Here is a 72,089-nt window from a genome sequence, read left to right as displayed (position 1 = left end):
TTTTTGAAATATCTGTAGAAATATCTTTTGAAATACCAAGATAATGGCTTATTTTTGAAGTTTTTAAGAGACATCTTGCAATGATTTGGTTAAGATTATTGCAATGATTTACGATTGTTTGAACACCAGCTTTACCAGAAGTAGAGAAAACGTATTCTTTCTTTTCAGTATTATCGTCAAGAGTTTTAATTTTGACTGTTTTACCTTTTTTATAGAAATGAGGAAAATCAATTTTATTATTCATTTATAATGTCAGTGATTTGTTTGATATTCTGGCGTAGACTATCAATTTTTAAAGACATGTTTCTTATTAAGTTATTATCTTTTCTCTCCGAGCTTTCTCCTATGTGGAGTGAATCCATAGAAATTCTTGGTCTAAGAGTTTCTCCTAGAGCTTTTTTATTTCTAGCTATATTTAAAACCCAAGAGTTTTCTTGAGGATTTATGTCGCAGAATTGTTTATCTTTGACATGGCCTATTTCTGAAAAGACATCATCAAGTTCGATCTACTCGTCTTTCTTATAGTCTATGCTATGGTGACTGTTGGTCAGGGCATATCCTATGAGATATGTTATGGTGAAAGGTTTATCACCTGGACTCATTAGGTCACTTCTTTCAAAGTGATGTATAAAAGATAAGGTTTTATCTATATTTGCAGATTTTAAATCCAGAGCAAACTTTGGATAGACTGAAAACATAAACTTTTGGTAAGCAAGGTTTCCCTTTGCCGCACCTAAGATGCAGTCCTGTCTGTCAGTAATTCTGTTGTCAATTAAGGCCATTTTTATGGGAGAATTTATTCCTGCTTGGAATTGGGATTTTAACAAAATTTTTACAGCTCCGATATGGACCATTCTAATTTTTGATCTAATCTCAACTGGAATACTTTTTAAGTTATTATGTATTTGTTCCTTAGTTAAAAGGGGTAGAAAGACAGCTCATATTGTATCTTTTATGTCTACGGACATTTCTTTAGTACTAACAAAGTAGAAGATTTCATTTTTCCTTTTAAGAGGATTTAGAATACTAAGTTTAGAAGGAACATTTTTGAAAATGTTTTCTTTCTTTATTTTTAAATCAATTTTCTTAACTCGAGAGAGAAGGTCTTGTTTTATTAAAAGATTTGCATGAAAGCCGTCTTCATCTTCAACATAAGTTAAGATTTGTTTTTCTTCTGAATTATTTTCTTCAGTGTTATTGAAAATTTCTTTATTCATTTTAAGAAATGCTAACAAGTTAGAATAAACTTTCTGAGTTTTGAAACTAATTTTTTATTTCTTTCAAGATGTTCTTGATGTACTTTTTCCTTATGCAGGAGATACATACGTATACTAACCAAGTTTGGTATATATTCGTGAGTATGTTTATTTTGTGCTTGTAGAATTCTGAAGTCTATATGCACCAAGTCTTTTTTATTACTGAAAAGTCTTTCTTTATGTTGAGAAATTTCAATCAGTTTATTATGAATTTGTTCAAATTTTTCTTTGTAAAGTGTTTTATTATAATGTAATGCCATATTTATTAAGGCTCTGATACCAGTTTGGGTGTGTGGATGTGTGTACGGAATTTATGTTTTAACAAAGAAGGGAATAAATATAAAAATTGTGAAAAGAAGACTCTTGTATCAATAAATGAGTAATTGTAATGTAGTGAGTGTTATACTTACATAGATAGAAACTATTCAAGCCAGCCTGTATCGTTCATTGGTCTGTGTGGTTTCTTTGCCTGTTGGCATGGTGTCTGTGGTACTGTTAATCATCGTCGACCTGACACTCTGTCACTTACAAGTTTCATCACTCTAAATTGTATGAACACTCAAAAATAACAAAACAAAGATTTATTGATAAAAGAGTTCCCAAAAAGGGAAAACTCTTACAATATTTTACATTTTTCCCCTTCTAAGGGAGGAATTACTCACTAGACATTGAACTAAAAATTTACTAGATAGAGAGTGTTTTTTCTTGCACTCGTTCTTGCGATGTCCCTAAAACAAAACATAACTCTCAATTTATAGATACATTGAGAGGGTCTGTTCCTTGCCTATTATGCCAGGCATGACGTTTTTATCCACTAAAGATTACATTATTGTGGACAGCTAGAAAGCTTCTAATAATGGAGAAGGGCATTATTATTTTGAGTGGCTGGGGCCATTTGACACGTGAAGCATCTTTCTTTAAGATGATGATGATTTGTCATCTTCAGAGGAGGGTCCCTCCTTTGTCTCCGAATCTTTGCTTTCGCAAAAGTGACAAAGATGTTCTTCGAAAAGTTGTTCTGCATGTCGGCAAAAGTGTTGGCGTGTAGCATTGGATACTTCCATGCTATTGTTCATGAATTTTTCGCCAAACTTGGAGGCTTGACGAAGATCTTCTTGGCTGGTGTTGTTGTAACTCCAGCTTGTAATTATACAATGTGAGTCGGTATAATTAATCTTCTTTTTTGAACCAGAGATAATCTCGATGATTTTTTCTGATATTCTTCTTAAACCATTAATGCGATTGGGATGAAGAATCTCTGTAAAAGGTAGATCTTTATCTTCCATTGGTTGAGATTGTTCAATTTCTTTATTGGCTTTAGAAAGACCAATTTCCAGAAAGTGGTATGGAGAAAGAGTTGATTCTTGAATCCATTCTGGGAGTGAAGAGATGCATCTGATGTAGATCGGATTATCTTTTGCAAGGCTTGGTAGACTAATTTTGCATCTGCTCCTTCGAGGAAGTTGAACAGACTTTTTGTTTTCTTGTCCGTAGTGAAAAACTTTTCATGAACAAGGTCTTCTGGGCATGCAGCTCTTGCTTTCTTCCAGATTGTTCTGAAATCTTCGAAAGAGATTTCAGGATAGTTAACCATTTGTTGAACGTCAATTGGAACGTCAAACCTTTGGTCTCTGTGAGCTTCTTTGACTTTTTGAATTTTTGGTCGAAGAAGTGGTTGGTTAGTCTTGCTTGTATCGTCTTGATAAGTGGCAAGGCTTAATCTTGCAGATGCTTCATTTCTGAATTTTTTGCAAGTAACTTTATCAACTTTACAGAAGGTTTCTGTAATTCCCCAGTCAGTATGAACACCGGCATGAGGTCCTTTGTAGATTACATAAAATCTTTCAGCATCTTTGTTAAGAGCTTTTTTGTAATCTGGTGTAAACTCCTGCACAGATTTGTTAATGGGTGACAAGGTTGTCATTTTACCGAATCCTTCAGTACAAGGATTGGTGTCAACCAATAAGCTAGTTTTTCCAGTAGGAAGAGGAGTAGCTGTCTCCTTTATTATGCTTTTTAGCAAAGCATCAGCTTTCAACGGATTTGTTGATTCTTTACCAGATGCCGTTTGCTCTGGAATAGCCTTTGTTTTTGAGCTTTCGCTTTCCGGTACATTGGTGACCGTTGTTACTTGTTCATACAAGTTGATTTTCTGCTCAATTGCAGATAGCTCTATGAGGAGCATTTGTTTCTTCATCCTCAAGGTGTTGAGGTCTTCCATTTTTGTAAACTCAAATTTTGTTTACTTTTTTCTCTAATCTCCCCCTCTCTTTTTGTAGGTGAAGTTTTTGTGAGGAGATATGTCATGAGGATCATATCCTTTTATAGGGCTCGAGAGGAGCGAGTGAGATCATGGATGATGTAAGGTATACCTGAAGTCACGGGTGAGGCAGTCTGCCAGTACGTTTTTGTTTCCTGCGAGATGTTCAACAGTGAAAGTATATCGTGAAAACCACTCTTGCCAACGTATTAGTCGGCCTAATTTGTTATCTCCTGCAATCTTAGTTCGGAGGAAATAAGTAAAATTTTTATTATCTGTACGAACCAGAAAATTTACTGGTGTTAAATATACAGAGAATTTTGTAATAACTCTTTTTACAGCGAGTAATTCTTTTTCATTGCTATGGTAGTTTTTCTCAGCTGCTTTGAAACTGCCAGAGGTGTACCTGCAAATTTGTTCTTCGTTTTTGGGGTTTTTAGCTTTTAAAACACCTCCCCAAAATTCATCAGAAGCATCAGTTTCAATAATTAAACTGTCTTCAATGTTTGGAAGATAAAGTTTTGGAAAATTGATTAAAACTTTCTTTATCTTTTTGATGTAGTCTGTATCAGCATTTGACCAATTCCAAATGACATCTTTTTTTAATTTTGTCTGTAAAGGTTTTCTCATGGCTGCAAGTTTTTCAATATATGTTTCAGCATAAGTTAAAACACCAAGAAATCTTTGTAGTTGCTTTTTGTCTTCTAAAACATTTGGAAAGTCATGTAAATGTTCAAGAATATGCTTTTGAGGACAATGAGTACCCTCATTTATTTCTAAGCCTAAAAAATTGATTTTTGTTTTGAAAAGATGAGCTTTCTTTTTTGAAAGTATTATACCATATTTTAAAATAGTTCTGAGAACCTGTGTGACATGAACATAGTGTTCTTGTTCATTTTTGCTGAAGATCATGATGTCATCAACGTATACAGTGCAGAAACCTTCAAGGCCTCGAAGAGCATTCTGCATGTGTCTTTGAAAAATACTAGGAGCTTGTTTAAGCCCAAAGGGTAGTACTTTCCATTGAAAGAGTCCATCAGGACATGTGCAGGCAGTGAGAAGCTGCGATTCTTCATCAAGTAAAACTTGCCAGAAACCTGATTTGCAGTCGAAACTTGAATAAATGTTTTTTCCTCGTAGAAGAGTCAAGAGTTCGTGCATATTGGGGAGATTATGTGAGTCTCCAATAGTTGCATCATTGATTGCTTTGTAGTTGACAACCATGCGCTTCTTTCCTCTTCTTTTCTCTGCTTCTTTATTGACAAGAAAGGCAGGAGACATATGAGGGGATTTTGATTCTATAATTAGTCTCATATCAAGTAATTCTCTCTCTCTCAAAACACCATCAAAACTAGGGGTAACAATTTATGAAACGACGCGACAAAAATACACGAAACGAAACGAAACGAAATTGGTACGAAACTAAAATTTGAATTTGTGTTCGTGTTAGCTCTAAAAAACATGATGTCGTGTTCGTGTTCAAAATTCGACATGAAATTGACACGATTTAGCAGTTCTTTATCGTGTTATATTCGATAAAGTATTCATTAAATAAACTAGTTTTTAGTATATGTTATTTTTGTCGTGTGTCGTGTTTGTCGTTTTTTAATTCGTTCGTTTTCGTGTTAGTTAAAAAAACACGACATCGTGTCATGTCGTGTTCGTGTTACAAAAACCTTATCGTGTCAGAAACACGAAACGATAGCACGATTTGTCACCCTAATCAAAACCTTCAAAGTCAAAATTAAGGAAAAACATCCTAAAAACCATAGTAAAAATATTTATACCGTTATAAACCTCAAAATTCCAAAGATCATCAAAAGTCAAATAATGTATATTCAATACAAAATTTCAAAACCACAATCATCTCAAGCTTAACAAGTCAGCGTCCCCCATTCTTAAAGACTCCCAAGGTAACCCAAGGGAAATATATGTTTATGAAGTATGATACTTGAAAACTAGCATGAATCCAGTTATCTAAATGTAGATACTCAAAGTCATTTCATTTTATTAGGTACAAGGGAACCATCACACAAGTACCAATTAAAGGCTTGCAAGTTGCAAGACACAACTATCATGTTAAAAGCTTTCTAAAATGTTCACAAACATCCGTAAGTGTCCAATCTACACCCGTCATAAAATCTTACCCAATATATGGATTCAGATTATTATTTTATATTTTTTGGATATTAAAAAAAATGAAAATCAAACATTTTTAACTTTTTTCTATGAAAATTTTGACCCCTAAAATGTGTTTGTAGAAACACATTGCCATGTCACAAAAATACACCCTATTCGCAGTTAAACCCTTCTCTATATTCTCAAGTTTTTTTTTATATGACATTCAAATATTTGTCTTAAGAATCGATAGAATCCCTCCCATCTCACTTTATTCCACCTTTTAAGGTGAGTCAATATTAAATTATAACTTTTATATTATTGATATTGCATATTAATCTCTCTTCCAATACAAAATCAACATATTCTATCATGTCCTTCCTTTCCTGCATTATGAAAATATGCCTAGAGGAACCCGTTTTTGCATATGATAATATTCTAATATTTCCTCAATATACGTTCATTGCTATGGACATAATGGTATAAAATAGTTTAAAAAAACACAGGCACCTTTGCATTTTACGAGATTGTTGTTGCATATACATATACATAGACATATGTATTCAAAAATGACTTATTATTTGTCTTGTAAAAAGAATCACACACAGTCAAATGAGCATCATATCAATTCACAACAAATTGCCTCCAACACTGTGAAAACTATCCTCAAAACTCAAACTTAAGAGGCGTTTGAAACAAGCCATGGAATATGAAAGCTATGGCGTTTTTGCCTGAAACAACCAACACATAACAATTAATTCACTACACACTTAACTGAATTGTATAACTTTTGACTTGAGGAACTTGATTGTTTCTTTCTTTTTTTCTTTCCACTAGGTTAAGTGGCTAAATAGGAAATGATGTATGTCTGGATAAAGTGTTGTATGCATAACATATGGCCTGTTTCTTTCTTGTCTGAACAAGACTAAATGACCATTTTACCCTTACATTTCAAAAAACAAATTTCACAATATTCACCAATTTTAACGAGAAAGTTGGGATATTAAGCCAGATGTTTCTATTTTTAGTTAATGCAGAAAGAATGACTTAATATAGAAAGCAATGAAAATTAGCTTTTCAGCATTAACTCCAAACTTTTACAAACTTTCTCAAATATATTTTAAAACATCATTCATTCAGTCTTCAAAAATACCTTTTGAGATACTTCTTGTGAATCTTCATGGCCTCTGTGCAAGTTTTCTTGGCATCCATATTCCCAGAAATGTCATTTAATATCTGCACAAACAAAACCGAAATAATTCAAGAAAACCACATCACGTAAAATAATAAACCTTTTTTTTTTTTTTTAATTTTGGGTTTAAGTTCTCTAAATAAAGTCAAAGGGTTGACCTTTACGACATCGTCTAGTCCCCTAGCTTCAGTCAACAACTTGTCACTCCTGTCCTTAAGGACACTTGCTACAAGAAAAACAGAAATCGGGAGAGGTGAAACGGATCCGGGTTTGACCCGGGCCTGGTTTTTCCTATTTGCTCTTTCATACTTTCCATATTGGCGAATGGCTTTTCTTTTCAATCTAACAGTATCTGATTTACTGTTTGTTTCATCTCCTCCCTCATACAATGAGAAAAGCTCCGGATTGTATTCCAATGCCCACATCATCTGTTGGGGTTCAAAATGCAAAATCATACAAACTTCAAGGTCAAAATCATAAATAAATTAAAAAAAAAAAAATTATGACTTTATGGTATAACTTTTATTACCTCCCATAAGTACAATGAATCTCCAAAAGAAAGTTCTCTTCTGAACAACACCATAAGCATCCGGAATGCAAATAGGTATCCACCTCCACCTAGGTGTTCTGTAATTGTATATTTAAAAATGAGAAAACATTTCATTTCACAACATATTTGTAATTTAAATCAAAAGTATGTATCAATCTAGGAAAATATTTGGTTATTTGAAATTTGACCTAAGTGACTATGAAGTTTAGGATCAACAACTTGAGTAACATTAGCCAAGCTATCAAGTTGTGTCTCTACCCCAACCGAATTTCCTGTGCACCTGAAATTCCCTCTCTTTTCAAGAGTATAAAGAATTATTAATCATCAAGAAAGTATAAATAAATAAAATTGGGAGAAAAAATATATATACACTTACTAATCTTCGCATTAAACGTTCAAAGCACCAAAAAGCATCTGCTTCATCTTCAAGAAGCATAATCATGGGGGAGCAAAGATCACTCATTCCTGATTTGTGTATTGGGGTTAAAATTGGAATCATGAAAGATAATAAATATATATATATATATATATATATATATATATATATATATATATATATATATATATATATATATGTTTGATGATATAAATATATAATTAAATACCTTGACCATAACCGACATCTTTATCAAACCAAGCATAGACTGCAAGAATATCCCAAAGTTTTGCCAAATTTTCTTGTTTTTCATAAAACATTAGTGTTCTATCTGTGCGAACCACATCAAGACCTGATAAATTTGTAATTCAAAAGAAGACAAGTTATATAATACTTTTTAAAAAGAAAAAAACAAAAAAGAAAAAGGTAAACTGAGACCTATTATAGATTGAATTGACTTTGATGCAATTTTTTTTGGCTACCAAGGTGTTGTTTCTTTTAGACTTAATGAACTTAATGAGGACTGGATAATAATCTGCTAAAGTTTCTTTTTGGGTTAAAAAAGATTGACAAGTGACCATTTTTCCAACAATTATCAAAAAAAAAAACACCCATTTTGCAAAGTGGGTTTTACAATTTTCGAAATTGCTTTAGTAAGGCCCCCACCACATTAAAAGAACCTTAAAAAAGTGAAAAAATATGTGATTTTCTTTGCAAAATGACAGCATCATTTCGCAAAATATTATTTCATTTTGCAAAATGGTTGGTTATTTTGTGATAAATGTTAAAAAAAAAAAGTCGTTTTCTTAAAAACATCCTCCCAATTTGGTCATTTTTGTGATTAACCATTCTTCTTTGACTTAAAGTGAAATAAAAGAATGACCTAATAGAGAAAGTCAGGGAAATGAGGCTTTACCCATTAATTCCTAACTTTTTTTTTATCCAAATAACACTTTATCTAGACAACACTTAATGGGGAAAAAAGTAAGAGGGACTAAGACATGGTATAAAATAAAATACAAACTAATAAATAAAAAAAAAAAAAACAAATATATAGTTACATGATTCATAGGAAGCATGTGATTATATTTCTATATATCAACCTATTTGATGTAGAGCCAGCTTCCACTGAATTATTTCCTTGTCATGCTCCCGAGCAACTGCAGATACACAACTCAGTGGATTTCATTGATAAGAAACTCAAACGAGCATTAATAAATTTAAAGCTCAAGAAATTTAAAATTACCAGTTTCTTGAGATTGCAATGTTGGAGGCTTTTCAGGATTTGTTCCTAAATCCACATTAGGATCTTGAATTAGATCCCCATTTGCTGTGATCACACGTGCTGTGATGAATTTCCCACTTCCAACAGTGGGAAACATTCGGCTACATGATTCTTTCAACTCAGCATATTGCTCCCTGAAGGCATAAAGAAAATATAAAAATGAAAGCAAACCAAAAGTTACCTATTTACCCTTATCATGATCTTATTCATGGCATTTGATTGGGTCAAAAAGCATACATTTTTTCCCCTTTATTGAGCAGTATTTTGGATATTTGACACATAAGTTCATTGGTAGATATATTATAAGAAGAAAAGATAATATTACCTTCGTCTTTGTCGTATTTGTTCTCGTTCTTCAAATGTGCTTTTATGATCATAACAACCGAGAAGAATTTCCCACACTTCTCCTCTAATTGATGGATGAATCCCCTAATTTTCATCAATGTACATGAACAAAAGGTGAATGAGAAACAAACAAATAAGACAAAACAATGTATAACAAGTTGTATTGTGCTTTGCGTGCATTGTGTTTTACGTGCATTGAACTAAGACTATGTCAAAGGACAAAAGAAACAACTTTTTGGACTCGCTCTTGACCTTTGTTCATTGCAAAAGACTAAATACCCTCCTCATCATCGTATCACTAAACAAATTTGAGGAAAGATGTAGAGAACTTACTCCATGATAGATTCGACTAAGGCACTTGCCTATATCAAGACAACCTTCATCTGTAAATGAAGCCCGCCACCTTTTTTCACTGAGTGTCTTTCCGGCCTTAATAAGTTGATAAAAAAAATTGAGAAGCTTTAGTAACAATTTCAAGAAACCGATCATGATGATGACAATTGATATATGTATAAGAAAGAAATAATATGTAGATTAAATAAATCTATCAACATCAAAGAAAGTCACATCCCAACAATAATTATAAGTGTTAATTTCTCCTGCTAGATTAACTAATTCATCAAAAAAACACCAGAATCGATCAAACAGCTGGCGTAGGATTATTGAAGATCGAATAATACTGCCTAAAAACAACAAAAGTTTCAGAAAAAAAAGGGCTAGAACATAATGAATTAAACAGAGCAGAAAGCAAGAATTTCACCAATATAAGATCGTTCGATAGGGCAATTACCCAACTGGGTTAATTGGCTAACAAAATTGATCCGATCCTTAAAATGAAGAAAGGGTTTTACCTTGATTCTAAAATTGGTTTTGGGACCATCGGAAAATCCAGCTCGAACCTCGTAGAATGAATCAGTTGGTAGACCTGGGTCTTTTCGTAAAATGTTCATCATCTATTGCAAACTTTTTTTCTTCAAAACCAGATCTAATAATGGGGGGTTTTGATTTTTGATAATCTTGATATCAAATCAATTGATTGAAGGGCAACAGCAACAGCAACGCCCACCCCATCCACAACCACCTCAAGAAACAAAAACCCAAATGAGATCTTGACACACAAGCGATGGCGCCAAAGTTGTTCGGGTTGGGTGGTGATGAGGAAGGGGTGGCGTAAGGGAGGAGGTGGTGGTGTGGTGGTCGTTGGTGGTTGGAGGTTGGTTAGTGCTCCTACCTGTCTATACAAGTTGTATACTTGTATAGAAAGGAGAAGAGGCCGCGGTCAATGTATTGACCTTCTTCATCGTTCCCTCCAGGCCACCATCGATTCACTCGTTTTAATGTTTTCCCGTCAAAATCATATAGTTGAAAATTTTAGTGCGTTGGTGAAAAAAATCATGTGATGTTACTCTCTTTATTAAATTTTATTAAATTTGAGAAAACATTTATTCATTAAATAACATTCTCATTTTAAAGATTTTGCCTGGCTCGTTAAAAAAATTCTATTTATATCCATATTTTCTTTTAATAATTCATCTAACCGTAAATTTTCAATGTAAAAGTTAAAAGTTAATGCCCAACAGAGTACAAGTCATGCACTCAGCATCAAGGCGACCTGACATCGCAGTGATGCGGTGAACACCATCCCTCTGGTATGCGGTGGTGTGAAGGAGTCCCTACGGAAGAAAAAAGCATTGTACCTATCTTTTTTTATTTCATATTCCATATTATTGTAGAGTACAATTTCTCATTGTTGTATATTTTGACGGAGTAACATGTGACAATTTTTTAGGGATGGACATGGGTCAGTTTTCCTGGATTTTTTTGTTAAAACCGAACCAAACCGTATAAAGTCAGCTATTTCGGTTTTTAAACATCTATGGCTTCGGTTTTTGCATGGAATGTTTTTTCGGATTTTCAATTCGTTTATGGGTTTCAGTTTTAAAACAATGCATAGGTTTGTCAGTTTACGGGTTTTTAGTTTTAAAACGGTAGGTTCGTGAGTTTATGGTTTTTCGGTTCAAACCACAAAAAGTACATTGCTATAAATGGTACCGTACCCAATTTAAATATAATAAAATAATCGTTATGAATTCTACAACCAACTTAGACACTAAGCGCCTAAGCGGAACGAAAATTAGGACGAACGACGAAGGAAATAAAAGGTTGACATTGAATATATATATATATATATATATATATATATATATATATATATATATATATATTTGTAACATTCCAAAAATACCAGTAAATGTTTTAATTTTTAAAACACCCAGAAGATACAATCAATTGTTCCAAAAACCAACCACAATATAAATGTTCTCAACATCAGAGTAAATTCAAATAACAATTCGGAATAAAAATCGAGTGCATGTTGTGCAATCATGTTAGGTCCTTCCCTTTGGAACCGAATGTACCTGAAAAGTTTAAACCACGAAACCATAACCACAAAGTTTAGTGAGTTCCCCAAAATACCACATATCATACATAACATCGCGCCCCACCCATATAACAGGCCCCACCCACATAACATGCCTCACCTACATAACGGGCCTCGCCGACATAACGGATCTTGTCCAGCATACAATGCAAGAGTCACAAAGACACCTAACATTCTACATAGTATAATGAGAAGACTTGTCTTGCAGACATAGTCAACAACTATAATCTCTCACAGTCAATGAATCGGGTGCCATACACCTCCTAATAAACCATAAAAGGTAAACCCTTAGTCCACCCTCTAAAACTAGCCAAATTGCCACAAGTCAACCAAGTCAAAGTCGTCGGTCAAAATCAACTTCAGCGAGTCTTCACGTCGTGGCAAAGTAACGACAAAATAGCCAAGTATCCTCAGTCGCCACGTCGTGGAAACTGGGTCTCAACATCTTAATGGATTAAGTTTTTTTCCTTCCACTCCAAGCTCAGATTTATTCTCTCTCTCAGGGTCTTGATGGATAAAGTTTTCAACTTTATCCATTGAGACATCCCAATAAGTCAAGATCTTTAAACCTAAGTCCTAAATAATAACTTAAGGCATGAACTAATCCATTAAGCACTTATTCACCAAAGTCACAACTCCATAAATTCTAGAAGGATTTCCTACACCCAAATCATCATAAAAATTTATGCTTTATGGGCATGCATGTCTCTTCCAAACTAGGTCAAAACATGGAAGAAGTAAACTCAAACTTGTGCATGAGACTAAATACACCATAGGACCCTAGATCCGGAACATATAACCCTAAAAAGGACCTCAAGGATCCATAAAGTTGCCAACTTTATGGAATCCATTCCTCCAAACTTCCTCAACATGAAGAAAAGGAACAAGGAGCCTAGATCTAGAAACATGCTGATGGGTTTTAAGCAAAAGAACATCCTATGTGCACATGCAAAACCCTAAATATTTGGATCTAGGTTTCTCTATTATATATGCAAATTCATCCAAAGCTTGTAAACCCTAATCTAGCATACAACAAAACTAATTGAATATCAAATAAACTAGTTAGATGAATACCTTGATTGTTGATTGTAGATCTTGAAGCTTTGAGAACCTTAGCACTCCAAATGTTGTGCCTCTATTGAATCACAAACACCAAAAGCAATTGGATGAAGCAAGATAGAGAGAGAGGAGATGGAAAAATCGGCTCCAAGACTCCTAAGGTTTCAGTGTAGCCGAAATCTCATGCCCAAGGGGTCTTTATATAGGTGGGTAAATTTCGGTTTTAGTGATTATCCTTATCTGGTTACTTAGCCACCAAGCAGCCCAAGGATAATTCTAGAACCCCCTTGGACGAATTCCTAAGGCCTATCCTTAGAATTTGTCCACCCTATACTCTAGGGTTTCCTCACCCAACTTTGCAACTATCACATAATTATAAGTTCAGTCCCCTTAATTCAATTAACCTCTTTTGATCACAAAATTAATTCTTAATTAATTCTTGAACAATGTTAATTAATTAAATATGATATCTCTTTTAATATATTATTCTTATAATATATTAATAAACCATAATAACCTCTTTTTCTATTATTCACCCAGTCAAGTTGCTTCGGTGAAGGCAACCTAAAAAGACCATGCAACAACTGATGGGTTTTGGTCATAAGACATCTTATGTGCTCATACAAACCCTAATGCTTGGATCTAGGTTTCTCTATTGTACATGCAAGTTATCCAAGACTACAAACCCTAATTCTAGCATTCAAATAATCATATTAACATGAGAATAGGTTTATAATGTTACCTTGATTGTTATGTAGTAATAACAATCCCAAATCTCCTTGTATTGACTTTGGAAGGCTTAGAGTCACAAGTGTCACTCCTCTAATGGCTTACAAACACCAAGAGCAAATGGAGAAGGTATAAAGAGAGAGGAGAGGTATAAGATTTCGTCCCTAAGAAGCCTTGGGAAGGTCTGGACGAATTATGAGCCAAAGGAGTGTTTATATATAGGTGTAGAGATAGGGTTTCAGTCCTTATCCTTATCTAGTTGCTTGTTTACCAAGCAACCCATAAGATAAGCCTTGAATCCTTATCATAGTAGAATTCTAAGGTCCTTATCACCTCAAATTCGTCCAACCTATCCTTAAGATAATCCTTACCTTATTTTGTAACTATCACATAATTACAATTCAGCCCCTCTAGTTTAATTAATTACATTTGACCACAAAATTAATTCTTAATTAATTATTGACCAATATTAATTAAACAAATATGATTTCTCCTTTAATATATTATTCTTATAACATATTAATAAATCATAATAACCTTTCTCTCTCTCTATTTATTTCTCCAATCAAGTTGCTTTGGTGAAGGCAACCCAAAAGGACCAGCACCATTGGGTCAAGTACATACCAAAATAGTTATGGACTTAGACACTAATCCAACAGTCTCCCACTTGGATAAGTCTAATAACTATTCTGTGTATAACTTCAGATCCTGATCTGCAATCGTAGCTTTCCAAAGCCGTTGTCAACTCTGATCCTATCAGATACGCGTGTCCTTAGATAAGGGATCATATATTCCTCCATTCTAGATATCATATGAGATATGATTTCAAATCATTCTCTTTGTACTATATCTCGATTCCCAATTTATGACGACTGACTAATTGAACAAATCAAATTAGCCCTAGCCCGGCCGAGCATTTACGTTTGTCATCACTAAATCATCGAGGGGCCCAAAGATATCGCTTTTATCCTACTTTGGATAAAAGGAACGGATAAACTTTGATACAATGCTTGCTTGCACTCACTCACCGAATCACACACAACAATATGTTTTATAGCACCAAGTTACTGGTGCGTTTACATATTATCAATGTGCAACCGATTTGCAAGATACAACTCACACATCTCGGTTTCAAGAATATAAGATGTTATCGTCTCACCAATCACTCGTGATACAATTCATGGAGTGATCCAAGTGAGCGTGGGTTTAATCCAATGCTCAAATTCATATTCATAAGCACTCATGAATGTTGCAACAAACCTTTGCTATGTCTAATACGCTATAGACAATCTACAAACCAATTCATGACAGTCTTCATTCATACTTACTTCCAACGTATGACTAACTGTGGTCCGTTTTAATAATTCGATTATTCTTAATAAACTCAATTATTCTGGAAGTCAAAACATGCAAAGTGAAACACAAGAATAATACTAATCCCATATGGCCTCAAACCTTTGAGTATAAATAAAACTCCTTTTATTTATCACCATATCGATTACTCATTATTTGTCGTTTCGGGTAATCAACTTTTTACTTGAATTACAACACTTGTCCCATGCTCCTAGCATGCACACAATGTTTACCTATGGTTCTTACTTTGTGAAATAGATCACATTGAACACATTTCCAATCATTCTCATTTCACAACTCCAAATCCTTTTTCATAAGTGTAAGAATATCAAATTCTTGCTACTTATAGAATATGCTAGATTCTAACACTTTATGTAATGATCCTTTCGTAATGTCACTGCACCAAAGTCACAAAGACTATTGCCAATGATATTACAAAGTTCTCTATTGGATATTGTTACAAGACAATTCCTTAGATATGATGTCTCTCACTCAAAGTACATTCCTTTGAACATCCTTTGCATAAAAGTTTCTAATCTAGTCATAGATTTTCAATATCCAATTCTCAATATGGACACGTTTCCATATTTTCCATATGACAACTCATTCTTAATAGAATCTTTTCTATTCATAATAATGTTGATATGGTCCATTCAATACCATGCTTCCAACTACTCACAAGCAACCAATCCTCGTCGAACTTGGATTGTCCTTTGATAGTTGTTTAATTATTTTAGTCCAAACCGATTCTAGTCCTTTTTTCCTCTAAATGCGCTAGACATTTGGAAAATTTTAGAATGGTCAAATATTAAAGCATTTGCAATCGATCCTATACCCGAAGCGTATGGGATACGATGCATAATGTTTTATTTGCTATGTTCTCAAAATTCGAATTGTGAAGAGGAATTCCGTAATCATAATCGAAATTTTAAGAACACACTATGTACCTTTGACTAAATTTATTAACATTCCACAACCTAAGCCTTTAGATTTGAAATGAAGCATAATATTATCTCCCTTAATTATAGCAAAACAACTTTACAACCCTTACGACTTTGCAAGGTATAACTCTTGTTTTCTATAATTAATATTGCCAACTTGCAATACGTGCCTTAATAATCATACATTCATAACTTTTATGCTCCCACTATCATGATGATTATTATAAAACATAACACTTATGCTCCCACTAGCTCCGACATGTATTCATAAACATCTTAACTTCCAGAACGACAATACCTATTGAATTTCTTAAGTCCATGTTTCTAATACTTAATGCTTTGATAATCTTTTATCAAGGCTTCTTGAACTTATACACCTTTGCCTTCTATAGTTCATATGTGTGTCTAAACAATTAAGACTAATTGCCAAACCACACAATTCAAATTATGGAAAGGGATACCGTAACCATAATCAAATTCGAGAATGCAATTTTACAATCACTATTTTCTTAAAATCTTTCTTAGTGAAAGCATTTCCTCACAATCATTTTCATGAAGGAGGAAATCTTATGACACTTAGATTTAAACGGTGTATGTGTTCCTATCCATGTGAATTTGTTAAAACCAAAGTTTACGATAAATTCAAACTCATATGGACCGAACTTTCTTAATCTCGATTTCTTGCCTTATGGTAGCACAACTGCCCACTATGTCTTCCAAGTAGTTAAGCAGCTCACCCTTTCCTATCAATGTACCTTTCATTGATTAAGGTGCCTTGCCTTTTATGCGTTCAACATGAGAACTCATAGAACTCACATGCATAATTAACTTAATTGGAATAGCACAGAAACAAAATAACGTCAACACGATAGGTTGTTAACCTTAACTCATGTGCTAGTGATGATCGATAAGGTTTATTTGATTTGTTCTTGAAACTTTTCAAGACCATTAAGACTCCCACTGACTCCTTGACATATAAGATTCTTTTGTCAATAAACATTTATTGACAAACAAATATTCAAGAGTTAGTGTAGTTTTTATCATAACATTTCATAAAATGGTCCTAGTTGGTCTTTGTCTTATTCAAGACATCACAACTTTCCATATTTGATGAATGTTATAAACCTTTAATACTTTTCACTCATTGTCACAATCTTAACTTTAAGACTTGTTATTGGAACGAAGTATGATAGACTTCTTGATTTAACCATTTCTTCAATCCTTGATTCCTCTTCTCAAACATACAATTGTACTAAGACTCACTTAGAGGATCAATTGAGATATGGTTCTTAATCATTAAGACCTATCATAAAGCATAAAATCTAATCTCCCTTCTTCTTAGAATGGAGAAACTCTTATCTTTCTGCCTACTTGATTCTTCTTATTCGTTCTGCTATTGATTTAAACTTTTTCAATCAATTCAGAATTACACTTAATCTTGTAAGTATAATCATATTTACTAAACCTTTAGTAAATCATGAAATATATCTTTGTTACTCTTATGGTGGACTTGATCAATACGTAACTTTGTGTATTCGATCTCCAAGTTCTTCACTTGACACTTTGTCAATGAATTAGTCTAATTTCCAAATATGAAATTTCTCATTCATCGTGCAACCAAGTTGCATGATTCCAAGTTTCTGTCCAATTGAAACTTGGGCGATGAGAAACTCTCCCTATTTGGTAAATTCTCGACTTTCCATAATAACATCAAATTTTCATATACGCCATTGCAAGGATAATATAAAATCAAAATTTATTTTATTGCGGAAAACATTTTGTCCTTACAATGCAATTCATTGAAAAACTATGCTAATACATCTTTCTTAGCAATCTAATTCTAACTCTAAGTAGTAGCTCAAGAATCTAATCTTCGAGAAATGCGATCGAAATCCATTCCTTCACGGTTAGATTTTGCTCACTTCTTCCCTTAAGCTTCCTTTCTTTTCTTCGATCCTACAAAACATCAATTGTAATCTTATCACATTATGTATTAAGAATCTAGAATAGAAGCTTAAAAGAGTTAGTTAATGGATTTTACCTATATTAGAGCCATACATTTCGACTCTCCCATCTCTTAGATCTCTTAGGTAAATAGGGCAGCTTCGTCTCCAATGCCCTTTCTCTTGGCAATAAAAGCAGATTGACTCTCTCGGAACAGGACATGGAACTACTTCAGACATTGCCTTTCTCTTATGATCAAACTTTTCGATCATAGCATGTCTTTCGTTACCATTGTCTATATCCATAGAGGTCTTGAAGACAGATTCACCAATCAACTTTGCTTTTCTATTGCGCCAAACCATTGTTGATTCAACAGCAATAAGCATATAGGTGAGATCTATAAGGGTCACGTTGCGGTTCATCATATAGTACTCTCTTACAAACTCACTATATGAGTTAGGAAGTGACTGAAGAACCCAATCAACATCCATTTCCTCACATACAACGGATCCCAACATTCTTAACCTATCAATGTCTGACTTCATCCCTAGGACGTGTGCACACACCGGCTTTCCTTCTTTATGTTTACTTGCCAAAAGGGCTTGAGTGATCTTGAACTTTTCAAGCCTTCGAACTTGTGGGTTAGGGAGAATAATTGGAGGAGGAGGAGGAAGCGAAGTATGATCTCTTGTTCCTTGATCGAATCGTGGAATATCATCTTCATGTGGAATGTTTGTTCCACGGGATTTGAGAAGACCATAGTTGTCAAACTTTGACATCTACAAAACAGGAGAAAATAAATTCAAGTTAGTTGATTGATTGAGTCCTTAGTAAATCACCCAAATGAGATACTAAGGCTAGGACCCAACACAATATTCTACAACTCGGGAGAGGGATGTCGTAACCCAAATTGCAGAACATTTGAAGGTAAGTGAATGACGATTCACTAATTTCCACCATGAAAAACGGAAAAGAAATTTAAGTTTTAAATCTATGAAAACTTCTAGATCCTTTGAGATTCATTGAACTTTCAATGGCATGTTTAAATCTCGATATGCCCCTCTAGTTTGTGATTGGGATGCCGAGGATCACAAAGCGGGTGTGAATAACCATGCAAACTTACATGGTGCCCTCACATGTTACAGTCACCTATTCGATGTGCCGGTAAACCACACACGCTCCACCGAACTATGACAAACATTGAGTCACCCTTTGCTACCTTTGCTTAGAACCATTTAGTGTGCCGGTAAACCACACACGCTCCACTAACGTCTTTGCAAGGGCACAAAGTGTAATTTCATGGAATTGCATCAATTCACTTTTGCCTAAGTAACTAAGATTGGGAATTTTATGAAAACATTTAGTTACTTTTATACTTTATTATACTTATAATGGAAGTTATCGTCCTATCCTACCCGTTCGGCTAACGACCCTCCACTAGTCAAGAGTGTGGTGGGTAAGAGTGGAGACCCATTCAATCGCCATTTTATAGGCAATTTCCTTAAACACCCCTTATAGACCAGCTTCGTGAATGAGGCCTACTAACGGTAAGACTGACTTTTACTCATACATATATATAATGTTAGACTTTTAATGTTACATATAGTATAGGGTGTATTTTACACTTTTAAAATATTAGGTGGTCAAATTTAATAATTATACCTTTAATTCAACTAAATTTGTAAACCAAAACTTTTATGGGTTTATTAAACCTCTTTTAATTATACACCTTAATTAATAAATAAAACCATAAGGGTGTGATTTGAACTTTTTCAAAACTATACTAGAGTTTTAGAATTTAACATTCCTAATTAAACTTTTAATCAACTTTTAAATTCCAAAACTTGAGGGCAAGTTTTGAAACATTTCAAAACATTAGGGTTTAGAATTTAAATATACATCAAAATTAAACTATTAATCAAAATTTAAATTCCAAAACTTGAGGGCAAGTTTTGAAACCTTTTTCAAAACATTAGGGTTTTAACTATTTAAATTTCAAAACAACAAAACTTTTGGGTTCAAATTTAAACTATAAAACCTAAAAGGGAAAACATAAAACTTTTCATAACAACAAGGATCAAATAACAAATAATCTAAATTAACAATTAATTACATAATTATCCATATTTGATTTATTTAATGATTTCTTGCAAAACAATTTACCAATTTAATCAAAATAATTAATCAATTATCACATAAGGAAACAATTATCTTATTAATTGATAAATATCTTCAATTAGATCAAGAATATAGTCAAATATATCATAAAATCGGATTTATATGGATCTAATATGATAAGGTAACTATCCCAAAGCAAAAACAGCAAGAAATCCCGAGATATACTCCATCTGATGAGTTGACTCGTCGAGTCAGGCTTGGACTCGCCGAGTACTCGTCGAGTCTGCATGGACTCGGCGAGTCCAGCCTCCAGAAACCAAAAAATCGAATTTTTTCAACCATATCAAGCATCAATACAATAGAAACCAGTCTAGTCTCTGATACCACTGATGGGTTTTGGTCATAAGACATCCTATGTGCTCATACAAACCCTAATGCTTGGATCTAGGTTTCTCTATTGTACATGCAAGTTATCCAAGACTATAAACCCTAATTCTAGCATTCAAATAATCATATTAACATGAGAATAGGTTTATAATGTTACCTTGATTGTTATGTAGCAATAACAATCTCAAATCTCCTTGTATTGACTTTGGAAGGCTTAGAGTCACAAGTGTCACTCCTCTAATGGCTTACAAACACCAAGAGCAAATGGAGAAGGTATAAAGAGAGAGGAGAGGTATAAGATTTCGTCCCTAAGAAGCCTTGGGAAGGTCTGGACGAATTATGAGCCAAAGGGGTGTTTATATATAGGTGTAGAGATAGGGTTTCAGTCCTTATCCTTATCTAGTTGCTTGCTTACCAAGCAACCCATAAGATAAGCCTTGAATCCTTATCATAGTAGAATTCTAAGGTCCTTATCACCTCAAATTCGTCCAACCTATCCTTAAGATAATCCTTACCTTATTTTGTAACTATCACATAATTACAATTCAGCCCCTCTAGTTTAATTAATTACATTTGACCACAAAATTAATTCTTAATTAATTATTGACCAATATTAATTAAACAAATATGATTTCTCCTTTAATATATTATTCTTATAACATATTAATAAATCATAATAACCTTTCTCTCTCTCTATTTATTTCTCCAATCAAGTTGCTTTGGTGAAGGCAACCCAAAAGGACCAGCACCATCGGGTCAAGTACATACCAAAATAGTTATGGACTTAGACACTAATCCAAAAACAACCGGGTCAAGTACATACCAAATATAGTTATGGACTTAGACACTAATCCAACACATGCAACATAAAGCTTCGATCATGGATACTTACAATGATCCAGAAATGTGCTAGAGGATGATGATGAGGCTTGCCAGCTGAATCTATGTGCTAAGGGAGCTTCATTCTCCTTCAAGATGCCAAATACACCAACAAAACCTCAATGACTCAACAATGGAGACTAGATATGATTATGGTTGGAAAGGAAGGTGTTGGAGGCTAAGGGTGTGCAAACCTTAGCTCCCACTTTCCTTAAATAGGGCGTAAAGCCTAAAAAATTAGGGTTTTAATTTCAGATGTTCTACATGTTGTGCCCTAATACTTGCCATGTCGTTGGGCACAAAAATGATTTGTGATCACTTCGGCACCTTTCCCACGTCGTGGCCATTAAAACACTTAAATAATTTATTAATTAATTATACATGAGATTCCGAATGTTACACACACACACACACACACACACACACACACACATATATATATATATATATATATATATATATATATATATATATTAAAAATCAAAATAAAAGAAATGGGTCGGTTTTTGCCTTCAGTCCTTCACATGTGGGTCGGTTCGGTTTCTGTGTATGGGTTTATATGGCAAAACCAAATAGAACCAAAAAATTTCAGTTGTAACAACCAGTTTCGGGATGTTTCTTAATTCATGATTGTGGACCATAATTCAATCATGTAATGAAATTGGGCTTTAAGAGAATAAATTTTAGACCTTATTGAATGTTGATAATATTAGTTATGAGATCCAAGCCCTTGAGTTGTGTGTTGGAACCAAAGGGTAAAATGAGAAAAGTGATGTTTCAAACCTCTTGCATGAATTAAGGAATTTAGTTTGGTATATTTTAATTCAAAAGTAAGTGAATAAAATTGTGGGGCTTGTCAATATCTTTGTGTGGATATAAAAATCGTCGAAAACGAAGTTGAAACGAATAAGTTATAATTGTTTGAAGTTGGAGTGGATTTGGGTGAAAAGTTGTCGTCACGAGGTGAGGAGCACATCCTCACAGCATGATGAGTCATCACGAGGTGACAAGTAGATTGTCACAAGGTGACTGTTGGGCACTCCAAGCCCATAATTTTTTAGGGTTTTCAAGATATTTAAAGATAAGGATTCATGTTTTAGGATATTTTCTTAGCCTCCATCACTCCTAGAACTCCTTAGGAGCAACCATATCCCCATCTTCAAGATTTGAGCTCATCCCCTCTCCTATCTCCTCTTTTGAATGTTTTGGTGGTATTTTAAAGAGGCTTAAAGATCAAGAAAGTTCTTTTGGTTGTAAGAAATGTTGTTTCAAGTTTGGATCCATCAAAGTCACTTCATTCTTGGACTATTGTGAGTATAAAGTTCATATCTTGCTCCTTAGTTTTTTTAGATCTCTTCATTTGTGGTTTTTATCCCTTTTGGTCCATTTTATGGGTGATATTGGATTTAAGTGGACTCTGACGCCTTTTGATCAGTTTGGAATGCTTTTTGGACCTCATGGACTAGGAAAGTTGTGATATGTTGTCTTCCCTTTTATCCATGCAATTTATCTTGGTCCTTTAAGTCATTTTGGTGTTTTAAAATTTAGATCTTAAAAGTTTGAGACATGATTATGGATAAAGTTGGAATATATCCATCTAAACATCATGTTGATTCGGATATGAAGGTTGGAGACTTGGATTTAATGGATGAAGTTGAGAAAGATGTATTATTGGTCCCTTTGATACTTAAAAGCTGATCTTGGTTGTTTAGACCATCCTAATGGATAAAGTTGGAAACTTTATCTATTATGAAGTTATTAAAAACCATATCTGATGATATGAATTTTGGTCCTTAAGGATTAAGCTCTTAATGAAGAAAAATCTTTCTGACTGAAACCACAATGTGGCCAAGGAAGGCCCATGACGTGGTGGCGCGCTGCAACGTGTCTGCTTTGTCTGGACGTGACCATGATGTGGCGGAGGAATTGCCACAACGTGGGGGACATCATAGTAGACTTTGACAATTGACCTTTTGACTAGTTGACTTTCGGTTAAATTTGGGTAAAATTGAGTAAAGACTGGTCTCGGTTTGGCTTTAGGAAGCTTGGGTTGGCTGTCTACTGTTGATGTAGTTGTTGAGCTTTTGTTGAGTAGTTCAAGTGAGTCTTCTCACTATACCATGTATGATGCTAGTTGTCTTTCTGAATCTTGCATGTATGTTAGGCAGGTCCCGTTATGCTGGGTGGGGCTCATTATGTTGGGTGGGGCTAGTTATGTTGGGCAGAATCTGTTATGCAGGGCAGGGCCCGATACGTTAGGTGGGGCATGTATGGTTATGTGGTATTTTAAGGAACTCACTAAGTTTTGTGTTTACAGTTTGTGGTTTAAATGTTTTCAGGTTTGCTTATATTAAAGGAGGGGCACGCCTCAATTGCATCGCATGCATTGGAGATTTCTGCACATAATAACTTTTAACGATACTCTAATAAATGTTTTTAAATCAAATGGTGTTATCTTGATCTTTGACGTTGTAATTTGAATAATACTTTTATTTTTTAAATGAAAATAATGGTTAAAATTTAGGACGTTACATCATTAAAAAAAAAAATCAAACCCACACTTACAGTTATTGCTTTGATTTCATTTTTTCGGTCTGATTTTGTTGATTTTCTAATTCCAACTCAGTTATTGCTCACTCCTACCATTTCCTATCAGTGAGGGGAGGGTATACCCTTGACTTAATGAAAATTTAAAATAGGCATTATTTCTCATTTTGTATAAATATATGGATAAAATACATGAAAAACAATCTAGTCTTTTCCATTTTAATTATAAGTCCCTCAACTTTTATTTTCATAATTAAATACTAGTTATAACAGAAAAATTAGTGTAACGCACCCATTTTAGCGACTCATATCAATTTGTCTTAAGGCTATATATAGGAAGTTAATCACGGAACACTAAAGAACAAATTTTATGTTATTTTTAATTTATTTTCCCCTAATGAATTCATAATAACAAAAGTGATTCACATAAAATTCCTGAAATCCTCCTTAATAAATAAAGGTTTTTTTTGCCACATGTCAATCTTTATTAATTTTAACACTTGTCATTTTGTGGTATTTTTGAATAAATATTTTTTCCATTTGTCATTTTCTCTTTTTTTTTATCTTTCTTAATTAACACATCATATTTACACTTTAATTAATAATTGCCTTAATTGAAAATAACCAATAAATTACAATATTACAACTCATATAGTATTTAATATGTTTCCTTTTAAATTCAAATTTTAAATTTCAAATTTAAATAAATTTTTGTTTAAACATTCATATTTAATTTTTTTTGTTTTATCCAACCCATATAACATACGGGTCTCACAACTAGTGCATTAATATCCCAAACCTAATTTATGTCAAATTACAAACTACCATCTTTCTTAACGAACTAGTAATGAAATGGATTTGCAAATTTTGCATTATAATCTGAAAACTATGCTAATCAAAAATTTCACACATTTCCGATCCCCTTGTATTATATTTTCATTCAAACAATATGTAACTATGTATGAGTATAGTTATGTAGCTTTGTTGACATATGTACCTTTATCAACATCTCAATTCTCATATTCATATAGTGTTTACGAATTTTTAAGTCATCCATTTTTGTGAATTTTTATTTCAGTGCTACTATGCAATTCAGGCATGTTAGATCCATCGACTTCAACTTTTACAATTCTAGTTATTTAAGTTTTGTAGTAAAGTGATTCTTAGGGATCATTTTTAGTGAGTCTAACTGGATATTTAAAAAAAAAAAATACAATCTAAGAGCTTTTACATGGTACATTTGCATATATAATACCAAAAAGGTCATTTGCCTATTGGTATCGTGTTGTTGAAAAGAGAAAATGGCTTAAAATAACAACCAACAACATAAAATTTGGTCTTTAGTTCATTAAACTTTTAATTGTAACCAATAAGGAAAACAACTTTTTATTTTGGTTTTAAAATACTAACGATTACGATTTTTGTCAATTAAAATGACAACGATCACCATCATTGCACTTGCCACATCTAATAGAAAGCTTCTAGTAATCGTTTTTCTAAAACCACAACTAATAACCATTTGTAATTTCATATTGTTTTGTGACTTTGTCATTTTAACAGATAAAAGTCTATGTAGTTAAAGTTGGGGTTTTAGAGAAAATGATTACAATAGGCTATTAATTAGATGTGACAAGAGCAATGACGATGCTCGTTGTCATTTTTATCAATAAAAATCGTAATCGATGGTATTTCAAAACCAAAATAAAAGGTTTGTTTGTTTATTGAATATAATTAAAAGTTTAGTGGCCTAAAGAACAAATTTTGGGTTATTGGTTGTCATTTTAAGGTTTTTTTTTTTTTTTTTTTTTTTTTTTTTTTTTTTTTTTTTTTTTTTTTTTTGCAAATTAAGTGGTAGTATTATGATAAAAATTGAAATTGTAGTTATATTCTTATATGTGACTTCTATATAGGGTTATTTAGTGAACATCTTATAAATAAAAGGAAATATTTTTTTAGAGAAATTAAATTACCTTCTAACTTTTATTCCTACCCACTAAAATTATGACAAATCACCATTCAATTTAATTTTATTTGATATATCTACTCTAATAAATGAAGATTTTTTTTGTCAAATGTTATATTCCCATTCAATTTGCCAAATGTCATTTAGTGACTATTTTGAATTAATTTCTTTCCACATGTCATTTTAAGAGTTTTTCTATTTTAATAAATTCCACATAATACTTTAATGTAATAATTACAAAAATATAGTAATAAATGAATATCAATTTCATTAATGGACTTACCTTCTTATTTAAATTTCTAAATTAAAGTTCATTAGTTTATTTTGTTTGTTTATTTAAATTTAAAAGATAAAAAAATCAATTTTGATAATTCATTATTTGTTTTTATTTTCTTATAAATCCAAATTTTTTTAAATATTTAGACATTTATATTTAATTTTTTAATTAACTCATGTAATATATGGGTGTTACATCTAGTTCCTAATATAGTCTTAATGAGTTAGTTAAAAAAATATGGAATGATGACACTTGTCATAATTTTATTGGGTAAGAACATTTTTAGACATAAAAAATAATAATCAATTTAATTTTTCATTTTTTTATTGCATTGAAGTTGCCGAGTGTTCTTAAAAAAACCCCTGTGAGTACATGTTAATTACTATTTTATCTTAAAATAAACACAATGTTTGATTAAAGAATATCTTATTACATCGGTCAACCATCTAATATACACGGGTTGTTTGTTGGCCATGAGTACTTTGATTCTAAACTATGAAATAAACATATCTATAGGTTGTCCCCTTGATTTGTCTTCGCTACGAGATTGTAAATCAACTCAAATCACAAGTTAAGTATATTCTAAAATTATGGTAAAGCAAAGTATAACCTTAAAAGAGCACGTAAGTGGCAATTTTCCCCACATCAAATATGCTTTGCACTCTCACCCAAGATATCTCGTTATAACCAAACACTTCTACAAATACCCATATCATATCTTCACATCCTTGCATTCAAATCTCTCACCTTTTCAATGGCAAAACCGGTCATAATCATCAGTCATTTAAGTCTTCTGTTGTTGATCCTGAATGCTAATGCATTTGAATTCATGGTTGGAGGTTCCGGTGATTGGAGTCTCGCATCAACCTCATATAATCAATGGGCCGAAAGAAGTCGTTTTCAAATTGGAGACACCGTTTGTAAGTTCATATCATATACATTATTGTGTAATATCAAGAGTTGAAAACATTGTTATGTATATTTTTGTTTTCTTTCTTGTGCTTATAGTGTTCAAGTACCAATCCGGGAAGGACTCGGTGGTTCAAGTAACAAAAGAAGATTACGACAACTGCAACGCAGCATCACCCATTGCAAAGTACGATGACGGTCATTCCATGGTCAAACTGAATGAATCGGGGCCTCATTACTTCATAAGTGGACTTGTAGACAACTGTAAAAAGAACGAAAAGGTTGTAATCGTTGTCATGGCAGATCGGAGCCACCGGTCACCGCCAAGTTCTCCACCGTCTCCCGCTCCGGCAGGCGAAGAGTCGCCATCTCCTCCTCCGGCCGGCGAAGAGTCACAGTCTCCACCCCCGGCTCCGGCAACCGAAGATAATAACCCGACAGCATCTCCAAATGTTGCAACATCAATCATCACAAGTTCCGTGTACTCTATTATTGCTTTTGTGGGCTCTTCGCTTGTCTTTGTTTTTTGAGTTGATTTACATAAAGGATATGGTTTGCTTTTGTTGTTTATTCTTGGGGTTTTGTGTGTGTGATACGCAAATAAGTTGTAACTATGATTTTATTAATAAATATTGTGATTATACAATGTATGTATTCAAGGAAATAAACTAGTTCTGTCGTGTGATGCATAAGCAACTTAGATTTTTTTTTTACCAGCTATAGTTCAGAGTAAATAACATTTTGGTCCCTGAAAATAGATTATTTTTGTAATTTTGATCCCAATAAGCTTTCTCTTGCAATTTTTGATCTTTATTAGAGGTTTTAGTGCATGTTCCAAGTAAGATGACTCCTTTTGGTCCCAAAAAGGGGACCAAAAACCTCAAATAAGGATCAAAACTGCAAGTGAAAAACATTTAGAACCAAAATTGTACTCAAGGACCAAAAACGTAAGTTAATAATCATGATTACAATTTCAAACTCATAATAGCCATGTACGTTCATCTTTTTACATTGTCCATATTGTAGAAAAAACTATAAATAAAAAGATATTGCTTTTCATGGGCATGTTGAAGCACAATTTTTTTTTTTAAATAGATGGAAGTAATTCCAAAATTTTCTAACACAAATATATATATTATTATATATATGGTTGGGATTTATAAAGTAAAAATGGTCTGTGAACTGTGATGGGTAGATGCTAAAAGTTGTTTACATAGACTAAAAGTTTTTTCCAAGTTCAACTTTTTTCACCAGTCTCAAAGTGTTGTGTAGAATCGAATCCAGTATCCCAGCAACCTAAATATAAATAAAAAGTTTATTACAGTATTATTTTGAAATACTGTAGTGGATATGTAAGTGTGAGATTAATAATAACGCAGTACTAACCGTGAAAACACCACCAATAATGGCACAAACATTGGTGATGAAATGAGAAAAGGATTTGGAATTTTCTGTTATCAAGACCTGGTCATGAAAGAATGGTTAAAATTACAACCAGTTTGAAAGGGAAATGAATGAAAATGGGGTAAAAGTAAAATAAGGTAAAATTGAAACCTGCATTGGAGATAGCTCAAAATGGAACTTGACAACAGGGACTGAATGAGCATGCATTAAGCTACTATGTGCTGTGTACTCATAATCCTCAATCAGTTGATGAGATGACCTCATTACCTCGGTCTTCACAACTTGAATATAATGCTCTACCTACATTTTTTATTATATGTAAATACAAGGTATTATTTGATTATAATTATAATTATATAACTTATTATTTAAAACTCTAAAAAATTAAAGCTAATTAAAACCCAAATAAGATGATAAAAGAAAAATATTTAGAAAATAGATTATAATTTTATTAAAATCATGAAATGAACTACCAAAAAACTTAATAAACAAAAATGATTATATTAAAAATTTACAATTTTTCAATACATTCCTTGATGGAATGATAAAAGCAAACAAACATCAGGCAAAACAAACAACATTTTTTTTCAATGGAACCGGAACGAACCATTCCATTCCATTCCATTCGTTCTCCAATTCCATCATATCAAAGACTGTTTCTTTTTAAAGGGGATAAAAAATGACGATTTTGGCCTTGTAACATTCGAAAGAGAAACAGCAAGTTAGATGGGTTACGAACCGTAACATTTGCATGATCTTCAGGGTCAGTGAGATATGCCTGGCCATTCAACTTGGCATGGCTTACACCAATGTAAGGCAGTATTCGCTTAAGATCACTCATCACCCTTGCATTGATCTTCCTACCAAATGAAAAATCAGAAATCACATGCGACATGTTCATTATCGAACCATCAAACGAGTGGAACCCTGAACGGGCTGAAATTACAAGATTGCCCGGAACCTGCATCATCATCATCATCATCCATGACCATCACATCTTTCAATTTTCGCGCAAAACTAAAAAATTAATTTTTTTTTTTTAAATATCAATCTGATATTGGGTTTACCTTCTTGACTCGTACAAACCCTTCGATTCTACATCCTGCTTCTGATGGTGCAGGCCTCTTTGCATTTTCTTCAGTTTTTCCAGATTTACCCTCCAAGGCCAGATGTGAATCCATTGCAATAGGTGCAACCAATTCTTCCATTGTCTGCACCAAAGGAATTGCAATAGCTAAAGGACAAGAACAAAACATCGTTGGGAGTGGAAATGTCAACAGGACAAAAATTCCAACATTCTTGTCCCATCCAAGACTGAACATAACAGGTTGTCAGGTTGTACTGTGTTTGGCATGGGTTTTGTCTCGTCCAAAAAGATAGGGAAGAGAATCGCTTTGGTCTCTAGTCTATGCAAAAGACGTAAATACCCTTCTTTTCCTCATAATTGAAAATAACCCTAAATGATGATATGTCATTTTCTGTTTCTTGGATATACAATTTGTGAAAACCCAAAATTAGTGTTCTTACATTCACCAAGGTATCTGTATCTCGGTCGCCATAATATGATTCATGCTCATGGTGCCCATTTTCATCCCTGATTTATTTATTTAATTAAAAAAAAAAAACAATAGGTAAAGATAAATATAATTAGATTCAAAACAGAGAGTAGAATATAAGAAATTACACATAGTCACATACCTAACATCACTGCCCTTTCGGAATATCCGAATAGATGGATAACCTTGTATGTGGTTCCTGAAAACCAAATAGATCAATCAATATGATATATCTTTAAAGCGTTGTATTCACCAAAATTAGGGCTTAAGGTTTAGGGTTTCTTACCTTCTACACAGGTCAACTTCTTCAGTGCAGTCAACCCTCCCCATAATGATACGGCCATCTATTTCTGGATCATGTCTGGGAACACAAAGCTGAGTCAGCAAGTAATAACTAGAAATCACTTACCATTTAGTGAATATATATATATATATATATATATATATATATATATATATATATATATATATATATATAAATTTGTTCTTAAAATATAACAGAGACCTTTCTCTTATTATTTTGGCTGCTTTCTCCCATGAGGGTTTCTGACACAATAGCAGGCAAGGATGGAAAACAAATGTTAAAACAGGTTGTTAAAATGTAAAACAAATCTTGGATATTAAAATACATAGAAAAAAAAATCATTTAAGAGTAGATGTGCAAACTTATAAGATGTTACACAAAAAAATGTTTGTAAATCTCCAACAGAACACCAAAACTCATTTTTACACCAAATTTGGTGTTATACTATTCATTTGCACAACAATTGGTGGTAAAAGGAATTTACAATTTCGGTCCTTCAAGTTAGGATATTATGTATTTTTAGTTTATTTTATGTAACTGTATAATGATATACAAACTAGTAAGATTTGTTACTTTTAATATTATATTATAAATTAAACTGATATTAATTTATTGTATATATTGAATTTAATTCTTATGTTTCAAATGCAATTGATAATGTTTGTTTCAATGATATGATAAATGATAATTAATTATTTTGGTTATTATTGTCTACTTGTCTGGTGATATAACTTATAATGTTATTGTAATCAAAAAGATGTAAGTCGAGCTTCTAAATACAAGGATATTATTGAAAATTCTGTATAAGGTAAAAAAAATGAATATACTTAAAATGTTCTTTTTGGTATTAAAAATAATCAGGAGGGTATGTATGGGAATACCAAACGGTTACTCCAATAGCACCAAGGAGCATAGAAATTTACAACCAAAATTGAATGCCTGCATTTTGACCAATACAAAATGTTGTTATATATTAGAAAATCATTTTAACATGAACAAGTTCAGCAAATTAAAGTAAAGCATCCAAGAAAGAGAGTAAATTAATTGTATGTTCACATACTGATGAGAAATTCTATCGAAATTGCGTCCATTTAATGCAACAGATCCTTCACCATATTCTTCATCATTATCATCATCATGTTTGAGCATATTAGTAACAGGTCCAGACTCAAACTCAGAGCCAGTAGCTCTTAGATGTTTATCAATTGAATATTTGCGAACTGTTTTTGTTATGTTCAACCTGTTCTGCAAATAACAGAAACAAAAAAGAGAAAGAGAATTTTAATTTGATGACTAAAAAAATGTAAATTAATAATTAGAAGGTAAGATCCTGAAACTTACAGTTCCCAGTACATCACTCACATCCACAGATGCAAACTCACATGATAAAGCTGGAAAACTGCATTGGAAATTTGGAATTATTTAAGATGATAGACATTTCAACTAAAATCATAATTATCTTTCTACAGTGATATAATAAAAAAAGCAGATTAATTGTCATGGGGCATACCTAATATTAAAATCTATCCGTAAGTAATCTTTATCTGAACTTCTGTCAACAATGACAGATGTCGAGGTACTGATGCTCAAATAATTATGTAACTCCTGCAATGAAAGCAAAAAAGAAGTCAATAACAGTTGATAACAATGGCCTATGAAGAATAAAAAAATAAAAGCATAAAGGTTAAAAAATAATACAAAAGAAATGCAGCCATGTATAAGTTGTTAGCGAACAAGAGTCTACATAAGTTATTTAAAGGGATGAGAATCTTTGTTCCTACCATTCCAAATAAAAACATCATGGAAACAGCTGCTATGATAGACAAGCCGGCACCTGAAAGTGACGCTTCTGTTAAATCTCTTGGGATTTTCCTGCCATAAAATAAAAAAATATATAAATCATGTAAATACAAGGTGATTATCTGCTTTGGACAATTGTGTATGTGACATATATATGTAAAATATTCACATGCTGGTTATTAAATATGAAATGGCTTACAATGTAATATATATATATGTAATTGGCTAAGTTACTAAGTTGATTGTTGGCGAATTTATTATTAGAAAAGTATTTCAATATATTCAATCAATCATTTAACTGCTTATTGTATAGTTTTATTTTGGAAGGACTAGGCATCTTAGTTTTGGTAGGAATGTGGATCTAGAATATTCTATAGTAATGTAATTTGACTTGACTTAGTTCCCAGTTATTGAATACAAAGTGACTCTTAAAGGCTTCTTTTTGTAAGTTTGGTTTTCATGGTTGATACCTTACAAGCATAGGCATTATCCATTTAGTCTATCTCCATCATTACTCTTATACCACTCTATTATCTATCTACAATAAATGTCTTCATGGACTCCCTGGTCAAAACATGCCACCTTTTCTGGTCTTTCTTGTTTCATTTATGAGTCTTTCAAGATCCACAGGAATTCAAGAAATCAAGTCCCCTTTGCAGAAAAACGCTTGAATTGAATATGTTGTGCCAATTGCAAATGCATGTAACTAATTAATTAGGCTAAATCTGGGAATTCCGTCTCTACAGCTTCAGATCGAAATGGGAGTAAATCGGTTCAAAACATGAAGTAATTGAGCTATGAATTCAGTTCGAGATCTAGAACTCCTGCTCCCTAACACAGTGACTATCGGTCTTAAATCTATCCGTCATTACTCGATGTCGGATTAAAAAAATGGCTCTAAGCAACTTTAACATTAACCGCAATGTTAGTATCAGTTGAACGAAATTCACAAGCACAAGAGATCGAGTACAATCATCAAACAGGGCCTCAAATACACCACTACGATCAATTGATATGCACGCATGAACCGATTGCAAAAAATTACCAAATGCAAAGTAAACAACGCAATTACTCATCAATAGCAATAGCACATACTTTTCAAGCTTATGATGTCCACAAGCACTTAAGCATCAATGATAACAGTTACACATGGACAAAAATTCCCAAATATAAGTTGAAAATAGTGGAACTAAACCTGTAAAAATCGACAGATTTTAGCTTGGCACTCGAAACCATGCTTGTGAACTGGATCTGCGAAAAGAGACACCAAAAGATTGAATTCAATTAGGGTTTTTTGGTGGTCTCTAGTTCGCAGAACGAATTTTTGCTCTCCTTTTTGTGCTCTTGAAAAATGGAAGAAGAAAATCTCACGAGTGCATTTTCAGCCAATTTATTAGTTTACTTGTACCTGAAATGCAGGGGATTTAATTTAGTGCGGGTGAGTATAGGCTACGGTAACGTGGACTCGCTTTGAGTACAACACACAACAGCGCGTTACATGTAAAACGAAAATACTCCTGGTTAATTTTTGTTTCATAAAATAAACTTTTACAGAATACATTTAAGAGTTTTTGCTATAAACTTGTAATCAAATAAAATATATATTTACAAAAGTCATTATAATGTTTTTTAATAAAAGGTAATTGAAAATAATCTTCAGCAGTTAATATAATTTGCTCGGATTTCATAATATCTTTGATTTTATTTGTTGATTTTTTCACGGTTATTTATTAAATACCTTTAAAATATTTCTTAAACGCCAATATTATTCTTTTGCTCGCATTAAATGATTTTTGGGTTAACATACCTTTCGGTGAAGATTAAATATTTTTTACAAAAAATTGAATACAATTATATGATAGGAGAGATAGTATTCCGAAACAGCTTTGTATCTATTTTAAGTCCTTATAAAAACTACTTTTTAATTGTTGTTATGTATTATCCTTTACAACATCTAATTTTAGTATAGAGAATACATAAATTCGTGTAATTTATATGAAAGATAATTTCTATATAAACCTTATAAATATACCGAAACAAAATTATCAAGTATCATAATAGCCTATCTTTATTATGCCTTTTATTGATTTTATTATTTTATTTTATTTTTTCAAAAATATGGGCTCACGTGGATTGTCTTTTCCATCTCCATATCTTTGATTTGGACTATCATACTCTTGTGTCTTGTTTATTATTTATGAATGATGAATGATTATTAAAACTTTCTTTATTCTTTATACCTTAGTTGATAAAAAAATATTTTACATTTATATTAGGTGTTAACTCTTGCTACATGTATCTATTGGCATGTGTTTGACACACCATTATCTTCTTCATTATTGACCTTGTTTTCTTTAGCCAGTTTGCAATCAATCCCTACATGACTCATTTTTTGTATGATCTTTTATACAAAATCGCTCACATAAATACTCTTAAACAATTTTATTATCCGTTTGTTTATAGGACAAATCAAAGCAAAACATCACCACTATCATCATCCTCCATCCACTTTTTTGGCTTCCTAAAATTATCTAATCCCTAATAGCCATTTGAGATGGATCAAAATTGTCCTTGTTTAGCCCTAGACTTGCACATAGTTGAGAATTTGAGATATTATAGCTCTTCCACATGTGTTTTATAACTTTTTGTAGCTTACCCTCTTCGCTTTGATTTTGCATGGAACATCCATAGTTCACATGGAATGTTAGTTGTGGTAAGTTACTTTAAAATGATGTCTACTAATAAATTATTGAGTTGTCAAAAATCAAAAGAGAAAATTCCGGGAAAGAGGAAGGTTTGTGTAACTTCATCTTGTAATTTAACTTTTTTACATAAGGGGATATAAGTAAAGCAGAAAAAAATAAGATTAGTTTGCGCATCCGGGGAATCGAACCCCGGTCAGTACCGTGGGAGGGTACTATGATACCACTACACTAGATGCGCTATTTTGTTATAAGTTTGTTACTACTGATATTTAATATTATACTTCATAATTTCATCTTGAACTCTAACATCGGACTAGAAACATAATATACCAAAGTAGTTTGGCTACTATGGCTACTAGTAATACTTATTACAATTATGGTCAGCACAAGTTAAAGCATGCTATTGAATATATATAAAAATAGTAACTTCTTTAAACATATTACCAAAAAAATAATGCAGTTACTTTACTTTTGCATGAAATAAGACATCATTGACATTGTACATTGTCTTTTGAAGAAAAAAAAACATTTGTATAATGATTTCACGTCACAGGTTGAAAACTACAAGTATTTTGGATTTATCCATCGATTCACTTTAGCATAAGGTAGAGGTAAGTAAAATGTGATTCTTTTGGTTTGGAACAATGTGATCATTTTTTTGTTTCAAATTAATATTATTATCTAAAAAAATGTGATTCAAGATTCATTAACATGTCACGTAGGTCGACAATGATATTTCTATTCTCTTGAAGTTTATCCATAGTGAGTTAAGTTACTCATGAGGTTCGTGTGATAAACCTTGCATTGATCACCTGAAAATACAAACTATCATCTTAGATCAACCTCAACAGGTTATCCAGATTATACATTTAAGAATAAATATTATTGAAGTGTGCATTTTCTTTTCATTACATTCATCAAGAACGTCATTTTTCTAGTTTTATATTAGTTCTGATCATTTAGAATCATTTCCATCAAAATCACACACTACTTGTGTCTTAATTATCCATGGCTACTATTTCAAGATCCAAACACAACTTCACACATAATCGACCCTCTCCGAAATCTTAGCAACTCCTTGAGAATCCTCGACTCCCATTTCTTCACAAAGTTAACAGAACGACCAATCACCATGATCTTCAACGCCATTGCATTATGCAACAAGTACTTCACCAGTTCCATCTCATTATCACAGCCATTAATCCTGATCTCGATCCTCGTTAAACACAACAAACACTTCGGCACATCAACTGGTGCACGCCAATCACAGATTGATGCATGGTGCCGATTTATGCTGCATCTAACAGCCTAATCACAAATTACCCATTAATCATAAAGTAAAGGAATCTGAATCATGATAATGATGTGAAGGATTAACCTTTTCGCATGTAAGTACTTGTAAATTTGGTGAACATTTGAGTATAGAACAGACGAACTCCCAGTTATCAGTTACTTGAATTTCCAAATTGGTCAGATTAATGAGCAGAAGATTAGGAACAGGAAGAACATCCTGCAAAATCGCTTAGTTAGTTTGATAGGTATAACAATAGAAATGGAGTAGATTGTAAATATATCTTACCATTCCAGCTTTAAGGAACAAGATTAGATGTTTCACATTCGAAACCCTAGAAAGGAACTCGAAAACACCAAGATTAAGACCAAAGATATGGAGATTTGCAGAAGCTAGAACAGGGAGTTGATTCAATTCGACGCCATTAGAGTGACTGTCTTCGAAATTAAGGTATTCAAGTCGAGGAGTATCGATTACAACATCATGCAGCAAGTTTTCTTTTAGTGGTTTTGGATATAGAGTTGAAATCGTTAATCGTTTCAACGTGAAGCAACGAAGATTTAGTTTCTGCAGATTCTGAAAAACGACGAATTGAAGGTATAATTCTTCAAGAACAGGGCTACAGTCCAGAATGTTCTTCATCGGATCATCAACCATGCATTTCCAGTGACGAATTTGTAGGATTTTGAGACTCGAAAACCTAATAATTTCGGGAAATGTGATGAAATTAGTCGAAGATAACTTCAAAGAGACAAGGGTTTCACAAGTAAACAGGATTTTAGGAAGCTCGATGGGTGTTTTCGTTCTGATTGAAAGATCAAACTCCTTCACATTACGCACAACTGCAGTGCAAATCCACACATAAAGCTTAGAGATTCCATGAACATTATCACCCCAAGAACAAGAAAGACGAAACCTTTGAATCGATGATACATTGCTGTTCCTCAAGACTGTTTCCCCAAACTCGATGAAATGTTGATGTTTCTCATTTGGGTTTTCGAAGTCATAGTTATCGACATAAGTCCAGAGGGTGTTCCATCTTTTGGATAAAATGGTGGTTCTAACAGCGCATATGGTAGGAACTAGAGACAATATGTAACACAACAATGCATCTGGCAGATTGCTGATTCGATCTTCAAGATTCTCATTCTCGGAATGTGGTCGTTTTGAAAGGATTGGGTATTCTTCAGGATTTCTTGAAGAATCCATCATCGGCTAAGGAACCATGTTTAGTTTCGTGATTGTTCGCTTTCAAATTTGGCGGTTTTGTATTTCTAATCTAACTTGACGATGAGAAACGAAATCATGTATTGCCGAAACGTTTCTAATTTGCTGGCAGTTTTGAGCTTTGCCACGTATGGCGGACGATTGTATTGATTCATCGGATGAATCACACTTGTAGTCCAAATACTTTTACATTTGGCAGATGAATGCTAATTCATTTTTTATAAAACTAGTTTAATACTCGTAAAAACCACTAATAATTTATAATTCCATTTATTTAAAATCAAACATACACTTCATTCCGTTAAGAGATTGGATTGGCCGTTATAATGCATCATTTCTCTCTACGTATTAAATGGTAGAAATTCATTTAAATCTCTCTAAGAAACCCTTCTTTGGCCATTCAACCCATAATTTGATCATTGAAACCAAATAACCAAAAGTCCAAAGTTGTATTAAAATGTTTTTTTTTCTGTCGTATTTTACATATGTTTGCAGACTAATCCAACAACTACCTATCATTTTTTGCTTAATATAGTTCAATTGACATCAGAACATAAAAACAAAACGTGCTTAAAATATGCTCAAGTAAAAGATTCATTATACTTATAAAAAGGACTCTACATGAAACCGTATAAGATAGCAGACGCGTGACATTCCACCAAGTATCAAAAAATAAAAATTAAAAGCTATGGATCCAAATACCCATTCACCAACTCAATAAGCGCCAATGATCAAAGTTTGAATGGTTTTGACCCATAAAAACACCTCTAACGATTAAATGGCATAGCCACAAAGTTGTAAGGAAACTAGTGTTCTAAAATGCGCGTCATGGCGCGTGTTAAGAAGTGTCATGGCGTGAGGTGCGACTTCGTCGTTACGAAAAGTTTCATAACGTTGTTGTTAGGCGTGACACGTGTCAATGCGTGATATGGCATGTCATAGCATGTTATGAGATGTGATGATGCGAGTTTTTTCGTTTGAGAAACGTTTTTTTGCTCTTTTTTATGTCTTATCTAATCGGACATACAAGTATTGTGTTTTTTTGTTAACTTTTGTTATTAGTTGTTGATATAATACTTCTAAAAACTAGTTATATTTAATATAAATCTATATTTGATATAAATCTATATTTATGGGGTGATATAGTTATAATTAATACAAAATTGTCGTTTTACATCACGTCTTAAAAAACGTCATGGCTCGCCATGGCTCTTTACACTTGAGGTTTGGTCTTATTGTCACGTCACGTCTCACGCCTTTTAGAACCTTGAAGGAAACAAATAATTAAAGCAAAGGACATAGCTTCATCCTTTTGTTTAAACATCTTCTCATGAATCACATGTATAAATGGGAGATGGGGTTGCTTTCAAAGTTCCTGTTGAAAATAAAATTGTAAAATCCTTCTCATGAATCACACACATATGCACACACAGAGAAAGAGAGACACACATACACATACTACACACAATTATAGCATTGTACTTTCAAATTATAATGGTTTAATAAGAAAAAAATAAACAATTTTTGAAAAATAGAAATGAGGAAGATGATATATTAGAAAAATAAAATGAATGTACATTGCTATTTTTTGCATTTAGCCCCTGATTTGGCTAAATGCAAGAAATAACAATGTCCTTTCATATGTTTGTCAAATATAGTGTAACGTCCGGTTCCTAGTATGTATTTTAATAAAGAATTATTCATTTTTACAAAGGGGCTCGAGAAGCCTCAACTCGACGAGTAGAGCTGTCAGAGTGAAACCCTAATTTTCAGGATTTGCACCCTATTTAAAGACCTTAACACCCCCATTGTGGCCTCCTTCATCGCCTCCCTTGGTCCAGAAAACCCTAATTCGAGATCTTGAGCTTTGTGAATGTGTATGAGTGAGAAAGGAGTGATTCTTTAGTATTTTCTTGAATGAGTGTAAGCTAGAAGTGCTTAGGTGAAGAAAGGACCTTTGGATCCAGAAAAAGAGCTTCATTTACTAGTGGGAACTGAACGAATTGATGGAACGGCGAGTTGAGTCAACCAGAATGTTGAGTTGGACCAGAAGGTTGACTTTGACGAGAGTGTTGACCTTTGACCTGACCATTGACCAGAGTTGACCCTTATTGGGGTTATGAGTATGAAAGGGTAATTAAAAGAGATGTTATGTGTAGGGGTTTGAGGAGAGTTGATTCCAGAGTCGAGGACAGTTCAGATACTTCACGACATTAAGGTGAGTTACCTTTCGGGTAGGAGTGGGTCGAAGGCACCAATGTCGGCCCACTAGTAAGTGATTATAGCTGAGATGATTATCTTTGTGATAATTGTCTGGTATGCCACTATCTGATATGATTTATGTGCTAGTATGCTATGTTATTATATGATAGTGGTAAGGGTGAAATAGTCCCCGGTTACCGGTTGAAAGAGACCGAAGGGGAAGCCAACACCCAAATATGCTAGGATGTATAAGTTTTACATGTTTTATGTGGTAGTAGTAGGGGTGAAATAGCCCTCGATTACCGGTTGAAAGAGACTGAATGGGAGGCCAGCACCCAGATATGTTAGGCAGTTACCGGTTGAAAGAGACCGAAGGGGAGGCCAGCACCCAAATATGCTAGGCATTATGTGATTATATGGTATGTGGTATGATGGGGGAACTCACTAAGCTTTGTGATTACGGTTTTTAGTTTTAGTTTCAGGTACTTCTTCCTCGAAGGGAAAGGAGCTGGCACTGTAACATCCCAAAATTCAAGGCCAAAAATTTCATTTTAATTAATTTATTACATAAAACCATCAGTGTAAAAACATCCATAATCATATCTCGTGTCAAACCAAAGTGTCAGTAATCAAAACATATTATCATAAAATAATATCATAGTGTAATCCCAAAGATCTCATGTGCGGAAAACATAGTGTGATGCGATGTGATCAAGTCGGCTCCTTTCCTTTGAAAACGAGTACCTGAAACCAAAACTGTAAGCCTTAAGCACGAAGCTTAGTGGGTTCCCCCATCATACCACATACCATACATAACACGTACTGCCTAGAATATCTGGGTGTTGGCCTACCCCTTCGGTCTCTTTCAACCGGATACTGTCTAACATATAAACACATACTCGCATACTGTCATACATAACCATGAGCCATACATATATCATAATCAGTAAAGATGTTGTGTGCGAAACATAGTGTTAGGGGTGTCAAACCCAACAAATAAAGGGGTACGATATACTCCAAAATAATCCCACTATATTGCACTAAAAGGTAGTACAAGGCAAGCTGGGTCGATCCACAGAGACACGGGATAATTAGTCTATACCTCTTTGCGCAAGGTACTATGGTCACCAATAGTAAAGAGGGGGGTTTAGAATAAAATAATTAAAACAAACACTAAAAAACACAAGTAATCAACTAAAAAGGTGAATTAAATCTAGAAAAGGTAAGGACTCCAACCTCATGTATGACAACTTAGCAATGTGATTCCAAAATAACATTATATTTGTTTAATTCTATCTAAGTTGGTACTTGAAAGTGTTAACAAGCTCTAACACTTTCCATTCACCACATTAATTAACCAAAACAAGCTCTTTGATTAACCCTAACCTTACTAACCTAATCTAAACAAGCTCTTAGAATTAGATTATAAGATTGTATGAAGCTTTATGTGAATGTTCCCAACAACACCCAATACTCCTCATAAGCTCGGGAGTGTAAAAGTGTATGAATAAGATTTACACTAAATTCATTCAATAGAGATCAATTTAATGCTTGTTACTTGTTCAATTTCACAAAGCAATTACGGATTTTGTAAAAGATATAACTTGAATGACCTAACCCTAATTCAAATGGCCAATAAGAATCACAATTAGAATCAAACATTCGATTGAAGCAAAATCAAATTCATTAGATAGAAATTAAGAACAAACATCAAGTCATATGATTAGATTCACAACTAGAAAGTCAAAACATGAGTTGGAGAAATTAGGGTTCTATCCACACATTGCTAGAACAAGATCACAAGTCTAAAAGATGAAATTAAGTGTAATTACAGCTTACAAAAACAAGAATTAATGTTTCCAAATGATTGACGGGCAAACCCTTGCAAAAACCTTCGAATTCTCCTCTCCAATGGTGCTCTGATATGTTGTGTGTGTGTAAAAATGGCTCTTAACCCGTAATATGAAAGATAAGAAAAACTGTCAAAAGTTGGTTTTTGGGTCAAACACGGCTCGTGTTAAAATAGGCTAAATTGACACGGGTCGTGTTCAGCAACACGCCCCGTGTTGATTTGCACTAAACTGACACGGGTCGTGTTCAGCAACACGCCCCGTGTTGATTTGCACTAAACTGACACGCCCCGTGTTCAGCATGGTCAACAGCTCCCATTTTGGTCAAACACGCCCCGTGCCCACTTTTTAGTGTAAATTCAACACGCCCCGTGTACCTCTCTGACTCCAATTCCAAACTTGATTTTTCCAACTTTTTCGTTCTTTGCCCGATCATCCTGAAATCTTCGCCAATGCTTCCCGACACTTCCCAAAGCGCGCTCCAACCTCCGGTTCACCTGAAAAGGGCATGAAAACGGTGCAAATAAGGTTGTTCACGAAGTTAACCTAGATATTATGAAATGAAATAAAAGTAAAGAACAATTATACTAAAAACATAAATAAAAAGGGCTAAAAGTTGTGCAAAAAGGGTGCACAAAATGCATCTAACACATAGTCTTGCCATTATGCTACGGGCCGCCACGTGGTCTTTCTTGCCAAGCCGGGGGCCACCCCTCGGTCTCACAGACAAGTGCCAAGAGTCACCTCCTGTTCTTCCATGCAAGCATCACAAAGACAACTAGCATACATACTACTCTACTTAGCTAATCAACATATAGTGTTCCAGGAGCCACCTCCTGGTCTTTCATTCATAATAGTGTAACGCCCTAAATCAGGTATGGCTTGAGACCCTCGAAGAATTCCATTTGTGTCATAAATGGTCCCTTGGAGTACGTTGGGTGTACCTATGAGTACACTTAGCGTACTCTGCATGAATGATCGCGGGGGCATTTCGCGTACGCGGAGCGTACGTAAGGGTACGTCGGGCGTACGCAAGGGAAGGCCAAAACCCTAAATCCGGACTTGAACCCCTATTTAAACATCTTTTGGCATCTTGGACCAAACTTTATCAACCTCCTTAGCCCCATTTCGTCTACTTTCAGCTGGGATAGAGTGTGAGTGAGAGTTTGAGCTTAAGAAGAGGGTTTTGGTAAGCATTTTGGAGTTCTTTCAAGAAGGGGAGTTGCTAGGCAAGCTTGGATCGGTTTGGTGCTTCAAGAATTTGTATTGTGGTCATCTTGCAAGACTTATAGAGGTAAAAAGCTTGCACCTTTCCATCTAAATTCTTAGATCTAGCTAGGGTTTTCTAGTTTACCCTTTTTGGTTGGTTTTGGACCTCTTGTGGTGAGTTAAACAACCCCATGAAGTGGGAATGACAGATCTGAGGTCCCTTAGTCATTTAGAAGCATAAAAATGGGATCTTGATGGATATATTGGCCTCATGCATGGATTAAGGACCTTGGAAAGGTCTTAATGGAAGTGTTGGGTGTTTATGAGACATGCAAGGGCATAAAGTTGGCAATTTTATGTCTTAGGATGTTTGAATAGGTCTAGATCTGACTTTTGGACGTGATGGATGCAAGTATTAAGCACTTAATGGAAAAAGTGCTTAAGTTGATTGTACGTTGGGCGTAACCAGCTGTACGCGGCACGTAGTGCCCAAACCTTCAGTACGTTGCGCATACCATGGTGGTACGATGGTCGTACGCAGCTTAGTTGGGCCCTAAGCAGTTTTGGGCTTATGGGCATTCGGGCCTTATTTGGTTGTTGGGCTTGATTGGATTTTGTGAGTTATAGGCCTTTTCATCTGATTGGGCCATGGACTTATCGGTTGGGCCTTATTGGGCCAAAGGGCCCATTAAGGATATTGGACCTGGACTTTGGGGCCCATTTGCAAGAAAAAGGTAATTGGGCCTTGGGGGTAGACTTTGAAGATTGGGCCTTTACTTGGGTCATTTAAAGCCCTATCATTGATTTTATTATTATTGTTGTTATTCAATGTCACTAAAGCCCTATTGGAAATGAAACATGAAGATGGTAAACCCGTGTGTGCCCATGTTCTAGGAATGAAATCACACATCGATAGGTTGATAATGTTGGGTGCGTCATTCCCGGATAAGTTGGCTGTGAACTGGGTTCTGCAGTCACTTCCTATATCATATAATGAGTTCAAAAGAAAGTATTATATGATGGATCATGACGAAAACCTTATCGACCTAACTTACATGCTCATTGCTGCTGAATCAGAAATGATTTGGCAAAGCAATGGAGCGTATTTGTTGGGAAAGTCAACCAACCATGCTTCCGAGGACGTTCTAGGAGAACCAACCTGCGTTTGCTGCCAAGAGAAAGGGCGTTGGATACAAGTCTGCCCTAAGAGCCTGAAGAGTCCAGAAGATGGGAGAGTCAAAGAGTATGGTTGTACTTTAGGTAAAATCCACTATCTAACTCCATTAAGTTCCTATTCATTGATTCTTAATACATAATGTGATAAGATTGCATTTGAATGTTTTGCAGGATCAGTGAAAAGAGAGGAAGTTTGATGAAAGAGCAAGATGAGTCTAATCACGAAGAAATGGATCTCGATCGCATGAATTCGAAGATTAGATTTTGAGCATAGAAAGTTATGATAGAATTGTTGGGAATATTTGATTACATAGTTTTTCAGTTGATTTTGCATTGTAAGGACAAATGTTTTCCGCTGCTGTTATGAATAAAAATAAATTTTGGTTTGACTCATTTATTTATTTATTTCCTTGCAATAAAATCGTTATGAAAAATTGATGCTTGCATATTTCTACAACAAATGGATGTGATTCTTAATTATGTTATTTGTGGAAAGGTCAAGAATTTACCAAATAGGGAAAGTTTCTCATCGCCCATGTAGTACCTGGTTCCTGGTACGTAAATCTTATTTGAGTATTCTCTTTCTTTAGCCTTGGACTCAGCGAGTCATATGTCTGACTCGCCGAGTAGAGTCGGGACCCGGGACATGTTTAAGTTGGCGACTCGGCGAGTCCATATTCCGGACTCGACGAGTCACCGCTGTTGGATGAAACCCTAAGTTTCAGGGGTTTGCACCCTATTTAAGCCTTATGTTCGCCCCAAGCCAGCCCCCATTCACCCTCAGAGCTCCCAACCCTCGTTTAAAGCTTATTTCCTTGAGAGTTGAAGCATTTTTGTGTGTTCTTGAAGGATTTGAGAAGGAAGTGGAGTGATCAAGAGGAAGGAAAGGAAGCCAAGCATCTTAGTGTTCTCTCAGTGATTCCTTTGAGGTATAACCCATTTTCCCTCTGATTCTATGCTTATTACTCCATTAAGTCTTTCTTGAGCCCTTCCCCAAGCTTGTATGTGCAATATAATTCGTAATAAGTTGAATGGCCTTTAGATATGGGCATGATTGAGCTCCAGGAGCTCAGATCCATTGCCTTTATGGACCCATGTTGCTTGTTCACCCTAGATCTACTCTTTTAGTGCATTTTGAACCCTAAAACTCTCATTGGTGAATATCTACACGTAAAGTTGGAAACTTTACGTGTTATTCATGCTCTAGGAACCCGAATCTGTGAATGACATGGACTGGAATCGAGCAAAACCGCGTATTTAGTAACTGCATGGCAACGACTTGGCGAGTCGTTCATCTGACTCGGCGAGTCTGCTCGCGAGTCTCCGAGTTTGTCCCCTTTTTGTAGTATCGAGCGTGAGCAGTGAGTTGGGGTGCAACTCAGTGAGTTGGAAGCCGAACTCATCCATGAAGGAACTCGGCGAGTTATTGCCTTGACTCGGCGAGTTCAAGGCAATCTCCTTAGATCAAGAACAGACTCGGCGAGTTGTTCATACGACTCGGCGAGTCACATCATAAATTGTTCATCGGATGAAGATGAACTCGGTGAGTTGTTCATACAACTCAGCGAGTAGGATGAAGGACTTGGACATCAGCTTAGAAGGAGAACTCGTCGAGTCAACGCCCGACTCGACGAGTAGAGACGGGTTGCAGAACAATTGTTTGGACAAAGACTCGGCGAGTCGGGTCAACCGAAAGTTGACTCTGGCCTTGACTATTAACTTGACCAAGGGTATAATGGTCAATTTGTCCGAGGGTCAGTTAACAGTGTTTGATTGAGTGTTTTGTGGGAATGATAGCCGGGGGATTTCCGAAGCGGTGGCAGCAGCAGACAGTCAATTCCCACACAGCCCAGCAGCTACTTCGAGGTGAGTTCTCCTCCCAGTAGGAACGGGTCAAAGGCACCAAGGCCGACCCGTGTAGACGAAATGTTAGCATGAGAGTGTGGGCCGAGCCCGTATCTCTTGGTTTAGTCAATTATGATATACCTGCCAGTATGCTAGAGTTGTCCGTACTTGTTGTCTGTGTGATACTTGTATGTTATGGGTTAGCGGTTGAGTGTGGGCAAGGCCCGTATCTCTCCGAGGGTGGAGTGTAGGCTAGGCCCGTATCTCCCAGATAGTAGAGTGTGGGTAAGGCCCGTATCTACCGGCTAGCGAAGTGTGGGCAGGGCTCGTATCTTCATGAGTGTGGGCGAGGCCCGTAACTCCTAGCTGAATGTGGTATGTTATATGCTTGTATGGTATGTGGTACTATGGGGGAACTCACTAAGCTTTGTGCTTACGTTTTTCAGTTGTTGTTTCAGGTATCTCTTCAGCCAAGGGGAAGGAGTAGGCGCGGTAGCGGTTCATCACACACGCTCCTTGTTTCCGCATTTATGAGTTTATCTTGGGATTGATACTCTGATATTTTGATTGTTTAACTATTATGGATTTCAAGTTTGGTTTTCATTGTGAATGGTTTAATTAAGCAATGTTTTAATTGTGATGTTTTCTAAAGTAATGTTTTAAAAACGTAATTTTTTGGACGTGAAAATTGGGTCGTTACAAGTTGGTATCAGAGCCCTGGTTTGAGGGATTCGGGTACACCTTCGGGGGTGTCTGGACTCAAATCGAGGGATTAAAAGATTTTCTAAAGAAAATGTTTTCTAAAAATTGAGAAAAGAATTTTGAGAAAGAACGAAGTGTGTGATGTGCGCGACCGGCCGAGCTCAAGTAAGTATTCCCCAAAGTACCCATACAAGTTTATGTTATGTTTATCAGCTTTTGTGGAACAGCATGCTAGAATAGGACTAAGGATCTAGGAGTGATGCCTTATGTGTCTGCTTTATGTGTTTCAGCTGTATGAGAATTACATGCTAGTATTGAGTAGACAGCAAGTAGGATAGCCTGATTAGGTTATGCCTGATGGTATGAGCTTAGCATTGTATGCTAGTACAGTTCCTGTAAGCAGATAGAGTTGATTGAGATTGTTCCCTTAGTTCGAATGCCTTTTGCTTTGTGCTTCGTGGGACTCTGAATGGTGGGAGTTAGCCATTAGGTGAATACGTCACGTCACATGTGATCAGGGTTGAATAATATTAGAGTGCTAGATCTGGCTCTATTGCGCAGCTCTCGTTTGAGTCTAACCGTTGTAGGGATGAGCCTGTTACTCGAAGGATTATCCGAGCCTCACCACATGTGATGGTATTCAGGTAATGGTTAATTGGCACTACTAAGAGGCCTTCAGCAGCTGAGGACCTGGTAGGGTGGAGCCTGAGATTTCCTTAGGGCAAGCCTAGGATAAGTATAGCAGTGATCAGCCGTAGTGGAAGGGATCTGGTGGAGTCGAGGCAGTCCTTGAAGAAGGTACAGATAGATGTGGAAGGTAGTATGGGCCCGTACTACTGAAAGCAGAGGATCCGTACCCGAACCAAGGAAAGCCAAGATAAGACCAGGGAACTTGTAAGTAGTTGTGATCCCTCAGGAAGTATCAGTATCACTAATGATTGTTATTATGTATTGCAGAATGGTGGTACTTCGATCGAGGCCGATAGATGGAGGTTCAGGAGAGGGGTCAGGTTCGGGATCAGGTTCCGAGCCTGTGGATGAGGGACTACGCGAGTTCATCGCGTCAGAGATTACCAGAGGCATCCTTGAGTCGACCCCCATCATCTTTGGGTCGATCAAGGAAGGGATCATCGAGTTGATGGAGGATCGCCTTCGGGCATTCAGGAGTGATATGGCATCTAGCCAGTCGGGATCTCGCACACTGTCCTTCAAGGACTTCAGGGGCAGTGGTGAGCCGGATTTTCACGGGGTGAAAGACCCCATTGCCGCCAGGCGATGGATTGCCGACATTGAGTCTGCACAGATGATTAGCTTCTGCCCTGAGGGGTCGAAGGTGAGGTTCGCAGCGGGGTGTTTACGAGACCGAGCTAGGGATTGGTGGGAGTCCGTGGGGGACACATTGGGAGCCTCGGCTGTCGAGGCTATGACCTGGTTGAACTTTTCGACCAGGTTTAGGGCGGAGTTCGCGCCAGCTGTCGAGCTTCAGCAGCTGGCCAGGGAGTTCTTGGATATGCGGCAGACGACGGAGACTGTGGCGGAGATCAACGCTAAGTTCCGAGAGAGGGCTTTGTTGGTGCCCCAGTATGCGGGTGATGAGGATATGAGGAGGACCCGTTATCATGACATGCTACGGGCTGACATCCGGGAGCATGTTAGCTTTTCAGCTTGCCCTACCTTGGACTCCATGATTGCCAGGGCGAGGGAAAGGGAGATCGATTTAGAGCACATCCGGAAAAGGAAAGCAGAGGCGGGGCAGGCCGTTGGGGCTTCAGGGAAGAAGCCCAAGGGATCAGATGGGAGGCTGAAAGGCCAAGGGGGACCGGGCCGCTGCGGGAAATGCGGCAGGACACATGAGGGAGCATGTCGGATGGGATCAGCAGGCTGCTACAAGTGCGGCAAGGCAGGGCACTTTAGCAGGGATTGTACTACTCCTATTGCGGCTATACAGACATCTGAGTTGTTGTGTTTCCACTGCAACCAGAGGGGCCACAAGAAGGCCAATTGCCCTCAGTTGACAGTTTTCAGCGTCAGTGAAGGCGCCAGCTCCAGCGACCTTGCGGATCACGAATGGCCGGCAGGGCAAGGCAGAGGCTCCAGTGGTGAGGAGCCGGGCATTTCAGCTGACTACCGAGGAGGCACGCGCCGCACCCGATGTGGTGACGGGTATGATTCTTTCCCTCTATTTTATTTTTATGATGTTATGATATTGATATGTGCTCCGTGTGTATATGTATGCATTAGGATCGTTCCATGTGAACGGCATCCTAGTTCAGGTGTTGTTCGACTCGGGTGCATCCCGATCATTTGTTTCACTTGCGCTTAGCAAGAAGTTTCCTGAGTCGTCGGGCGAGTTAGATTGCCCTTTAGAGGTGGAGATTGCTGATGATCGATCGGTGCGAGCATCGATGGTATTTCGAGATTGCGTATTACGTTTGTTTGAGGAGAGCTACTTGGTAGACTTGGTTCCCATTCCGTTGCGTGGGAACAAGGTGATTATAGGCATGGATTGGTTGAGCCCTAATGGGGAGGTGATAGATTGTGCACAGCAGCTGGTGCGAGTCAGGATCCCAGGAGGGGGAGAGTTAGTGATTCATGGCGAGAGGCCACAGGATGGACCCACTGTATGTTCAGCAGCGAGGGCTAGGCGCTATCTTCAGCAGGGATGCGCAGGGTATGTCGCGTATGTGATGGATACCCGGGAGGCGGGTAAGGCGACAGTGAGCGAGGTTCCGGTGGTTCAAGATTTTGCAGATGTTTTCCCAGAGGAGCTTCCTGGGATACCTCCGGAGCAACAGGTGGAGTTCAGGAACGATCTCGTTCCTGGTGCGGCTCCGATAGCCAAGGCACCATATCGGTTGGCTCCTCCCGAGATGCAGGAGTTGTCTATGCAGCTGCAGGAGCTGCTAGACAAGGGATTTATTCGTCCGAGCAGTTCACCCTGGGGAGCCCCGATTCTGTTCGTGAAAAAGAAGGACGGGTCGCATCGGATGTGTATAGATTACCGGGAGCTGAACAAGGTAACGGTGAAGAACCGTTATCCACTCCCGATGATTGATGATCTTTTTGACCAGCTTTAGGGAGCATCTTGGTTCTCCAAGATTGACTTGCGTTCGGGTTATCATCAGATGAGGGTCAGAGAGGAGGATACGCAAAAGACCGCGTTTCGGACGCGCTATGGCCATTATGAGTTCGTGGTGATGCCGTTTGGGCTCACCAATGCTCCTGTCGCGTTCATGGACCTCATGAACCGCGTATGCAGACCGATGCTGGATCGGTCTGTGATAGTCTTTATCGATGACATTTTGGTTTATTCCAAGACACAGGAAGAGCATGAGGAGCATCTGCGTGAGGTATTGGAGACCCTGAGGAGGGAGAGCTTGTATGCCAAGTTCTCCAAGTGTGAGTTTTGGTTGCGCGAGGTGCAATTTCTCAGACACCTTATCAACCAGAACGGGATTCTGGTCGATCCGGCCAAGGTCGAGGCCGTGATGAGATGGGAGGTTCTGAAGTCTCCATCTGAGATTCGGAGTTTCCTAGGATTGGTCGGGTATTATCGGAGATTCATTCAGGACTTCTCCAAGATAGTCGTACCCCTGACACGGTTGACGAAGAAAGCCGTAGTCTTTCGGTGGGGACCCGAGCAACAGGCTGCGTTTGAGACGCTGAGACAGAGGTTGTGCGAGGCGCCGATCTTAGCCCTGCCAGAGGGCATAGAGGATTTTGTGGTTTATTGTGACGCGTCCATTTCAGGGATGGGCGCGGTACTGATGCAGAGGGGGCATGTCATTGCCTACGCTTCGAGGCAGCTCAAGCCTCACGAGGCGAACTACCCGACGCATGATTTGGAGTTGGGGGCGGTGGTTTTTGCCCTCAAGATTTGGCGACATTACCTCTATGGGGTTCGGTGTACCATTTACACGGACCACAAGAGTTTGAGGTACCTCATGGATCAGCCGAATCTGAACATGAGGCAGCGTCGGTGGTTGGACGTGGTGAAGGATTATGACTGCGAGATCCTTTACCACCCGGGGAAGGCCAACGTGGTGGCCGATGCACTTAGCCGCAAGGCAGCGCCGATCATGGATATTTGCATGAGGATGACCGTAGTGACTCCCCTGTTGGAGCGGATTCGGGAGGCTCAACAGGAGGCTATCAAGGAGGAACATCGGAAGAGCGAGCGTGTGGTGGGTCAGGTTTCCTCCTTCGATTATGATAACCGAGGATTATTGACACTACACCGTAGGGTGTGGGTGCCATATCACGGAGGTGTGCGCCAGATCTTGATGGAGGAGGCGCACAAGTCTCGATTCTCTATTCATCCCGGGGCGACGAAGATGTATAGGGACCTTCGTCCAGATTATTGGTGGCCCTGCATGAAGCGGGATGTGGCATGGTACGTCGAGCGGTGCTTGACCTGCAGGAAGGTCAAGGCCGTTGGATATTCCACTGTGGAAATGGGAAGATATCATGATGGATTTTATCACAAAGCTTCCCAGGACCGCGCGTGGGGTGGATTCGATTTGGGTCATCGTGGATCGATTGGCCAAGAGTGCTCACTTTATCCCGATTCAGGAGAGCATATCGGCCGAGAAATTAGCCGACATCTATATCAGGGAGATCATGGTGCGGCACGGGGTGCCAATATCGGTTATCTCGGACAGGGATGTGCGTTTTACTTCCAGGTTTTGGAAGAGGTTTCATGATGAGTTGGGCACTCGCTTGCATTTTAGCACCGCCTTTCACCCGCAGACGGATGGCCAGAGCGAGTGGACCATCCAGACTTTGGAGGACATGTTGCGGGCATGCGTGTTGGATTTCGGTGGTAGCTAGGATACCTACCTTCCCTTGGCCGAGTTCTCCTACAACAACAGCTACCACGCAAGTATTGACCGTCCTCCATTTGAGATGTTGTACGGACGGAGGTGCAGTACCCCGATATGCTGGGGTGAAGTTGGCCAGAGAGTCATGGGGAGCACTGAAGTGGTGCTCAAGACGACCGAGAGGATCCATCAGGTTCGGAGCAGGCTTCAGACTGCTCAGAGTCGGCAGAAAAGCTACGCCGACAAGCGCCGATCCGACCTGGAGTTCCAGGTCGGGGATATGGTTCTCCTGAAGGTGTCGCCGTGGAAGGGCGTCATTCGATTCAGGAAGCGGGGCAAGTTGGGCCCAAGGTCTATTGGGTCGTTCAAGGTTGTAGCCCGGGTGGGCAAGGTGGCGTATAGGCTGGATCTGCCAGTCGAGCTCAGCCAGATCCACAACACTTTCCATGTTTCTCAGTTGCGGAAGTGCCTAGTGAACGATTCAGCAATAGTGTCGTTAGAGGATATACAGGTTGATGACAGCCTGAATTACATTGAGCGCCCAGTCGCAATCCTCGACAGGAAGTCGAAAGATTTTAGTAACAAGAGGGTAGAGCTAGTGAAGGTGCAATGGCAGCACCGCAAGGGTTCAGAATGGACTTGGGAGCCGGTGGACGAGATGATGGAGCATTACCCCGAACTGTTTCAGGATCGAGCAGCAGACTTCGAGGACGAAGTCTAAAATAAGTGGGGGAGATTTGTAGCACCTGGTTCCTGGTACGTAAATCTTATTTGAGTATTCTCTTTCTTTTAGCCTTGGACTCGGCGAGTCATAGGTCCGACTCGCCGAGTAGAGTCAGGACCCAGGACATGTTTAAGTTGGCGACTCGGCGAGTCCATATTCCGGACTCAGCGAGTCACCGCTGTTGGATGAAACCCTAAGTTTCAGGGGTTTGCACCCTATTTAAGCCTCATGTCCGCCCCAAGCCAGCCTACATTCACCCTCAGAGCTCCCAACCCTCCTTCAAAACTTATTTCCTTGAGAGTTGAAGCATTTTGTGTGTTCTTGAAGGATTTGAGAAGGAAGTGGAGTAGATCAAGAGGAAGGAAAGGAAGCCAAGCATCTTAGTGTTCTCTCAGTGATTCCTTTGAGGTATAACCCGTTTTCCCTCTGATTCTATGCTTATTACTCCATTAAGTCTTTCTTGAGCCCTTCCCCAAGCTTGTATGTGCAATATAATTCGTAATACGTTGAATGGCCTTTAGATCTAGGCATGATTGAGCTCCAGGAGCTCAGATCCGTTTCCTTTATGGACCCATGTTGCTTGTTCACCCTAGATCTACTCTTTTGGTGCATTTTGAACCCTAAAACTCTCATTGGTGAATATCTACACGTAAAGTTGGAAACTTTACGTGTTATTCATGCTCTAGGAACCCGGATCTGTGAATGGCATGGACTGGAATCGAGCAAAACCGCATATTTAGTGACTGCATGGCAACGACTCGGCGAGTCGTTCATCTGACTCATCGAGTCTGCTCGCGAGTCTCCAAGTTTTTCCCCTTTTTGTAGTATCGAGTGTGAGCAGTGAGTCGGGGTGCGACTCAATGAGTTGGAAGCCGAACTCATCCATGAAGGAACTCGGCGAGTCATTGCCTTGACTCGGCGAGTTCAAGGCAATCTCCTTAGATCAAGAACAGACTCGGCGAGTTGTTCATACGACTCGGCGAGTCACAACATAAATTGTTCATCGGATGAAGATGAACTCGGCGAGTTGTTCATACAACTCGGCGAGTAGGATGAAGGACTTGGACATCAGCTTAGAAGGAGAACTCGTCGAGTCAACTCCCGGCTCGACGAGTAGAGACGGGTTGCAGAACAATTGTTTGGACAAAGACTCGGCGAGTTGGAGAGCCAACTCGGCGAGTCGGGTCAACCGAAAGTTGACTCTGGCCTTGACTATTAACTTGACCAAGGGTATAATGGTCAATTTGCCCGAGGGTCAGTTAACAGTGTTTGATTGAGTGTTTTGTGGGAATGATAGCCGGGGGATTTTCGGAGTAGCGGCAGCAGCAGACAGTCAATTCCCACACAGCCCAGCAGCTACTTCGAGTTGAGTTCTCCTCCCAGTAGGAACGGGTCTAAGGCACCAAGGCCGACCCGTGTAGACGAAATGTTAGCACGAGAGTGTGAGCCGAGCCCGTATCTCTTGGTTTAGTCGATTATGATATACCTGCCAGTATGCTAGAGTTGTCCGTACTTGTTGTCTGTGTGATACTTGTATGTTATGGGTTAGCGGTTGAGTGTGGGCAAGGCCCGTATCTCTCCGAGGGTGGAGTGTGGGCTAGGACCTGTATCTCCCAGATAGTAGAGTGTGGGCGAGGCCCATATCTACCAGCTAGCAAAGTGTGGGCAGGGCTCGTATCTTCATGAGTGTGGGCGAGGCCCGTAACTCCTAGCTGAATGTGGTATGTTATATGCTTGTATGGTATGTGGTACTATGGGGGAACTCACTAAGCTTTGTGCTTACGTTTTTCAGTTGTTGTTTCAGGTACCTCTTCAGCCAAGGGGAAGGAGTAGGCGTGGTAGCGGTTCATCACACACACTCCTTGTTTCCGCATTTATGAGTTTATCCTGGGATTGATACTCTGATATTTTGATTGTTTAACTATTATGGATTTTAAGTTTGGTTTTCGTTGTGAATGGTTTAATTAAGCAATGTTTTAATTGTGATGTTTTCTAAAGTAATGTTTTAAAAACGAAATTTTTTGGACGTGAAAATTGGGTCGTTACAGCCCAAGTTTCAGTTGGACAGAAACTTGGAATCATGCAACTTGGTTGCACGATGAATGAGAAATTTCATATTTGGAAATTAGACTAATTCGTTAACAAAGTGTCAAGTGAAGGACTAGGAGATCGAGTACACAAAGTTGTGTGTTGATCAAGTCCACCACAAGAGTAACAAAGATATTCGTCATGATTCACTAAAGGTTTAGTAAATATGATTATACTTATAAGATTAAGTGTAATTCTGAATTGATTGAAAAGGTTTAAATCAATAGCAGAACGAATAAGAAGAATCAAGTAGGCAGAAAGATAAAAGTTTATCTATTCTAAGAAGAAGGGAGAGTACCTTTTATGCTCAATGATAGGTCTTAATGATTCAGAACCATATCTCAATTGATCCTCTAAGTGAATCATTATGCAATTGTTTGTCTAAGAAGAGGAATCGAGAATTGAAGAAATGGTTAAATCAAGAAGTCAATAATACTTCGTTCCAAAAACCAAATCTTAGAGTTAAGATTGTGACATTGAGTGACAAGTCTTAAGAAGGTTTATAACATTCATCTAATGTAGAATTTGGAAAAAGGTTTTCTTATTCTTGAACATTTGAAATTGGAAAGTTGTGATGTCTTGATAAGACAAAGACCAACTAGGACCAAATTTTATGAAGTGTTTTGTTTTGATAAAAGCTACACTAACTCTTGAATATTCGGTTGTCAAGAAATGTTTATTGACAAGAGATTATTATATGTCAAGGAGTCAGTGGGAGTCTTAATAATCTTGAAAGGTTTCAAGAACTAATCAAGAATAAACCTTATCGATCATCACTAGCACATGACTTGAGGTTTACAACCTATCGTGTTGACACTATCTTGTTTCTATGTCGTTCCAATCAAGTTAATTATGCATATGAGTCCTATGAGTTCTCATTTGAATGTATAAAAGGCAAGGACCTTAATCAATGAAAAGTACATTGATGGGAAAGGGTGAGTTGCTTAACTACTTGGAAGACATGGTGGGCAGCCGTGTTACCATAAGGCAAGAAATCAAAATTAAGAAAGTTCGGTCCATATGAGTTTGAATTTGTCGTAAACTTTGTTTTTGACAAATTCACATGGATAGGAACACATACACCATTAAAATCTAAGTGTCATAAGATTTTCTCCTTCATGAAAATGACTGTGAGAAAATGCTTTCACTAAGAGAGATTTTAAGAAGATAGCAATTGTAAAATTGCATTCTCAAATTTAATTATGGTTACGGTATCCCTCTCCATGATTCAAATTATGAGACACATATGAGCTATCTTGGATAAAGGTGTATGAGATCAAGAAGCCTTGATAAAGGATTATCAAAGCATTAAGTATTAGAAACATGAACTTAAGAAATTCAATAGGTATTGTTTTTCTGTAAGTTAAGCTGTTTTCTAAATACATGTCAATGCTAGTTGGAGCATAAGTGTTATGTTTATAATAATCATCATGATAGTGGGAGCATAAATGTTATGATTGTATGATTATTAAGGCAAGTATTGCAAGTTAGCAATATTAATTATAGAAAACAAGAGTCATACTTTGCAAAGTTGTAAGGGTTGAATAGTTGTTTTGCTATAATTAAGGGATAGAATATTATGCTTCATTTCAAATCTAGAGGCTTAGGTTGTGGAATGTTAATAAATTTAGTCAAGGAAAATAGTGAGTTCTTAAATTTCGATTATGATTACGGCATTCCTCTTCATAATCTGAATCATAAGAACGTGACACATAAAATATTATGGTAGAAGATTGATAAAGTATCAAATCTTTATGTAAGACATCATGCATCGTGTCCCATACGCTTCGGGTATAGGATCAATTGCAAATGCTGTACAATTTGACCATTCTAAAATTTTCAAAATGTCTAGCGCATTTAGAGGGAAAAGCACAAGAATCGGTTTTGACTAAGATAATTAAACTATCAAAGGACAATCCAAAGTTCGCCAAGGATTGGTCGCTTGTAAGTGTTGGGTTTTGAGCAATCTAACACTTCCTAAGTGCGCATGCAACCCTAATAAACCTTGGATCTATGTTTGTCTAAATACATGCAAAATAATAATTTTCCAAGGTTTATAACCTATCTAACATGGCATGGGGAACATTTCAACATTAAAAGAGTTAGAAGAGATTACATACCTTTTGTTGTGTTGGGTTCTTAGGAGTTTGAGGGCCAAGCACCAATAGTGTGAATGCCTCAAATGGAATCACAAACACCACAAACTCTTGGAAAACTTTGAGAGAGTATACACACTCTTGTATTTTCGGCCACACACATGCACACACACACTAGAACACTAGCTTTCTCTTAGGCTATCTTAGGCTATCTTAGGCTCTTTTTCATGCTCCATAAGCATGCTTATATAGTATGCATGGTTAGGGTGAAACCCTAATAACCCATGTCTTTTCCTATTCCAAGGATCCATGGGTTAAAAGCTCCATGGATCATCCATGGACTTCCACATAAGCCTAGCCCATTAACAAATGAGTATTAGCCCACACTATATAAAACAAATAGCCCATAATTTAATTAGTATTCCTTTTAATCTCTAAATTAATCCATAATTAATTTAAGACTAAAACTAATTAAATAACGTAACTTCATATTAATATATTATAACTCATAATATATTAATAAACATATGTGTATAACTCTCATAAAATTATCCATAATAGTTTGGATGAGATGCAACCCAAATGGACCATGCCGGTCGGGTCAAGTATATACCAAATAAGTTATGGACTTAGACACCTTATCCAACAGTAAGTAGTTGGAAGTATAGTATTAGATGGACCATATCGACATTATTATGAATAGAAAAGATTCTATTAAGAATGAGTTGTCATATGGAAAATATGGAAACGTTTCCATATTGGGAGTTAGATATTGAGAATCTATGTCTAAGATTAGAAACTTTTATGCAAAAGGATGTTCAAAGGAATGTACCTTGAGTGAGAGACATCACATCTATGAAATTGTCTTGTAACAATCTCCGATAGAGGACTTTGTAATATCATTGGCAATAGTCATTGTGACTTTAGTGCAGTAACATTACGAAAGGATCATTGCATAAAATGTTAGAATCTAGCATATTCTATAAGTGGCAAGAATTTGATATTCTTTCACTTGTGATAAGGATTGGGAGTTGTGAAATGAGTATGATTGGTAATGTGTTCATTTGATCTATTTCACAAAGTAAGAATCATAGGTAAACATTGTGTGCATGCTAAGAGTATGGGACAAGTGTGGTAATAATTCAAGTAAGAAGTTGATTACCCGAAACGACAAATAATGAGTAATCAATATGGTGATAAATAAAAGGTGTTTTATTTATACTCAAAGGTTTAAGGCCATATGGGATTAGTATTATTCTTGTGTTTCACTTTGCATGTTTTGACTTCCTGAATAATTTAATTGGTTAAGAATAGTCAAATTATTCGAACGGGCCACAGTCGTTCATATGTTGGAAGTAGGTATGAATGAAGACTGTCGTGAATTGGTATGTGGATTGTCTAAAGAGCATTAGACATAAGCAAATGTTTGCTGCAACGTTCATGAGTGCTTATGAATATGATTTGAGCATTGGATTAAACCCATGCTCACTTGGATCACTTCATGGATTTTATCATGAGTGATTGGTGAGACGATAATATCTTATATTCTTGAAACCGAGATGTGTGAGTTGTATCTTGCGAGTCGGTTGCACATTGATAATATGTAAACGCACCAGTAACTTGGTGTTATAAAACACATTGTTGTGTGTGATTTGGTGAGTAAGTGCAAGCGAGCATTGAGTCAAAGTTTATCCGTTCCTTTTATCCAAAGTAGGATAAAAACGATATATGTGGGCCCCTCGATGATTTAGTGATGACACCTAAGAGCTTGGCCAAGCCGGGACTAAATTGATGTGTTCAATTGTAGTCTGTTGTCAGTCGTCATAAATCTGAATTCGGGAAACAGCACATAGACAAAGAGAATGATTTATATCCATGTCCCAGTCTATACGACAATATCTAGAATGGAGGAATATATGATCCCTTATCTAAAGGACACGCGTATCTGATAAGATCAAAGTTGACAACTGCTTTAGAAAGCTACGATTGCAGATCAGGATCTGAAGTCATATGCTGAATAGTTATTAGACTTATCCAAGTGGGAGACTGTTGGATTAGTTTCTAAGTCCATAACTATTTTGGTATGTACTTGACCCGATGGTGCATGGTCCTTTTGGGTTGCCTTCACCAAAGCAACTTGATAGGATGAATTATGGAGAGAAAGGATTAATTATGATTTATTAATATATTATGAGAATAATATATTAAAGGAGAAATCATATTGTTTAATTAATATTAGTCAAGAATTAATAAGAATTAAGTTTGTGGCTAAAAGACATTAATTAAACTTAAGGGACTAGAACTGTCAATTGTGTGATAGTTGAATATTGAGCTAATGGACTCCTTATTAAGGGGGTGGACGAATTCTATGGGGAAACCCATTAGAAATCGTCCAAAGGCCTTTAAGAAAGGGGTTCATGGGTTGCTTAGGGCCTAAGCATCCAAATTAGGGTTTCCTTGTTAGATAACCCTAATAGCCTCACTATTTAAGGAACCCTTAAGCCCCCAAAACGTGGTGAACTTGTTCTCTAGGGTTTCCACAAGTTTTGGGCAGCCTCCACTCTCCTTATTCTTCATCCTCTTGCTCTTGGTGTTTGTGAACCATTAGAGGAGTGACATTTGTGACTCTAAGCTTTCTAAAGTCAATACAAGAAGGATTTGAGATTGTTATTACTACATAACAATCAAGGTATGATCTAAACCCTAATTCATATGTTATATTGATTATCATATACTAGATGTAGGGTTTAAAGTCTTGGATGAATAGCATGTACAATAGAGAAACCTAGATCCAAGCATTAGGGTTTGTATGAGCACCTAGGATGTTCTTATGGCTAAAACCCATCAGTTTATAGCTTTAATTAGCTAACAAGATATGTGTGTGTGATTGTGTGTGGTATGCTCTGGGAAACTCACTAAGCATTTCGCTTACAGGTTGTTGATTTGTTTCAGGTACTTCTGACCCCAAGGGCAAGCGCCCGACGTGATGACGCGGTGCGCACTCTATCTCTCTTTTTAATGTATTTGGGACCCTCTGATGTTTTAAAAAGGAAAACAAAGATGTTGGTCGAGGTTGTTGTCTTAATCAAAAATAACCTCAAAAACCACTAGATAGCTAGGGTAAGTAAGGGTTGAATCCATGAGGAGTTTGTGTCAAACTTTGTGCTATAGCAGTCAATGAAAAAGAACTAATACTTGAAATTGTCACGAAAAGTATTTAAACTAAGATTTAACTAAAAAAAAACTAGAAACTTATTGCAAATGATTACCAATGAGAAAAATAAGGTTACTTCAGGTTCAGTGTCGGATGATTAAGACTCACATGTTTATCTTCCCATAAATTCCAAATTAATTATGAAAACATAACTAAGGTCAGTTAACATGCAATAAATAACTTTGGGCATGCAATATGTTATTCCTACTAATTGTCTTACTCCTTATGTCTAAATGGATTAGGAACAATGAGTGGCTTAGCAATATTGTGTCTTATGATTACCAATTACAATGTTTAGCATTTAAAATCACAATTTTGGAATACTATATGCTGATTCAACCGACCGTCTTAGTTCCTAAACTATATGAACTCAGCACGATTAATGAATTTGACAATAAACTATCTTAATTATAAAATTAAACACATGAATAAAACCCAACTTCAATTATTATTAATAGAAATCATAAATTTAAGAACATATAATAACCAAAGTTGATTGGAATAGAAGTAATAATCAAAGCACGTTCATCAAATCATCCTAAACATTCCCGGAAGTAACCTAGGTGGTTTAGCCTTCCATAGAATTCACAAAACACAAAACTTGAATAAAAACATTGTAATTCATAATAAAATTCATAAATCAACTTGAAATCATAGAAATAATAAAATCTAATGATCAATCAATCATGGAACGATGAAACCTTGGAGAAGAAGTAACCAAATCTGGAGTTTGACGAAGATCCACCGGTTGAACGACTTCAATTGTTGAATGCTGATAAACTTTGTGATTTGTAGCCTCGGATTCGGAAATTGATGATTAGAAACGTGTTTGGAGAAGGTTTGAATGTGTTTGGAACCCTCCAAAACTGTGGAAAATCGCAGGGGAGAAGTCCAAAGTCGATTAGGGTTTAATCTCCTTTAAATAGGTGCTAAAAAAAACTGATTCTCGGAGCTGTTTTCCGCGTCGGCGTCCTAGGGGGCGTCTTAGACGCGTTCTAGGACGTCCATAATCTTTGTTGCCCCTTTTTGGTGATAAAAACGGCAGAATCAGTAAAACCGCAAAACATAAAAGTTGTAGGAAATTTTGTCTAGTTTTCAAAACTTCTTTATTCATGTCAATTGGAGCTGTAGATCTTGAGATATGATCAAAACATTGAAGAGTAGTCAAATTTCTCAGCACCATTTTTCTTTATTCCTTTAGCAATTCGTCTCCCATGCTTGTTAGCTTCAGTTTGCTCGTTTTTCTTGCGGGTTCCGCCCACTTTAGCACTAAGTATTTACCTGCATATAAAGTTCAACAACTCATCAAAGTAGTGCCATTCTTGGACAATTATGCATCAATTCAACATATTTAGTACAATTTAGTATATTCATAAAATATACTTATCAGATGTTATGAATGTTAATTTGAAAACATATGTTTTGGAATCTATGGTTTATGAGATTGGTTTTGATTAACTCAAAAGTTAAAAAATTTCTTTGAAAAATTAGGTCGTTACAAATAGTATAGAGTGTGCCACGAGCCACCTCCTGGTCTTTTATACATATTGCCTAGGGCTAACCCCCGGGTCTTCCTACCATACATAATAACATATTGTGTGATAGGAGCAGCCTCCTGGTCTTTCATGCATAATGTATGGGGCTAACCCCCGAGTCTTCCTGTCATACATAAACTAAATGGGCCGACATTGGTGCCTTAGACCTATACAAACAGTGAGGAGACTCACCTCGCACTGCTGAATTCTCGCAAATAAATCTCTAGCTGCTGGATGACAGATTCCCAAACTGTCAACATCAAAATAACACCCAATTAATAATTGGGTTCCAATACATAACCATAAGTCCATGCTTGGGGGTAAAAGGCTACTTTACCCCTAATTTGGCTTGATTCAAGCCTGAGGCCCAATCCAAAGGCCCAAAAGTCCAACTATGGCTCAAAGCCCAACATATGGCCCAATTTTCCAAATTGGGCCCAAACCTTTACATGGTCTCACTCTAAGGCCCAACGATTTATTCCAGTCCAACATTTGACATTCCAATGGCCCAATATCTTATAATCATTAAGGCCCAAACTATGGCTCATCTATGGCCCAATTTTCCAAATTGGGCCCAAACCCCTTACAAGGGCCTTACCCTAGGCCCATTAAATTATTCTACTCCAATTGCTTGACTTTGGATGGCCCGTTAATAACCCAATCATCAAGGACCAATAGAGAGTCCCAACAATAAACCCAAGTGAAATTAGGGTTTCACATAAAATGATGATTAGGGTTAAGTTTCCTACTTAACCCATTATGGACTTAATCCTCTAAGGACTTAATCCATTAAGTCCAATATCACTTAGATTAATCTTTGCCAATGATTATTATTTAATATCTCAAGTTATTAAATAATTCTCGCATGTTCCGGTTAATTCCCCAAATTAGGGTTTTATTGGCATTAGGGTTTTCCAAACCTTAATTAGGGTTTCCAATCCAAATATTAGCCCATTTATCAATTTGTTGGGCTTTTAGGTCAATTAGGGCTTTATTGGGCCTATTAGGCCCACTAGAATATCATTAATCCCATTAGGGTTTTATTTGGGTCAATTAGGGTCCATTAGGGCTTACAAGGCCCATTAGGGTTTCAAGCACCCCAAACGAATCAAACTCACAAGGCAAGCACACCGCCACCCGACACGGCGGCCGGTGGCGGCAGCCACCACCTCACGGTGGTGGTGACAGATTTTCTTTTCATTATTCCATTTTGTTACAATTTACAACGCAATATCCGAACACACCCAAGCACACACTAAGCTACACACACTCATAAATAACACACACACACACACATTGCCACCTTATGGCGGCATGTAATGCCCGAGTTTCGGGGCTAAACATTTTTAGACAATGTAATAGTCTAGGTCAACTATTGTAACTCTTTTGAAGTAATAAAGATGATATATTTGAATACTATGTGAATTATGTGTATTTATGTGCTTATTACTTATTTATAAATATATAATAAATAAAGGATAAAACTAAGTGTCAAGATTAAAGTGTGAGATAAACCCGATATCTTTACATAAAGTTGTAATGGTCGAAACAAGGATTATGGGGATATAAAGAACGTTGAAATCCGAGTTATAAAAAAGAAGTTATGACCCGTCGAAGTTTCGCGACGGAACCGACATGATACCGGGGAGCATAAATAGTGAATTTACGGTGGAGCGAATTTTAGCCTTAGTGATCTAAACAAAAGACATATGATACATTAAACTGAGAGCATCCATAAAAAGAACGCCCAAAACTGACTTCGTATGAGGAAGTTATGATTTTTCGAAGTTTCGGCTTAGCAGTGTACAGCCCGAAACTCGAATATTAGATCGAGCGGTTCTTAGCCGACACAACCTAAACGAGAATCGAAGATATCATTATTTGTAGCGTAACAATAAAAAGACAGACAAAAACGGATGTCGGATGAAGAAGTTATGAATTTTTAATGGACCAATCCTGTCCCGGCCTGTTAATAATATAACTTTTAACATAAAGTCAAAATTAGCCGACGGAGTCTAAAAGAAAGTTGTAGAGTACGTTCCCGCCTATGCGTGGATATAAATAATGTTGAAAACGGAGCTCGTATGCGAAAGATACGAGTTTTTAAAGTTTGTAGTCGAATTTACGAAGCCTGGTGAGGAGCTGGTGACGTGGCAACATCTGGGCCACCCATTGCTGATGAAGAAATGTGCTTCAGATCATGCCACGTAGCCCTCGCTATTACGCCCTGCATCCGAGGTTGGTACTGTTGGATTAATGTCTAAGTCCATAACTATAATTGGTAAGACTTGACCCGACCCGGCATGGTCCATTTGGGTTGCATACCATCATGCACTTGGATAGACTAGAATGAGAGAAATAAGACACTTATGGTTATTAATATATTATAAGTTCTAGTATATTAATAATAAGAATAATAAGATTATTTAATTAGTATTGATCAAGAGTTAATTTAGGATTAATTAAGTGATCAAAAGAAGACTAATTAAATATATGGGTTGATTGTGTGAATCATCCATACTTGTATAGTGGGCTAATGCTCCATGGATAATCAAGTTGGGCTAAAACCCATAGGATGGTCCATGGATGCTCCATGGTGTATTTGTACCCATGGATCCAAGGAAATGGAAAGTCATGACAATTAGGGTTTACCCTAATTGTAACACTATATAAAGATCTTATTCTTGACAAAATTGGCAACTAGAATCACACTAGTGTGTGAAGTGAAAGGGCTAGCCGATTTTGATGAGTGTAGAATTCTCTCAAGTCATTCCAAGTGTTTTGATGATTGTGATTCCATTTGAGGTGTCACACTTGGGGCACTAGGCACTCAAGCTTCATGAAGACTTTCTTCTCCAAAGAGGTATGTATTCTATCTTGCTATAGTCATTGTGTTTGTATGCTAGATTAGGATAATACCTTGGAAGTTCTTATTTGCATGTATAATAGAGAAAACATAGATCCAAGGTATTTAGGGTTGCATGTACACTTAGGAGTGTTAGAATGCTCAAAACCCAACAGTGGTATCAGAGCCTAGGCTTGTTTTCTTGTTATACCTGCAATAGAAGCTGAAAAAACGAATCTGGTGTTGTCTGGCCATCAGACTCGGCGAGTCCATCAGGAGACTCGGCGAGTCCATGCCTAAAAAGTGATGAATTCGATCCAACTCGCCGAGTTTGTTCATGCACTCGACGAGTTGGACCCCCAGACAACATATTTTCGAGTTTTTTTGGCTAGAAATGGACTAGGAACATTACCCTAAGTTGTTTTTGAACTTATAAACTTGTTTTTGATGTGGTAATGTTCATGCTAATCCATTTTCAAAGATAATTGTCAATAGATTCATGTTTTGTATTAGTTTAAGGTTTAGACTAATTACATGAAAAAGTGTGATTTGAATTATCTTGTTCTTATGAGTTGCTTAGATTAATAGAAATGTTGAGTGAAATAGTTGTTTTCAATCCATTTTAATCTAAGAGTTGAGTATAAAATGTGTTTGTGTAACTTGTCCTCAAGTTACATGAAGAGTCACATTAAAGACTCATAAAACTCATAATAGTTGGCAATGGTTACAAAATGAAGAGTCTTGTGTCATTGAATGTTTTTTTATGACTCCATAACTTGTCCTCAAGTTATGGAAGTTCAAGAGTCACTTCATTAAAAGAAAAATATGTAACCATAATTAAATCCATAAGTTATAAAATAAAGGAAAGGTTAGTTCTTTTATTAGTTTAAAGTCTTCCATAACTTGTCCTCAAGTTATGGAACTTGAAGAGTTTTTGGATTAAAACTACTTTAAACACATAAGTTATGGAATTAATTAGTTTTGAATAGTTTCAAAACTTGCCCTCAAGTTTTGGAATTTGAAAAGTTTTCAAGTATGAATACTTTAATTCCAAGTTAGCCCTTAGAATTTTAAAAGTTAAAATTCAACCCTTATACTTTATAATATTATAAGTTAATAATATATATATGTATAAGAGTAAAGTCAGTCTTACCGCTAGTACGCCTCATTCACGAAGCCGGTCTATAAGGTGGGTATAAGGTTGTTGCCTATAAAATGGCAACTTAATGGGTGTCCACTCTCACCCACCGCTTGCTTGACTGGTGGAGGGTCGTTAGCCGAACGGGTTTGACAGGACTAGAATTCTCCCTTCATTAAAAGTATTAATGAAAAATACTAAGTAACTAAACTCTTAATAATACCCAATCTTAGTTACTTAGGAAAAATGTGAATAAGGTGCTAATCCATGAAATTACACTTTACACTTTGTCTAAGTCGTTAGTGGAGCGTGTGTGGTTAACCGGCACACTAACTTGGACTTAACAAGGTAGGTAAAGGGTGACTTAATATTTATCATAGTATCGATGGAGCGTGTGTGGTTAACCGGCACATCGATTGAGGGGTAATTTATTAAGGGTACCAAGTGATTTGCATGGTTACTTCACACCTTGTTTTGTGATCCTCGGCATCCCAGTCACAAAACCTGAAGGGCACACTCGAGATTGAAACATGCCTTTGAAAAGTTCAATGAATCTCAAAGATCTAGGAGTTTCAAAACCAATTAAAACCTAAGTATACATTTCGTTTATCTTGGTGGAAATTGGTGAATCGTCATTCACCTACCTTCAAATATTTTATAGCTTGGATTACGGCATACCTCTTCTAAGTTATAAAATAGTTTGTTGGGTCCTAGCCTTAATATTTCATATTGGGTGTCATATTAAGGACTTAAGATCAACTATCTTGAATATCTCCCAAAAGATGTCTGGTTTAGACATTTATGATCTTCCCAAATCTCTTGAAACAAGCTTTCCTAATGAAGATGATGTCCCATGGATATCATACTTCTTCACCTCTTCAAATTATTCTCCTAAACCCACAAGTTCTTGAAAAGTTTAAGGTCACTCAAGCCCTATTGGCAAGGCAAGGTCAAGGTGTGATCACATCTTGGAGATGTAGTCACATATTGACAAGCCGGGAGAGTTGGGTGTCAAAGTCTTGAGAAAGTTGGTGGTTCAATCACTTTCTAAGTCACATAGTGAGTTCCTTTGGGACACCTATGAAATAGACTATGACAAGACCCTTAATGATCTTATCTAAGATCAACTTTCTTAAAACTTGATGGACATTGACAATAGTGACACAGGAAATCTCGGAAAGCATTCTCTTCCCAATGGAAAGGGATCGGCCATAGTCAACTCGGTTGACCAAATGGTAAAGAGAAAAGCTAAGTCTGTGATATTCTCGTGTACCATTATCAAAGGATCCATACGTTTATATTGCCAAAGGAAGGGGCATTGGTTGCGAAGCTGCCAAATTTACCTAAGGATGTTAAAGTCAATAAGTTTGACTCTACTTCAGGTAAAGTCCACTATCTAACTCTGTTAAGTTTCTATTATGAGATTCTTGATACATGATGTGACTGGTTCATATGGTGATGTTTTAAGAATCAAAGAAAAGTGAAGAAACTTAAAGAAAGAATATGCTGAATCTGATGGCGTAGATGGATTTCTATCGCATAGTTTGAAGATCGGATTCTTGAGCTACTTCTTAGGAGTTATGAGATATTGCTTAGGAATAGGTAACAACAAGTTTTCATATGGATTGTAAGGATAGTTTTTCCGCAAAGTTTTAAAATAAAAGAAAAAAATTTTGATTTTATTTATTTTAAAATATCCTTACAATGGCATTTGAGGAAAAATTGTTGCTTATATGATTCCATTAAGAGCAAGAGTGGAAATATGAAATTGATTCTTTCATTTGTGGTAATGTCTAGATTTACCAAATAAGGAAAGATTCTCATCACCCAAGTTTCAATTGGACCGAAACTTGGAATCATGCAAGTTGTATAGCATGATGAATGAGAACTTTCAAGTTTTGGAAAATTAAGACTAATTACTTGTTCACATGGATGTGTGAGTCAAGTAAAGGACTAAGGGATCGAGTACGCATTCTTGTGCATTGATTAAGTCCACCACAAAAGATTGATAAGACTATTCGTCATAGTTTACTAAAGCTCAGTAAATATGATTATACTTACAAGCTTAAGTGTAACTCTGAGACATTGGAAAAGGTTCCAATGTATGGCAGGGTGAATAAGAAGAATCAAATTAGGCAGAAGGATAAAAGTTTCTCAAATCTGAAAAGATGGGAGAGTACTTTAGTATCAGCTTTTGTGATCATCTTAATGATTAAGAAACCATAGCACAATTAGTTCTCTAAGGGATCTTGAATTGTTGAAATGGTTAAATCAAGAAGATGAGTCATACTTCGTTCCAATACAAGTCTTAGAGTCATACTCCAAGATTGTAACTTGAGTGACATGTCTCAAAAGAAGGTTTAAAACACTTGTCAAGTGTAAGAGTAAAAGTTTTCTACTCTTGTACATTTGAAATTGGTAAGTTGTGATGTTTTGGATAAAACAAAGACCAACTAAGGCCAATTGTGTGAAGTGTTTGTCTTGATTAGAATCCACACTATCTCTTGGATATTTGACAAGGGAGTCTTATAGGTCAAGAGGACAGTGGGAGTCTTAAAGGTCTTGAAAGTCTCAAGAACTAATCAAGAATAAAACCTGAAGTTCTTCATTAGCACACGACTTGAGGTTTATAACCTATCGTGTTGACTTATTCTGTGCCCATTCCAGTTAAAGTTGGCTTTTCATATGAGTTCTTAGAGTTCTCAATTGGTTGCACAACAACTTGGAAGCAATGGTAGGCCCTTGAGCTGCCAGGTGGCAAGAAATTAAGATTGAGTTCAGTCCATATGAGTTTGGATTTGTCATTATCCTTGTCTTGTGACTATGATTTTGACAATTCACATGGATAAGAACACATACACCATTAAATCTAAGTGTCATAAGGTTTCTCTCCGATTCATAAAAAATGATGGTGAGGAAACACTTTCACTAAGTAGATTTTATCTAGATAGCAATTGTGATATTTGCATTCTCAAAGTCGTTAGTGGAGCGCGTGTGGTTAACCGGCACACTAACCTGGACTTGTGAGAAGTGGCAAAAAGGTCTAACTATTATGATTACGGCATCCCTCTTCGTAATTGTTTAGACACACAAGTGTGCTATCTAAGGGAAGGTGTATGATTTTGATAAAGTTTTATCAAAACAATCTAGTATCAGAAATCTGAACTTTGGTAAGAAAGTCAGCTGATTTCTGAGTACATGTCAAAGCTAGTGGGAGCATAAGTGTTATGCTAATAATCATCATGTTAGTGGGAGCATGATAATTATGTTAAGTATTGCAAGCTAGCAATGTTAATTATAGAAAAAAAAAGTTTCAATTGGGAAAAAGTTGTTTTGCTATAATTAAGGGAGAGGAAATTATGCTTCATCTCAAATCTATAAGCTTAGATCGTGAGGTTTTAATCATTTAGTCAAGCATATATATATATATATATATATGAATTTCATGTTGGAATGGCTCAACATAAGGAAATTCTGTATATGGGTCCATTATTTGCGTTCTAAAATTCGATTATGATTACGGCATCCCTTTTCATAATCTGAATTATGAGAACTTGGCAAATTGAAATGGAAATGTTATAGCAAAAGATTGGTTTAGTCTTTATGTGAGACATCATGAATCGTGTCCCATATGCTTCGGATATAGGATCGATTACATGTGCTATAATCATCCGTTCTAAAATTTTCCAAATGCCTGGGGCATTAAGAAGGGAAAAGGTTTAGAACTGGATATGACTAAAAGGATTAAACAATTGTCGAGGACAATCTAAGGTTTACCAAAGATTGGTTGCTCAAGGACAGTTGGAAGTATAGTGATAATTCTGGAAGGACCATATTGACATAATCTGTAAGGAGGCAACTCTTGTTCAGAAGTGATAGTCAAAATGGAATCTGGAAATGTTTCAAAGTTAGAATTTTCAATCTGTGTAAGATTAAGGAAACTTAATGCAAGAAGGATGTTTCCAAGGAGTTGATCTCCTTTGGAATACTCTGTAATGATTGTTGCCAAGTCTTTATGACTTTGTGCATAATCATTACAAGAGGATCAATGCATATAAGTTTAGAATCTGACAGATTCCAGTAAATGGCATGAATTTGGAATTCTTGCATTTGCAGTAAGGATTTGGGAGTGTGAAAAAAAGAATCATTGAAGTTATGTTCAATTGATCTAGTTCACAAAGTAAAGATCATAGACAAACATAGTATGCATACTTGGTGTATGGCATGACTAGTGTTTGAGAAAAACATAGTGTACATGCTTGGAGCATGGGACAACTATTGTTTTAAATTCAAGATTAAAGTTGATAGCTGAAACAGTATACAATGAATAATGTGTAATCATATGGTGATAAATAAAAGGTGTTTTATTTATATTCATAAGTTCTGAGACCATATTGGATTCAATTATTATTGTGTTTCATTTTGCATGTTTTGACTTCCCGAATAAACTGGGTTATTCTTCCGGAATGACTAAGTTATTCAAACCATCCACAGTCGGTCATATGTTGGAAGTAGATATGAATTAAGACTGTCATGGGTTGGCTTGTAGAGGTCTAAGGTGTTGGACAAAGGGCTACAACACTCATGAGTGCTCATAAGTTCTGAGTATTGGATTCAACCCGCGCTCATTGGAATCACTTCATGGATTTTATCACGAGTGATCATGAGACGATAATATCTTATATTCTTCAAACCTAGAGATATGAGTTGTTACTATGAGTTGATAGTACATTGATTGCACGAAACCGCATTTGGTAACTCTGTGCTATAAAACGTGCCTTTGTGTATGATTCAACAAGTAGTAGAACAAGCCATATGAGTCGAAGTTTATCCATTCCTTTTACCTTCGGGATAAAAGCGATATCTGTGGGCCCCTCGATGATTTGATGATGACAAATGGAAGTGCTCGGCCGGGCCAGGACTGATTTGATTTGTTCAATTAGTCAGTCGTCATAAATTGGAAATCGGGAAACAACAAATGGACAGAGAGAATGATTATAATCCATGTCTCAGTCCATATGATATCTAGAATGGAGGAATATATGATCCCTTATCTAATGGACAAGTCACTGACAAAGGTCAGAGTTCATCGACAAGGTCAGAGTTCGACGGAAGCTTTTGAGAGCTACGATTGCCAGTTGGTTCCTGAAGTCATACGCAATAATAGTTTTAGACTTATCCAAGTGGGAGACTGTTGGATTAATGTCTAAGTCCATAACTATAGTTGGTAAGACTTGACCCGACCCGGCATGGTCCATTTGGGTTGCATACCATCATGCACTTGGATAGACTAGAATGAGAGAAATAAGACACTTATGGTTATTAATATATTATAAGTTCTAGTATATTAATAATAAGAATAATAAGATTATTTAATTAGTATTGATCAAGAATTAATCTAGGATTAATTAAGTGATCAAAAGAAGACTAATTAAATATATGGGTTGATTGTGTAAATCATCCATACTTGTATAGTGGGCTAATGCTCCATGGATAATCAAGTTGGGCTAAAACCCATAGGATGGTCCATGGATGCTCCATGGTGTATTTGTACCCATGGATCCAAGGAAATGGAAAGTCATGACAATTAGGGTTTACCCTAATTGTAACACTATATAAAGATCTTATTCTTGACAAAATTGGCAACTAGAATCACACTAGTGTGTGAAGTGAAAGGGCTAGCCGATTTTGATGAGTGTAGAATTCTCTCAAGTCATTCCAAGTGTTTTGATGATTGTGATTCCATTTGAGGTGTCACACTTGGGGCACTAGGCACTCAAGCTTCATGAAGACTTTCTTCTCCAAAGAGGTATGTATTCTATCTTGCTATAGTCATTGTGTTTGTATGCTAGATTAGGATAATACCTTGGAAGTTCTTATTTGCATGTATAATAGAGAAAACATAGATCCAAGGTATTTAGGGTTGCATGTACACTTAGGAGTGTTAGAATGCTTAAAACCCAACAGGTACGCCCAACGTACCTTCACTTCTTATCCATCCGATGCATGTGCGAGACAGTTGGTGCGAGGTTGGCAAGCTTATCCGATCTACACCCATTGTAGCCAAGGACTACGCCCAACGTAATCCGAGGCCTCGCAGGCTATAAAAGGGGGCCGAGAGTTCCGAGTTTTTCACACCATTATCCTTCTCTCTGTAACTACTTTCTCTCTCTAACCCATTCCAACCCCCTTAAACCCTAGGGAACCTCCCTAGCACCCGAAGGAAGCCCCTAGACTCCCGGAGTCCCGAGAAAAAGGGTCTTTCAGTTCGGAAACACTGCTCTGAGAAAAGCTCGGTTTTCTTTAAAACCCGTTGTAAGTGAGCTACGCCTACACAATTTTTAATATAGCTTCTAATTAATTATAGTAACATTATTAGGACATTAAAATAATTATTTGGACAATTATTATGAGTTATATAGAGTGTTGTTTAACGCTTATATAAGAATAATAATAGCTAGATTATTAATTAGTCACAGTTAACGTTAGACTAAATCCTAGTGGTATTGATACTAGGTTTTATCAAGGGATAATTGTTTTGAGATAACGAAGCGCTGTTCAAGGGCAGAATCACCACCTTTTCAAGTGAGTGCATAGTTACTTTCAGCTTACACATATATATGAAGTATTTTATATAAATTACGTGTTGTGTGTGCATATTATCTGTATACTTGCTATCTATACTGGATGAACAATTTTATACATGTTTTAAATGATTTAAATCGTATATGTATTTTATATCTACAAAATGTGTTGGGTAAAACATAGGTAGATGTAATATTTGTTGTGTGACAAAATAAAATGATGAGAGGCCTCGTTATAGATGTTATTGATGATCCAGTCATCTAGCGGAGTATAGATGACGACCACAGACTATTCTAGACAGTCCAGTGGAACGCTAGCGGGCTCGTAACCTGTAGGTGTTTATTTGAACTGCGTGTTTATTTGAACTGTGTGCTCACCAGGTGTACTCCATCCCCCATATGGTTGCCTTAAGGACATTTATTGCTGAGGAATCCCCTTAGCAGTAGTGTCCATCCCGATGATGATCCTTAGGCTAGGTCCCTTATGATAAGTGTTTAGGGACGTAATGAGAGGATAACGGGTATGGGTAATCGGGTTATTGTTGATTGATGAAATCAATAAACTTATTTATTGTGAGTTGAAAACCCTATGTGCTCACCAGGTTCCTAAGCCTGACCCACTCAGTTTCTTGTATTACAGGTAGCGACGCATGAGCATAGATGTAATGTCTTGGGATGAGAGATTAAGGGATTTTAGGCCTATAAATACGGAATAATGTAGTTAGGCCTATGTTGTATTGTTTATGCTTATGATTTGTATCTAACATGACATCCCGAGTCTTTTTAATGAAATACATTTTTATGGAAATGCTTTTGGTAAATCTTATTCATATTTTGTTTTGGGAC

At 36.4% G+C, this 72,089-nt stretch overlaps 4 protein-coding genes and 1 non-coding gene across 5 annotated transcripts; 1 reads left to right on the top strand and 4 right to left on the bottom strand.

The window, feature by feature from the left end:
• Window positions 1–6,125: 6,125 nt before the first annotated feature.
• LOC111877307 (rab GTPase-activating protein 22) lies at window positions 6,126–10,725 on the bottom strand. The gene is made up of 12 exons (XM_023873832.2): window positions 10,234–10,725; window positions 9,716–9,811; window positions 9,363–9,466; window positions 8,999–9,171; window positions 8,856–8,912; window positions 7,982–8,104; window positions 7,753–7,841; window positions 7,565–7,670; window positions 7,356–7,453; window positions 6,985–7,254; window positions 6,788–6,870; window positions 6,126–6,365 (listed from the first exon to the last, which is right to left on the bottom strand). Exons 1-12 carry the CDS (start codon window positions 10,333–10,335, stop codon window positions 6,314–6,316), a joined length of 1,353 nt encoding a protein of 450 aa, XP_023729600.1. The 5' UTR covers window positions 10,336–10,725; the 3' UTR covers window positions 6,126–6,313.
• Window positions 10,726–26,724: 15,999 nt separating this feature from the next.
• Window positions 26,725–27,574, top strand: LOC111877305 (early nodulin-like protein 1). The gene is made up of 2 exons (XM_023873831.3): window positions 26,725–26,939; window positions 27,028–27,574. The coding sequence occupies exons 1-2, from the start codon at window positions 26,774–26,776 to the stop codon at window positions 27,456–27,458; spliced, it is 597 nt and encodes a 198-aa protein (XP_023729599.1). The 5' UTR covers window positions 26,725–26,773; the 3' UTR covers window positions 27,459–27,574.
• Window positions 27,575–27,995: 421 nt separating this feature from the next.
• Window positions 27,996–33,372, bottom strand: LOC111877304 (protein disulfide isomerase-like 5-4). The gene is made up of 15 exons (XM_023873830.2): window positions 33,188–33,372; window positions 31,974–32,064; window positions 31,703–31,797; window positions 31,534–31,591; window positions 31,253–31,437; window positions 31,074–31,131; window positions 30,394–30,434; window positions 30,175–30,249; window positions 30,031–30,087; window positions 29,860–29,926; window positions 29,400–29,543; window positions 29,072–29,293; window positions 28,483–28,632; window positions 28,315–28,392; window positions 27,996–28,224 (listed from the first exon to the last, which is right to left on the bottom strand). Exons 1-15 carry the CDS (start codon window positions 33,226–33,228, stop codon window positions 28,147–28,149), a joined length of 1,440 nt encoding a protein of 479 aa, XP_023729598.1. The 5' UTR covers window positions 33,229–33,372; the 3' UTR covers window positions 27,996–28,146.
• A 1,492-nt stretch (window positions 33,373–34,864) lies between these two features.
• On the bottom strand, window positions 34,865–34,935 carry TRNAG-CCC (transfer RNA glycine (anticodon CCC)). The gene has a single exon. It is a non-coding gene; the product is annotated as a tRNA-Gly (tRNA).
• Window positions 34,936–35,579: 644 nt separating this feature from the next.
• On the bottom strand, window positions 35,580–37,328 carry LOC111877263 (F-box/FBD/LRR-repeat protein At2g26030). The gene is made up of 3 exons (XM_023873789.2): window positions 36,277–37,328; window positions 36,076–36,207; window positions 35,580–36,005 (listed from the first exon to the last, which is right to left on the bottom strand). The coding sequence occupies exons 1-3, from the start codon at window positions 37,198–37,200 to the stop codon at window positions 35,718–35,720; spliced, it is 1,344 nt and encodes a 447-aa protein (XP_023729557.1). The 5' UTR covers window positions 37,201–37,328; the 3' UTR covers window positions 35,580–35,717.
• Between the last annotated feature and the right edge of the window lie 34,761 nt (window positions 37,329–72,089).

Source organism: Lactuca sativa, chromosome 7 (assembly GCF_002870075.4).
Source record: "Lactuca sativa cultivar Salinas chromosome 7, Lsat_Salinas_v11, whole genome shotgun sequence".
NCBI lineage: Eukaryota > Viridiplantae > Streptophyta > Magnoliopsida > Asterales > Asteraceae > Lactuca > Lactuca sativa.
Note: the sequence above shows the minus strand (reverse complement) of the source record. Positions and strands in the feature narration are given on the sequence as shown.

What these genes read in the sequence shown, in the direction of transcription:
- LOC111877307 (XM_023873832.2), bottom strand. Translation starts at nt 10,335, where the DNA reads ATGATGAACATTTTACGAAAAGACCCAGGTCTACCAACTGATTCATTC. An exon ending in AGATGTCGGTTATGGTCAAG is followed by an intron (nt 7,842 to 7,981) that starts GTATTTAATTAT and finishes TACACAAATCAG; the next exon opens with GAATGAGTGATCTTTGCTCC. An exon ending in CACAAGAAGTATCTCAAAAG is followed by an intron (nt 6,366 to 6,787) that starts GTATTTTTGAAG and finishes TGGTTGTTTCAG; the next exon opens with GCAAAAACGCCATAGCTTTC.
- LOC111877263 (XM_023873789.2), bottom strand. Translation starts at nt 37,200, where the DNA reads ATGATGGATTCTTCAAGAAATCCTGAAGAATACCCAATCCTTTCAAAA. An exon ending in TGTTCCTTAAAGCTGGAATG is followed by an intron (nt 36,208 to 36,276) that starts GTAAGATATATT and finishes GCGATTTTGCAG; the next exon opens with GATGTTCTTCCTGTTCCTAA. An exon ending in AAGTACTTACATGCGAAAAG is followed by an intron (nt 36,006 to 36,075) that starts GTTAATCCTTCA and finishes ATTTGTGATTAG; the next exon opens with GCTGTTAGATGCAGCATAAA.
- LOC111877304 (XM_023873830.2), bottom strand. Translation starts at nt 33,228, where the DNA reads ATGGTTTCGAGTGCCAAGCTAAAATCTGTCGATTTTTACAG. An exon ending in TTCGATAGAATTTCTCATCA is followed by an intron (nt 31,132 to 31,252) that starts GTATGTGAACAT and finishes GTCAAAATGCAG; the next exon opens with GCATTCAATTTTGGTTGTAA. An exon ending in GCCAAAATAATAAGAGAAAG is followed by an intron (nt 30,250 to 30,393) that starts GTCTCTGTTATA and finishes TTGTGTTCCCAG; the next exon opens with ACATGATCCAGAAATAGATG.
- LOC111877305 (XM_023873831.3), top strand. Translation starts at nt 26,774, where the DNA reads ATGGCAAAACCGGTCATAATCATCAGTCATTTAAGTCTTCTGTTGTTG. An exon ending in TCAAATTGGAGACACCGTTT is followed by an intron (nt 26,940 to 27,027) that starts GTAAGTTCATAT and finishes TTGTGCTTATAG; the next exon opens with TGTTCAAGTACCAATCCGGG.